The 72089-nt window shown below is 39.5% G+C and overlaps 1 protein-coding gene across 1 annotated transcript; it reads right to left on the reverse strand.

The window, feature by feature from the left end:
* Positions 1-10271: 10271 nt before the first annotated feature.
* Positions 10272-37764, reverse strand: LOC149494237 (uncharacterized). The gene is made up of 4 exons (XM_089725432.1): positions 37738-37764; positions 37446-37656; positions 36706-37280; positions 10272-10502 (listed from the first exon to the last, which is right to left on the reverse strand). The coding sequence occupies exons 1-4, from the start codon at positions 37762-37764 to the stop codon at positions 10272-10274; spliced, it is 1044 nt and encodes a 347-aa protein (XP_089581558.1).
* Between the last annotated feature and the right edge of the window lie 34325 nt (positions 37765-72089).

A 72089-nucleotide genomic window follows, 5' to 3' on the forward strand; every position in this document is an offset into this window, starting at 1 on the left:
CTTTCCTCACATGCAAACCAAGGTCCAATCTATGCACATGGGTTAGTCATGATTGAAGAAAATGGAGACCTAAAAGAGAGCTTTACAACCTAACAAAAGAAGACTTTGATCATTAAACCATGTGGAATCCTATCTCAAAGAAGTCTTGAAAAAGAAGAGTAGAGTTCATCCCACACGTTATCCCCATTCCATCACATTTCACATTACACTCCACTCTCCATCTTTCTCTCATTCTCTTAGTCTTGTACATAGTTTTATTTTCTTTTAAAGTTAAGTATTCAAGAGTTGTGCAAAGATTCAAGGAAGCCATCCAAGCAATTTATCTCTAGTTCTTATTTCTAACTCTTAATCTTGTTTATTTCTTTCATTATTGATTATGGAATATTTATCAAGTATTGTTGAGTTTTATTTAAGTACTATGTGTAACTAGACTCTTATACTAGGGGGTTTGATGTAGCTTAATCTCTTTTTCAATTTATGTAATTAGATTTATTTTTCTTTATTCAAGTTATGATTTATTAATGAACTTAATGCTTCTAGGCAGAATTTTCCCCTAGATTGATTTATTTCAATTATCACTATCGGAAGAAGGATCTTTGATATGAAAAGGTTAATAAAACACATGAGAATAATAACTTGATGCGGAAGCTATATGGTTTGACTCATGGGGGGTTTTCATAAGTTAATGACCTTAGGTTATGAATTCACAAAACAAACCATAAAACTTAATGATTTAATTCATGTTTGATTGCGCTATTGGAAGATAGGTAATTAGACTGGGTTAAAATAGCTAACAATACATCGGGAGAGCTTGTTAGTGATTTTTGGGTTGTTTCCCCTACTTGAATAATTAAATTGATCAATGAACTAATGAAATAAATTGGATAGAGTTAAGTGAAATCAAAACCCCTAGTAGTTTTACTTCCTTGATTTCTTTAATCAATAATTGCTTGCTTAACTTCTTATTTTTACTTGTTGAATTTAATTTCTATAAACAATTTCCTCATTTATCGTTTAAATAATAACAAGATAACATAATTTTGGTACCTGGTATACAATCCCTGTGGATACGATACTCTACTCACTCTATATTACTTGTAGCGATTTCGTACACTTGCGAAAATAAGCTGTCATTACTCAACATGAAACAACATATTTTTTCATTATCAACACACCACACAAATTCTCATGCAAGGAAATTAATTAAACGAAAAGAGATAGCACACCTTCACTTAACAAGCTTGGAATCTTTTTCTTAGCTTCCTTTTTACCTTTGAGCTCACCTCTCCTATACATGAGAATTCTTATGAATCATCTAAAAATATCACCAAATGATTCAAGTATGAAATTCAAGAAGGTTTACTTACTTGGATAGAATAGAAGTTGAATTAATGTTTGAATCCCATTAACATCTTCACTACCATTAAAAGTGATGGAGAAAGGAAAGTGGAAGAGGAAAGTAGGGGAAGAAGATGAAGTTAAGGATGAAGAAATGACAAGGAATGGAACTCACGGGTACATCTCCAAAATATCATGGATTTTTATGTGAAAATTACCAAATGGTACCTCAAGTGTCAAAATGGTACAACTTAATACCTCAACTTTATATTTTAGTGCAAGCAAGTCCTAATCCTTATACTTTGATCTTTTTGTTTCCTTCAAGTAAGTCCACTTCTTCTCCTTATTTCAGTCTAGCCCACTCTAGACTCTAATGGCTCGAACCGGGTTTTGGAGCAGCCCGACTCGACTCTAAGCAACGACTCGATTCAATAGAAAAATGGGACGTTACAGTCTAGGTGTCCCGTCTCCTCCGTGGGGCAACATCCTCTGAGTCTTCCCTAGCTGTTAAACTCTGCCCAATCTCGCCTGTCCGAGGAACCAGCACAATCTCCTCACCAGTCCCAACCTCATCATCAGCGTCAGCTTAAACCCAGCCTTCGAGTGCACTCAGCAGTGCGGTCCTCCTTGGTCTCTCAATTGGCCAGACAGTGGCAATGAACCAGGTTCGATACTCAGGAGAAGTCTGAATACTGGCAGGATTAGGTAAGGGCCTGACCATATGATGATCCCTAACCCAAGCCCTAAGGACGGCTCGGGTAACGCCCGGGGTAATAGCTGAATCAGCTGAAATATCATCCATAATTGAAACAGTTTGATCTATCCCCATTTACCTCAAAACGCGCGAAGCGCAGTACCAAGTACAGTGTGTGAGGCCTAAAAGGTAAACCCGAGAATGGCGAAAGCTGACCTGGATGAAGCGGGTGATGTTGTACCAGGAGATGAACCACAGTATCTCATTTGGACCTAACTCAATTAGCCATGAAGTCCATGAATCAGTAGATGGGTGGGTGATCAAAATCCTCCGCATACGATACTGAGTGGGATTATAGGGCAAGAGAGTAGGAGTAGCAACCACTTGAAGGTGGTCCTTCAACCAGACCTGAGTAATGGATCCTTTCTATTACAAGGGAATAAAGTAAAAAAGAGAGGAAAAGATAAGAAAGATAACGAAGGGAAATACCTGGAGAATGATGGGAGAAACTGTCCAGTCATCAAACCCTAAAGCAGCCCTGTCAAGGCTCCTAATAGTCTCGGCCAACGCAATGCCGCCAATGCAGCCCATATCCTCCATTTGCCGAACCATGGGGCAAATACGCAAATCCCCAAAGCTTGGGTCCTGGTTGAACAAGAAGCCAACCAATAAACAGAAAACCAAGGCCCGCATCCTCAGCCTCATCCGGTCTGGGTCGTTTGGGCAAGCCTCTGAGAATTCGTCAATCAGGGGTAGCAAGATTGCTTTCTGGTCTTCAGCAATCATAGCCCTAGCCTGTGGTCGACTAAATTGAAATAGGTTTTCAAAAGACCTAACATACCCAATTTTCACCTCATGCTTGACCAAAGGGGCATTGGGGTCACACCCTATGATAGCACAAAACTCCTCGAAAAGAGGGCACATCTCCTCCATCATGGCCCCAAACCGGAAAACGTGGGCTTCCGGGTCCCAAAGTCTAATACAGGCCCGTAAAAATCCCAATCAATTATTACACCCCTAAGAGTAATAACGGGAGAAAGACCGTACCTCCCCAAATTAATCTTTTCAACTTTGGAGAGACTCCTAGTCCAGCTGTGCATGCTATGGTTGTAGAAGGGATTCATGTCCTTTTATTTATTTTTATTTATTGTTATTTTAAAAAATAATAATAATATTAACAAATAATAAATAAAAAAATAATAAGGAAGAAAAAGAGAGAAGAGAGAAGAAACTGACCAGATTTTTGTTGGCTCGAAAAAAAAGGAGTGAATGAAAAAAAAACAGAAAAAACAGCTTTAAATAGAGAAAAAGCGAGCCCGCAGGCGACCCAGCCGCCGGAGTCCGGCGGCCCGAGCCGGCGGTCACCGCAAAAAAAAAAAAAAAAAATCTCAATTCGGCCTAAGGCCCAAAAATTCACAATTTGGCCTAAGGCCCACAAAATCATCAATTTGGCCTAAGGCCTGAAAATTCACAACTTGGCCTAAGGCCCATAAAACGCATAAAAGTGAAAGGGAACTCACTTGGCGAAGATGCCGGTCATGGAGGCGTGAGTATCTGCGTCTGCCATAAGATCGACCTCATCGAGAGAAATCCCTAGAGACCCGAGGAAATCCTCGTCGCTGCTGTAGCTTGGAAGAGCCATAGAGGAAGGTGGTCTTGTAGCTGTGAAACTTGAGAGGATTTGAGAGAGCTCTCTAAGGTGGAGAGTGAGTAATGAATGAAATGGTGAAGTTCAAGCTATTTATAAGCAAATAGCCAAAAAGCGGGTCTTCTGGACGCGTTAGATTTTCGCCTCCAAAATTTGTGTTTCAGACAACCACCGACTCCCATAAATCATTTTTATGGTTGCCGGTGCGGGGCAACTGTGAACACCCAAAATTTTGAGGCTCGAAGAGCCAGTTTTCTCGGACTGCAACCAGTCCGGTCGAACCGAAGGCCATTTTGGAAGTTTACCAAAAGTATGCCAATATGGTACCTGAAACGTCCGGAAAATTATGAGGATTGCAGAACTGGTCCCGGAATATTTTTTGGAGGTCCGGAACTCCCGGAAAAGCCTCCGGAATAAAAAATTAGCAAAGCCACCAGACACGGCGGTTCTGGCCGCCGGAGGCGTCCCCAGATTCAAGCGGCCCAGCCGCCGGTCCCCGGCGGCCCGGCCGCAGGCCACCGACGGTCCAGGCCGCCGAGCCCCGGCGACCAGGCCGCCGAAATAGTCCGTTTTTGCCTATAAATACAGCCCCGGTGTGACCTTTCAACTCACTCAGTCTGTGTTGACGGACGCTCCTTCTCCTTTACGCTCCTTGCGATTCTTTACTGCTTTTCTGCATTTTTATTTAGCTTTATTATTTTCTCGCTTTGTTATTTGGTCATTTAAAATTAAATTAATTAATATTCCCTTAACGAGGAGCTTAACCTGGAGTTAAGAAGTGGCCGTCGATTAAATCAGGTACATGAACTAAACTCTGCCTATTTAATTTTAGCATTTCATACATTCTTCTATTCTACTCCTAATAATTCTATAACTGCATAAATGCATTCATGACATCTTTAGGCAAATAAACTGCCTCAAATAAATAAGTTTAGGCTAAATGCCCGGTTAATAAATAATCGTGGTATTAAAGCCTAAATCCGACAATATTGGCTTAAAATACCTAGTTAATTAATAGCTATGGTATAATCGCCTTTATTTCGAATAAATCTGGCTTAAGTTCAATTAATCAATAATTGTGGCTAAAAAGCTTTAATTAAACACGTTTTCTTGGCAATAAATGGCCTACATTATAAATCAATTAATCACTTTTGGCAAACAAATTGCCTATAAGTGAGATTGATCCTTTTTTAGCGACAAATCGCTTGAATCACAATTTTTGGCTAAAAGCCTTCAGTTAATCACTTTTGGCAAATAAATGGTCTTAAATCAACCAATTTTGGCGACAATCGCCCAATCATCAATTTTTTGGCAATAAATTGCCTAAATCAATGTTTTGGCTTTAAAGCCTTCAAATAAATCAAATTTTGGCGACAATCGCCTAAATCACATCAGTTTTTTGGCAACAATTGCCTAAAGCAAATTTTTTTGGCTACAAGCCATTAAAATCAACATTTTTGGCATCAAACGCCTAAAACAATCAATCTTTGGCAAAATGCCTAAACAAAATGCACAAAGCATACACACACTCATGCATAAAGCATCCCCATTCAAAGCCCTCTAAAAGAGGCCTATCGAACTACGTCGACTTTGATCTTCCATTCAAATGGAAGTACGTAGGCACGTTTGGGATTTAACCCCGAGCGGCAAGTCAAAATCACATAAACATTTTTTCATTGGTCCAATTACATCATTTTACCCTGCAAAGCATTCATTGTTTTGGTTAGTTCATCAGCATGACATAGTCTCGGGATCCACCTCGGGTTCGTAGACCATGCCTTAATCATTGGGTTAATTAATCTAGAATTAGGTTAATTAAAATTGGAGTCACTTAGGGTTTTTTCCTAGTTTACCCTAAAATAATTAAACAAGGTGGCGACTCACACATCACGTGCATTTCTTCCTGCATCACATGCATTCGTATGCCGATATGTTTTGGGGGAGGGGTTCATAGCTGTTCAAGCCAAACGGGTTGAGGGCACCCACATACATTTTCAGGTGCGTTTTGGGACAAGTGGTTCCATCAAACTTGTCCATGTTAGGCATCTTGAACTTTGTCGGCAATCTTGCTTCAAGGAACAAGGACAAGGAGTCCATGTCCACCACTTCCTTATGTGGTTTAAGGGCAGTGATTGACCTTTCCAAGAGTTCCAGTTTTTCTTTCATTTTCTGAGCTTCCAGCTCAGCAGCAGTTCTGGAGGGCATGTCATCCAGGTTAAGGGCAGGGTTTGAGGACGTCGGTCCAGCAGCAGGTCCCTGATTGGAGGTAGCAGGATCACTTCCCCTAGCGGAAGCCCTATTTCCATTACCACTACCTAGTTCAGCTATTAGGGCAGTTCTCTGGGCAGCTAATGCCTCATTCATTCTAGCCTCCATTTTGGCTTCCAATTGTTCCATAAGATTTTGGATGTCAGCAAGTGATGCCATTGGTGCAGTTGAAGTTGGTGAAGTTGGTGAAGCTGGTGAGGTTGGTGATAGCACTGTAGGTGTGACTGGAACTTGGATAGGCACTCGAACAGTGGGTACCTTTTAGGATAAAGGTAGCTGGATTAGGGTACAGTGGGTAGTATTGTGTATCAGGGCAGCTGAATGTGAGGTAGATCGACTCCCTTGTCCAATTGTGCATGACAAAAAAGAATATTTTGTGTTCTTTTTAATGCTTTTAATGTTTATGAGATGATATGTCATGAATGCGCACAATATCACGTCATAATTTGTTTTAATGATATGATTCACATCATTGGGTGCATACAGCCCTAAAGGATAGGTTCTATAGGCTATGACACAAATAGAGAATTGGCTTATTAAGGGACCCTTGAACCTTGAGTAAGGATATACCTAACCACATGTGAAACAAAGAGTTTCGCGTGGGTCCAACAGTACGCATACTCATGGGCCACCTCCAAAAGGATTAGGGATGGTTTGCGGTAACAGGGAGGACGCTTTGGCTATCCGTCAACATAATCAAGGAGACCTGCCGATCAGCGCTACTTGCTATCCAGACTCAGAAGTTTGAACAGAAGAGAAGAAATTCATTTGAAATTCATTTTTTATGCAATGGAGAAAAAGATTCTCAATCGTGCAAATAAATCAACAAATTTAAATGTTTTCATTAAATTTTACAATTAAGTCCAAATTTCCTTATCAAGTATTCTTAAAGAAAGAACACTTGATTTGTGTTAGGGTACCTGTACAAAACAAAGCACACCAAAAATAATACCCTGAAGAAGGGCAGGTTAGTTGATGCAGCAATTGTAGTCCACTTTATGTAAAATGATTACATACTTCCCTAGCGGAGTCACCAAGCTGTGAACCCTCCCCCGAAGGCAAAATTGATGCTAGAACGAGGTATGCTCACATGTGCGTTTTATGAAGTCGCCACCTAGTTTATTTTTATAAGGGAAAACTAAGAAAGAACCCTAAATGACTCCAATTTTAATTAACCTAAGTCTAGATTAATTATCCCAAAGTTTAAGGCACAATCTACGAACCCGAGGTGGATCCCGAGACTATGTCATGCTGATTAGCTAACCTAAGTGTAAATGCTTTGAAAGATAATTTGATGCAATTGGACCAAAAAAAATGTTTTGATGATTTCGACTTGCCGCTCGGGGTTAAATCCCGAACGTGCCTACGTACTCTCGTTTGAATGAGAGATCAAAGCCGGCGTAGTTCAATAAAGCCTATTCAAAGGCATCTTGAAGGGGTATGCTTCATGCATGAGTGTGTGTATGCTTCGTGCATTTTTTAGGCATCTTTTGCCAAAGTTTGATTGATTTGTTGTTTTAGGCATTTGTTGCCAAAAGGTGCTTGATTGGGCAATTTATTGCCAAAAATTGATGTTTGGGCTATTTATCGCCAAAATGATTGATTAAGGCATTTGTGCCAAAAGTTGGGCAATTTGTTGCCAAAAATTGGTTAGGCGATTTGTCGCCGAAATGATTAAGGCATTTGTGCCAAAAAGGGTTTTTGTTGGGCGATTTGTCGCGAAAAAGGTGGTTATTTGAATTATAGGCAATTTGTTGCCAAAAGCGATTGATTAAACCGTAGGCAATTTGTTGCCAAAACGTGATTGATTAAACTATAGGCAATTTGTTGCCAAAAACGTGATTGATTAGGCTTTTAGCCACAATTATTGATTAATTGGACTTTTAGCCGAACTGTTCGAAATAAAGGCAATTACACCGTAGTTATTAATTAACTAGGCACTTTAGCCAATATGTTCGAAGTTTAGCATTAATACCACGATTATTGATTAATCGGGCATTTTAGCCTAAACTTACTTACTTAAGGCAGTTTGCTGCCAAAATGATTATGGTGTGAATGCAATTTTAGAATTTAGAGTAGAAGAGAATATGCACAAAATGCTGAAATTAAATAGGCAGGGTTTCATTATTACCTGAGTTAATCGGCGGCCGCTTCTTAGCTTCAGCTTGAAAATTCCAGATTAAGCTCCTCATTTGGGGAATTTTAATTAAAATTAATTTAATTAAGTGACCAAATATCACAACAGCAGGGTAATAAAAGCCTACACTAAATGCAGAAAAGCAGTAAAAGAACTGCAAGGAGTGTAGGAGAGAAGAGAGCATCCGTCAACACAGACTGAGTGTCTAAAACTGTCGATTCGGGGCTGTATTTTTAGGAAAAAACCAGGCTGGAGGGCAGGCGCCACCGCCGTGGAAGGCGGGCTCCGCCGTCGTGGACGGCGAGCGCCGCCACCAACCACAAGGAGCGTAGGAGAGAAGAAAGCGTCCGTCAACACAGACTGAGTGTCTAAAACTGTCGATTCGGGGCTGTATTTATAGGAAAAAACCAGGCTGGAGGGCGGGCGCCGCCGCCGTGGAAGGCGGGCTCCGCCACCGTGGACGGCGGGCGCCGCCGCCGTGGACGGTCCGCTTGCTAATTTTTCGTTCCAAAGGCTTTTTCGGGAGTTTCGTACCTCCAAAAAATATTCCGAGACCAGTTCTGCGATCCTCGTAATTTTCCGGACGTTTCAAGTACCATATTGGCATACTTTCGGTGAACTTTTCGAATGGCCTCCGGTCCGGCCGGACTGTTTGCAGTCTGGGAAAACAGGCTTTTTGAGCCTCAAAATTTGAGTATTCACAAGAAGATTAATTTAGACTGGTATGGCATGACTTCTTTGGTAACTCTGAGAGGCTTACCGGTTGACTGGGCTTTCTTAGATGCATGTCTGCACCTATGGGATCCACAAGCTCATGTGTTTCAATTTGGCATACATTATGAGGAAATGTGCTCGACATATGAGGATTTTACGGCTTTATTAGGCAGTCATTGTAAAAGGGCTCTGGTGGCTGCATCAACCGAGACCGGGTACTTCAGGAGTTTTTTGAGGATGCTAGGTCTGTCTGTAATGGGGGCTAGAGAGTTGGTAGTATACAACCAGGTTGATCTAGCCGGGCTCAGTGAGTGATCTCTGGTTCCGCTCGGCTTTATGGATTTGGAGCATTAGAGGTTCAAGACTTGAGCTATAGTCTTTTGCCTAGTGAGCACCTGCATACTGGCTGGTTCAGTAGGTTGGGGTGACTTGAGGGTGGCCGACCTGGTCCTTCAAATAGAGCAGGGAGCTAGGATAGCTAATATGGCTTTGGCAGAGACCATCTTGAGCCTTAATCGAGCTTACAGAGTCAATGGGGTCTGGTCAGCTAGCTCGATCCTACTTTAGGTAAGCATTCTCAAGCTAAGTTGTTGTGAATTTGGATTTGGTTAAGGTGCTTTCTAAAAAAGGCTTAAGTTCTGAATTGCATATGGATGCCTGTCTAGGGTGTGAATAGTAGGGGGCAAAATCTGGTCTTGCATGCTATCAGGGAAAGGCTTGGGTGTTTTGGCTAGGATACACTGACTCTGTTTAGGTTGGAGATTCTGCATATAAATGCCTATTTAGGTGCGTATTATAGAGGTGGTAAAATCTAGTCTTACATGCATTTTAGGAAAAGGCTTGGGTGTTTCAGCTAGGGTACAATTGACTCTGTTTAGGTTGGAGATTTTGCATATGAATGCCTATTTCATCTTTATATTATGGTGCAATGTCTAGTCTTGCAGGTCTTATTGAGAGATCATTTGAGGGTGGTGAGCCACCACGACTTCGCCTTATGAGCCGTTATAGTATCGATCTAAGTGGTTATGGTGAGACTCGGGTCAAAGGACGAGTAGCTATAGTGGTTGTTGGCGCTGATGCTAGATCAGATTATGTGGAGGTGTGACTGGTATGAGATCAAGAGGTTTCTAGTCTAGTCAGCTAGGTTCTAGATGGCTTATCTACTTGGTATGGATAACATCACATTTTATCCTTGTTCTAGGCTGATGAGGTAGATGGGGCACATTCAGGGGTTGCCACCGGCTGGAGCCTCTTCCGGGACATATTGATTTCTCCCAGGGTCACTGTGGCTATACTGGGTTATTGGTTGAGAGGGGTTCATGCAGTTGAGGCTGGAGTTTCTACGGGTAGGACTGTTGCTTATGAGGCCTAGTGGTTGGCTGTGCATGGTGACTGGGAGAGAGAGCGTAGAGCGACTCTGACTTGAGTGACTAACGCTAGACTCTGGGTGACGACCGAGACGACCCTAAACTCTACCCGGTAGGCTGACCCAGAGGATTCTGACGACTCTTGGGAGATGCCTCCAAAGCGGCACAGATGGTTCGCCTAGTCCCTCGGTGCATGTCGACCTTATCTTGGTAGGGTAGGATTTTTCTTCTTTTGACTTTTGACTCAACCCATATTTTTGTGAGGGCTTCGAGATAAGAAACTGACCGATAATGTAAAGAGGGTTCAGTTGACACATTCTTTGGACTTTTGACACTCTAGATAATGGACACACATGGATAATTAATACGGACAAATAGATGATAGAGAAACATGATAGAGATAGATGCCTAGGCAGTAAGGCTTTTGTAATTTTCTTTTTACATAACTTGTACTATTTAGGGATATAAAAGGTAATCATGGTGACACCTATGTGTTTTCCCCCGAAACAATCTCGAAATCGGCATTTGGATTGTTATTATTTTGTTTTGAAAAAGAGATGATAAAACCTTTTGGATATGCGATGCCGATAAATCGGTCTTATAAATCATTTTAGTCGCCACCCATTTTTTCGGCAATGGGACCGTTTCTATTTTAATTTTATTAAATGACTCCATTTTAAATCCAATTTTATTTAAGGCCAAATTATTTGAAAGAAAACTGGTCAGGCATACCGAGTACGATTCTCGGTAAGGGAATTAGGTACGTCAACCCATTGGAAACCGACGCCCGGAAAATCGGCCTCTTTTAACCTACGATTTCTAATCGATTTTATTTTAGAAAAACCAATTATTTAAACCCAACCCGAATAAATCGAACCGAGTTCCTATTTGGAAAATTATTTGATCATCCCAAGTAAGCTCATTCATTGCATTCATTCATAAACCAAGTATCACATTCATCATTCATCCACCATATATATCAAATAAAATTAAAAGACCCGCTCTTGCCTTATGGTTAAAGGCGGGCCACAAACCGAGTTCAATAATGTAATTAAAAAGGAAATAACGAATATTAAATCTCAAAATATCATAATCACAACAGATTAATTGATTTGGTTTGATTAAAACTCGATTTGCCCAGTATTGACCTTTTTTCTGGATTGAGATTAAAATTTACTTAATGAAATAAAAATAACAAAAATAAACTGCAACTGGGGGACAGTCGTGTCACGCGGGTGTTCTATGAAGAACAGTCGCGTGGCGCGACTCTTGTCTTTTATTCTGGAACTTATAGCAGTTGCGTCACGCGGGTGTTCTATGAAGAACAGTCGCGTGACGGAACTCTTTCACTCCTGTTGGAATTAAGAACAGTCGCGTCACGCGGGTGTTCTATGAAGAACAGTCGCGTGACGGAACTATCTGTGACTTATTTATAACACTCAGACTTATTGATTATTCATTTTTAGCGAAACATTAAATACAAATATAAAACAAAATACAACTGAGTACACAAACAGCTGCGTCACGCAGGTGGTCCATTCCTGGTTAAGAGCTTTTGGATAGGAGCAGTCGCGTCACGCAGGTAGTAGCTACGTGACGCGGCTGCTCTGGTCCGCAACTACCTTTCAAACTACTCTTTTTTACGTTTTCTTTTTGTTCAAAGTGATTAAAACAAACCCAGAAAGGTTCAATAATAGGCAAACTTACGTTTTATCAATGGCAGATCAATTAAACAATATGAAAATGAGATTTTTAAGAGATAAAATACTAGAAATGAAAAAGAAAAGTTAGAATCGTTACCTAGCCCTCAGATTTGAGGATTGCATGCACTGAGATTGATTTAGAGACAATGTTTCACGATCCCAGAAGCGTGGTCACCAAGTTTTTTTCACAAAATAAATCGTTTTCTTTTTCTTTCTTCCCTCTCTTTTCCTCTTCTTATATTTTTGTATTTTTTTGATTTTTAAGTCTAAATATTTATGACTTGATCTTCCCCAAGTTTACTCAGTTGAGTTCTTGAGAAAGAGCTTTAGTCGTTAATCCAGAAACTTAATCTTAGAAAGTTGTATTTTTCTTAGAGGAAATGAGAGCAAAGTGTCAAAAAGTCCCGTTTTTGCTGTAAAATGTTGTATTTATATGGCTAGGGCAACAGAGCAGTCGCGTCACGCGGGTAGGAGCTGCGTGACGCACCCGTAAGCTCGCGTGACGCGACTTACTTTTCGTACAGTTGCCGCGTATCCATACAAATAGTGCAGGCCGTTGCAAGGGCGCACGCCAGAAGTGTCAGTCCTGTTAGAGCTGCGTGACGCAGCTAATAGTGCCGTCACGCAGGTACTAGCTGCGTGACGCAGCCCTAACATGGGTAAGGCACTTTTGGGCGGTTTGGTTCAATTTGTGGTTCAAACCCTTCTGGTTCATCGTGATACCTTATCCCTTGTCCTCATATCATCATCGGGTCAGGTGGAGGCATAAAATCACGCGTCAACAGTTTGCCCCCCCACTTTATCATTAATTGTATAAACGATTAATGTTAAAGTGGTCCCTTGACGCGCCTTCTATCAGGCAATCATCTCCGAAGCTCGGTTTGATCGGCTTGGAAAGATGCTGAACCAATCATCTGGCCACCTCCTAAGCTCGATTTGATCGGCTTCGTCGGTTTCCATCCAACATGTGAATGAATTCAAAGCTCGATTTGATTGGCTTTGAAAACACCTCCGAGGCTCGGTTTGATCGGCCTGAAGGGCTTTGAATGTCTGGTCACCTTCTCAACTCGGTTTGATCGGCTTCGTCGGCTTCCGTTGAATATGAAAAGACATCATCGAGGCTTGATTTAATCGGCTCGAAAGACGTTGATTTGATGACAAAGTCTTCAAAGCTCGGTTTGATCGACTTGAAGAGCTTTGATCTGGCCACCTACTCAGCTCGGTTTGGTCGGCTTTGTCGGCTCCAGTCGGTTTTGAAAAGGCATCTTTGAGGCTCGGTTTAATCGGCCCGAAAGACGTTGATTTTACCCTGGTCAACTTCGCAACTCAACATCATTGACTGGGGAAGAAGTCCCGAACAGCTTTGCAATACATCATCACTGATCGGAAATTAAAATTGTTCTGATTAGCTTCGCAATGCACCATCACTAATCAGAAGGACCTATCGGCTTCGAAAAACCATCTCCGGTTGACCTGAAAAATTGTTCACCAAAGGAAAAAGAGCCATATCCGTACACAAACGAATCTTGCCTCTTGTTAGAAAAATATTGGAACGTCACGTGTTCCCGTGCATTAATTATGAAAAGGGATTCATATTCAGGCAAAAGGTTATACTTTTGCCCCCAGTCCGGAATTCCGGCCTAGGACCAAAAATATCCACCTTTGTAGGCATAACTTTAATTAATTTGCAAAAAATTTTAATAAAAATTTCGGTATAAACGATTTAACACAATGCACTTTATAATACAATAGTTAATACAGTAGTTGGAAGAAAACTTACCTGAGGGTAAGCTGGGCAATTTGATGTTTCTGCCCCCTGTGCGGTGAGTAGACAAAGATTGCTGAAGTGTACGGGCCGCACATCGACGTCAAATTGCCAAAGTGGATCGTTGTGGGTTTTTGGAATGGGCCGCATGGGTGTGTTGGGCTCGAAAAGAAACAACGGGCCCAGTTCTCTTCTTGGGCTCAGTCGAGTGGGCTTTGGCCCAATTGGCTTACTATAAGTAACGTTTATTCTTAATCGATTCAGTTTCACTTATCACAAACCCTAAGCAATTGAGAATTCTCTGAACTTTCAACTGAAAAAGATGTCTCAACTCTCTGAAATCCCTGCCTCCGCCTATACTCTGGAGATGGAGACCCTCGGGGCCCTACCCGATATCTCGACGTTCGATGGCGAACCGGTGTCGGTGAGCCGGAATCCGCTGAGCCCCGAAACATGGCCGTTGCAGCTCCTTCCATTGCTGGGTACTGAGTTCCCAGTTAGGTACGAGACGAGCCGGATGCGCGGCTTTCAGTCCGAGGTAAGTAAAAATTCCTTCCTCTCTCTTTTTTTGCTTTTTTACCGCTTTTGATTCGTAGCTGTAGCAATAAGACTATAATTTTGTGTTTAGGCCTGCGTCAACAGTCGCGTCACGCAGGTAGGAGTTGCGTGGCGCGGCTATTCTTCCATGAACAGTTGCGTGACGCAGCTGTTCTTGAATGAACAGTTGCGTGACGCAGCTGTTCTTGAATGAACAGTTGCGTGACGCAACTGTTCGAGGCGCCAGAAACCCTAGCTTGCCTTGAACCTTAGAATCGACCCTCTTTTACTGCATTAAAACTTGATTTGTTGACACTTGATTGTTGGTAGCTCTAGGCGACTTGACTTTGTTCTGAAAATTGCATGAAAACAACACAAACATAGTGAAATTAGGTTGAAATTGAACTACTGCGTACCTTCGACAGTTGCGTCACGCAGCTGTTCTTTGGAAGAACAGTTGCGTGACGCGACTGTTCGTCGACGAGGGAGAGTCTTGAACAGTTGCGTGACGCAGCTACCAAGATGTGTGGCGCGACTTCGTGGTCGCGTGACGCAACTGTGGAGTGGCGTGGCGCTAGTGCTGAGGTGCGTTGCGCAGCTGTACTTCTGAGTGCGCAACTTGGGCAAAGCTGCGTGATGCGACTCTGTAGACGCGTGACGCGACTTTGTAGTTGCGTGACGCAGCTACGGTTCAAACCGAATTTTGGTTTTATTCATTTTCCTGCCATATAAGAAGGTAAATAAATTTTAGTATCGTATTTATTGAAATTGAAAAATTTTTCTTACAGGTTAATCTGGGCAAGGCTCGCTCGGGTGGATCGGCTACTGATGCTTCCACTTTCTGGGATTTACTAGACCCTCCTATGCGAGCTCGGGTCGTTGCTGCTGGATTCGGGGATTACGCTGCAGGATTGCATCGCACCCAACCTCGTTTCCCGCCCACTATGTGATATGCATTGATGGAGCGGTGGAACGATTGTACACATACTTTCGTATTCGGGTTCGGCGAGATAACTCTCACACCCGTGGACTATGCTGCGATTATTGGCCTGCGCTTCACTGGCTCGGTTCCCCCACTGGATGTTCGGCTACAGAAACAGCCAGCACATATCATGAATTTGGTGGATGACAAGCCCTGGTATTGGGATATACAGAATTATCTTCAGAATGAAGCCTACCCGGAGGGATCCACCAAGACTCATCAACGGACATTGAGACAGTTAGCACTCGGATATTTCCTTACTGGGGGAGTTCTGTACAAAAGAAGTTGGAACGGCCTGCACCTAAGGTGCGTTGATGAGGGAGAAGCTCAAACCATCATGGATTCCTTACATAATGGGGAGTCTGGTCCACACATGCACGGGATAGCCTTGGTTCGGAAAATCATGAACCTGGGTTATTACTGGTCAACCATGAATGCAGATTGCGTGAGGCACGCGCAGAAGTGCCATGAGTGTCAAATTTTCGCTAAGCTGCAAAGACGGCCTCCGGTCAATTTGAATCCTATTACTTCACCATGGCCTTTCGCAACTTGGGGCATAGACGTGATCGGAAAAATCCACCCAAAGGCTTCCAATGGTCATCAATTTATCCTGGTTGCTGTTGATTATTTCACTAAGTGGATTGAGGCAGCCTCCTATTCGGTCTTGAATGCCAAGAAGGCAGCACAGTTCATTCGTACTAACATCCTTTGTCGGTACGGAATGCCATTCGAGATCATTACTGATAACGGGTCCCACTTTCAAAGTGAATTTTTTGACCTGCTGAAGCAAAAGAGAATCCAACATCATAAGTCCTCGCCCTATCGTCCACAAACAAATGGGGCTGTAGAGGCTGCAAATAAGGCTATAAAAGTCATTTTGCAGAAGACAGTTAAAAAGCACAAAGCTTGGCATGAACAGTTACCGAATGCCCTATGGGGATATAGGACTTCAATCAGAACGCCCACCGGAGCAACTCCGTATTCCTTAGTGTATGGTATGGAAGCAGTGTTGCCTATTGAGCTGGAAGTTCAGTCGGCGAGGATTATCCGGGAAAGCCAGATCAGCGAAGCAGATTGGGCTAAGAATTATCATTTGCAACTCTTGGGTATGGACGAAAAACGATTGCAAGCGATCCACCAAACTCAAGTTTACCAGAGAAGAATGGCACGGCATTTTAATAAGAAGGTCAAAGACCAAAAACTGGAAGAAGGTTGTTTGGTCTTGAAGGAAATTAGACAGCCAATCATAGACCCACGTGGGAAGTTTCGTCCTCATTGGGCTGGACCCTATGTGTTGAAGAAAATATTGTCTAGCGGAGCCGTCATTTTGACTGATTTGGATGGTTTGGAATTCACGAATCCATGTAATTTAGATCAGTTAAAAAGATATTTTGTATAATAAGCATTGCATGATGTAAAAAAGAGCTACATCAGACCTGATTCTCCTCGGAAAAAAGAAATTATGTATCGGAGATATGTAGGCAACCCTCTTTGGGCGCGGTCTAAACATTAATGAGAAAATCATTTCATAATTCATTCTTCTTTGCCAAAAAAAAAAAAAGAAAAGAAAAAAAAAGAGAGAAAAACCCGCTAAGTCGAAAACCCGAAAGGGCGGCTTAGGCAAAAGTCGGGGCCCGCTAAGTTGAAAACTCGAAAAGGGCGGCTTAGGTAAAAATGGGTAGCTCGCTAAGTTGAAAACCCGAAAGGGCGGCTTAGGCAAAAATTAGAGCTTGAATAAATAAAGTTGGAAAATGCTTGGAAAGCTTAAAAGTCGAATGACATTCCCAATTAAAGCAATAAAGTCAAACAGTTCGAAGTCAAGCAGAAAGCAAAAGAATCCAAGAAAAATAAATAAATAATGAAGTGTAAGCCCAAGTCCAAAAAAAAAAAAAAAAAAAAAACAAAACATACATCCAAAGCCAAGGAACAAAACCCAAAATCCAAAGTCAAAGTCCCAAATAAAGAATAAAAAAAAAAGTCAAAATAAGGGAAAAACAACAAAAGTCCAAAAGCCTATAAGAGTCTAGGTGTCCCGTCGCCTCCGTGGGGCAACATCCTTCGAGTCATCCCTAGCTGCTGAACCGTCTCCAACCTCGCCTGTCCGAGGAGCCAACACAATCTCCTCATCAGTCCCAACCTCATTATCAGCGTCAGCCTGAGCCCAACCTTCAAATGAACTCAGCAGTGCGTTCCTCCTTGGCCTTTCAACCGGCCAGACAACGGCAATGAACCAGGTCCGATACTCAGGAGAAGTCTGAACACTGGTAGGATTAGGTAAAGGCCTAACCATGTGATGGTCTCTAACCCAAGCCCTAAGGACGGCTCGGGTAACACCCGGAGTGATGGCTGAATCAGCTGAAGTGCCATCTACAATTGGGACAGTCTGGTCTATCCCCATCTGCCTCAAAACACGCGAAGCGCAGTACCAAGTACAGTGTGTAAGGCCTAAAAGGTAAACCCGAGTATGGCGGGAGCTAACCTGGATAAAGCGGGTGATGTCATACCAGGAAACGAACCACAGTACCTCATTTGGACCCAACTCAATCAGCCATGAGGTCCATGCATCAGTAGAAGGATGAGTGTGAATACCCAAATTTTGAGGCTCAAAGAGCCAGTTTTTCCGGACTGCAAACAGTCTGGTCGGGCCGGAGGCCATTCGGAAAGTTCACCGGAAGTATGCCGATATGGTACTTGAAACGTCCGAAAAATTACGAGGATCACGGAACTGGTCCCGGAATATTTTTTGGAGGTCCGGAACTCCCGAAAAAGCCTCCGGAACGAAAAAATCAGCAAAACCGCCGCCCTCGGTGGCTCGGGCCGCCGGACACGGCGGCCCAAGCCGCCCAATTTTTGCCTATAAATTGGCCCCGATGTCTTCATTTCAACTCACTGAGTCTGTGTTGACGGACGCTCCTTCTCCCCTACGCTCCTTGCGATTCTTTACTGTTTTTCTGCATTTTAGTTTAGCTTTATTGCTTTCTTTGCTTTGTTAAGTGGTCATTAAAATCAAATTAATTAATATTCCCTTAATGAGGAGCTTAACCTGGAGTTAAGAAGCGGTCGACGATTAAATCAGGTACATGAACTAAACTCTGCCTATTTAATTTTAGCACTTCATGCATGCTTCTTTTCTACTCCTAATAATTCTACAACTGCATAAATGCATTCACGTCAATCATTAGGCAAATAAACTGCCTCCATTAAATAAATTTAGGCTAAACGCCTGGTTAATCAATAATCGTGGTGTTAAGCTTAAATCCGACAATATTGGCTAAAAAAACCTAGTTAATCAATAACTATGGTGAAATTGCCTTTATTTCGAACAAATTCGGCTTAAGTCCAATTAATCAATAATTGTGGCTAAAAAGCCTTAATTAAACACGTTTTCTCGGCAATAAATTGCCTACATTGCAAGTCAATCAATCACTTTTGGTAAACAAATTGCCTATAAGTAGATTAATCTTTTCTTAGCGACAAATCGCTTAAATTTTTTTGGCTAAAAGCCTTCAAATTAATCAATCTTTTGGCCAAAAGCCTTAAAATCAAGCATTTTGGCGACAATCGCCTAAATCACATCAATTTTTGGCAACAATTGCCTAAATTAATCTTTTTGGCTAAAAGCCATTAAAATCAACATTTTTGGCATCAAATGCCTAAAAATCAATCAATTCTTTAGCAAATGCCTAAACAAAATGCACAAAGCATACACACACTCATGCATAGAGCATCCCCATTCAAAGCCCTCTAAAAGAGGCCTATCGAACTACGTTGACTTTGATCTTCCATTCAAACGGAAGTACGTAGGCACGTTTGGGATTTAACCCCGAGCGGCAAGTCGAAATCACATAAACTTTTTATTTGGTCCAATTATTTCATTTTACCCTGCAAAGCATTCATCCATAGGTTAGTTTATCAGCATGACATAGTCTCGGGATCCACCCCGGGTTCGTAGACCATGCCTTAAACTTTGGGTTAATTAATCTAGTAATTAGGTTAATTAAAATTGGAGTTACTTAGGGTTTTTTCCTAGTTTACCCTAAAATAATTAAACAAGGTGGCGACTCACACACATCATGTGCATTTCTTCCTTAGTCACATGCATTTATACGCCTATGATATTCGGGGGAGGGGTTCACAGGTTTCGTTATTACCTGAGTTAATCGGCGGCCGCTACTTAGCTTCAGCTTGAAAATTCCAGATTAAGCTCATCGTTTGGGGAATATTAATTAGAATTAATTTAATTAAGTGACCAAGTATCACCACAGTAAAATAATAAAAGCCTACACTAAATGCAGAAAAGCAGTAAAAGAACCGCAAGGAGCGTAGGGGAGAAGAGAGCGTCCGTCAACACAAACTGAGTGTCTAAAAATGGTGAACCGGGGCTGTATTTATAGGTAAAACCCGGGCTGGAGGGAGGCCGCTGCCGCCGTTGAGGGCGGCCGCCACGGCGGCCTCTACCGCCGTTGAGCGAGGCCTCTGCAGCCGTTGAGGGTGGCAGCTGCCGCCGTGGCCGGCGGACTTGCTAGTCTTTCATTCCAAAGGCTTTTTAGGGAGTTCCGTACCTCCAAAAAATATTCCGGGACCAGTTCCGCGATCCTCGTAATTTTCCGGACGTTTCAAGTACCATATTGGCATACTTTCGGTGAACTTTCCGAATGGCCTCCGGTCCAGCCGGACTGTTTTCAGTCTGGGAAAACAGGCATTTTGAGCCTCAAAATTCGAGTATTCACACCAGTCAGATCTGTGATCATCTTCAAGCTCGGTCTGATTGGCTTTGAAGTCACCTCCGAAGCTTGGTCTAATTGGCTCGAGGGATTTTGTTGTGTCGCCTTGAAGGCTCCAGTTGGACTACATCAGTGTTCTGAGCATCAGCGGTCATCTGGTCATGTCCAAGGTTCTATTGAGATCATCTTGATCATCTGGTCACGAACAAAGCTCAGTCTGATCGACTTTGTTGGCTCCAGTCGGATCTGTGATCATCTTCAAAGCTCGGTCTGATTTGCTTTGAAGTCACCTCCGAAGCTCGGTCTAATTGGCTCGAAGGATTTTGTTGTGTTGCCTTGAAGGCTCCACTCGGACTACATCAGCGTTCTGAGCGTCAGCGGTCATTTGGTCATGTCCAAGGTTCTATTGAGATCATCTTGATCATCTGGTCACAAACAAAGCTCAGTCTAATCGGCTTTGTTGGCTCCAGTCGGATCTGTAACGATCTCCAAAACTCAGTTTGATTGGTTTTGAAGATACCTCCAAAGCTCGGTCTGATTGGCTCGAAGGATTTTGATTTGATTGCCCTGATCAACTTCGTAATCCACCATCATTAATCAGGAAAAGGATCCAAACAGCTTCGTGAAATCATCACCGATTGACCTGAAAATATTTTCAAGAGAAAAGAGTAATTTCTGTGTACAAACAGATCTCACCTTTGTTAGATGTTGGAACATCACATGCCCCCATGCATTAATAACCATAAACTTTGAAATTTGAAATTTTTGCATCAGGGCAAAAGATTTTATTTTTGCCCCCAGTTTGGAATTCCATCGTGGGACCAAAAATATTATCTTTTAAGCAAACCTTGAAAACTTTATTTTTTTATCCATTGCAAAAAATTTTGAAATTTTAGCAAAAATTTTTAAAATTTTTCTAGCCCTAAATTTTCAAGGTATACCCCTCCTAATGCGGTGTTTGAAAGAAAACTTACCTGAGGGTAATTTGATGATTTTGATGATTTTGCCCCCTGTTGTTTTCGCCGAAATCCCGAACCCCGGCAGGATCTCGAAAAACGTCTTTTTTATTAGATTATTTGTTTTGGAAAAAGAGGTGATAAAAATCTTTTTGGATATGCGATGCCGATAAATCGGTCTTATAAATTATTTCGAGTCGCCACCCATTATTTCGGCAATGGAACCGTTTCAATTTTATTTTATAACAGTGACTTCATTTAACCCAATTTTATTCAAGGCCTATTATTTAGAAAAACTGGTCAGGCGAACCAATGAGGTTCTAAGTAAGGGAATTGGGTACGTCGGCCCGTTGGAAGCCGACGCCCGAAAAAATCGGCCTCTTTTAACCTACAATTTCTAATTTTATTTTATTTTAGAAAAGCCAATTTATTTAAACCCAACCCAAACAAATCGAACCGAGTTCCTATGTGGAAAATTAATTAACTGTCCCAATTAGATCCATCCATTACATTCATCACAAATAAAGTATATCATCCACCATTCATCCATAATACATATCAAATAAAATAAAAGACCCGCTCTTGCCTTATGGTCAAAGGCGGGCCACAAACCGAGTCTAAAAATATAATTAATAGTAAATAACAAAAAAAATAAATTTCTCAAAAACTCATAATCATCAATAATTGATTGACTTTGTTTGATTAAAACTTAGTTTGCCCATAATTGATTACCTCCTGGATTAGGGTTAAAATCTGCTTAATTGACATGGAATTTAAATAAAATACCAAAAGTAAATTGAAGCTGGGAAACAGTCGCGTCACGCAGCTGTCCTAGAAAGAACAGTCGCGTGACGTAACTCTCGTCTCTTATTCTGGAGCTTGTAACAGTTGCGTCACGCAGCTATTCTACGAAGAACAGCCGCGTGACGGAACTCTAATTATAGCCTTGTAGATTAGAACAGTCGCGTCACGCAGCTGTTCTATGAAGAACAGTTGCGTGACGGAACTTCTAGCCGCGTGACAATGGTCATTCGCTCTAATTACTTGATTTCCTATTCTCCTTCGAGTCAAGTTGATAGCGTTGAGCAATCAGTCACTAATCTATCACGAACGCATGGTGTATTTAAGCTAAGCACCACGCGTTAATCCCAAGATTTTACTATCATTATTTTGCATTTTTTTTTTTACGTGCTCTAACTTTTGCCTAGGCCGCCCTTGCGGGTTTTCAACCTAGCGAGCTCATTTCTTGCCTAAGCCGCCCTTTTCGGGTTTTCAACTTAGCTCTCTCTTTTTTTTTTTTTTTTTTTTTTTGAAATCATCATCTCAGACATAAAATCTTTTCATTTGATCTTGATTGATAATTCGATTGACAGGCTCTCCTTCCATAGTGACTAATTCGACGGCGCCTTTCGGCAGCAGCTTCTGAATTCTGAACGGCCCATGCCAGTTGGGTTTGAATTTCCCAGCAGGATGATGTTGGGCTTCATGGTCCAATAACCTGATTAACACCAAATCTCCATTCTTTAAAGCCCTTGGATGTACCCGCTTGTTGTAGAAACGAGCAATCCTCCTTTTTCTCATCTGATCCTGGAATCAAGCATTCAGTCTCCTTCCGTCTAAGAGTGCCAGATCTTCATACTTCTTCTTGACCCATTCTTCTTCGGTCAGACCAGTTTCTACCAAAACCCTGAGAGACTTCTTTTCGAGCTCTATTGGTAACACTGCCTCCATCCCATATACCAATTCGAAGGGAGAAGCTCCATTTACTGCCTTGAAGGTAGTGCGATGCCCCCAGAGCGCGAAAGGAAGTTTCTCAGCCTAGCTTCTATAGCTTTCGCACATCTTTGCCAAGATTCTTTTGATCTCCTTATTTGCGGCTTCTACTACACCATTAGCCTGAGGGCGATAAGGAGAAGAATGGTGATGCTCAATCTTGTATCTATAAAGCAATTGACCAACTTCTGCTTGAAAATGAGAACCATTATCCGTAACTATGTGATGGGGAATTCCATAGCGACAGAAAATGTTCTGTTCAATAAACTTTGCCACATGCTTGGCAGTTAAGATTCTGTAAGATTGAGTCTCGATCCATATAGAGAAGTAGTCGACTGCCATTAATATATACTGATGACCATTGGATGCTGCGGGTGAGATTTTACCGATGACATCTATGCCCCATGCAGAAAAAGGCCACGAAGGAGTTGTTGGATGGAGTTCAACAGCGGGTAAGTGGCTCCTATTGTCATGGTATTGGCAAGTTTTACAACGGCGCACATACTGAACACAATCGCCTTCCATCTGTATCCAAAAATAGCATTGCCTCATGATTTTTCTCGCTAGGCTCATACCGCTTAGATGAGTACCGCAGACTCCTTCGTGAACTTTTCTCATTATGTCCTCTCCTTCTTTCTTACTCATGCATCGTAGCAACATCCCATCCTAGGTTTTCCTGTAGAGTTCGCCATCAGCAAGGACATAGTGCAGAGCCATTTTCCTTAAGACTGCACGGTCTTCTTTCGTCGTATCATCAGAAAAAGTACCGTCTTTCATATACCACAGGATATCCGTAAACCAGGGTTCTTCCTCCGACTCCACCTGATTCACGTAATGTTCTTGATAGCACGGGATATTGGCTGTAGTAATGATAAATGGCTTCTTCGGAACTTTGCTTAAATCCTGCCAAGCCGACGCTAAGTTTGCCAAGGCGTCCGGAATCCTGTTATAGGTTCTTCCTATGTGAGTGAAAGTGATCTTGTCAAATAGTGCTGCTTTCTTCAACAAGTACTCAACATAGGGCTTCAATCTTTCCTCTTCTACCTTCCATCTCTCATTGGCGTGCTCGATAACCAGTAAAGAATCTCTTATTACTTCGACCTCCTTAGCGCCGGACGCAAGAAGAGCTTCCATTCCCATGATGCACGCTTCATATTCTGCCATGTTGTTAGTGACCGGGAACAATAGTCTCTTGCACATGGTTGTGACTTCGCCGTTAGGTGCTTCTATAACAATACCAGCCCCAGCTCCGTTTCTGTTGGCTGATCCATCAAAGTATAATCTCCAAACTCCCGTGTCAATATTCAGCAAATGTTCATCCGGAAACTCCAATTCCCAAGATTCGTCATCTGTCACAGGGTTTTCTGCTAGGAATTCCGCCACAGCTCGACCTTTGACCGTCTTTTTCGTTACGAACTCCGCATCCACACTAGACATTTGAATCAAGCACTTGGACAACCGTCCCTCTAGCGTAGGCGTTCTCTGCAGATATTTCAGTGGATCAATTTTGGAGACAAAAGTGACTTTGAAGGAATCAAAATACGGCCTTAATTTCTTTATCGACCACACTACTGCCATGCATGTTTTCTCAATCAGGTTGTATTTCTCTTCGATAGGCAATAGTTTCTTACTGATGTAGTAAATGGCTTTCTCTACTCCAGCGGCATCCGGCTGTACCAACATTGCTCCCACTCCTGCATCTTCTATAGATAGGTACAAGATCAGAGGTTCTCCTGGTCTTGGTGAACTAAGCACCGGTGGATTCATCAAATATTTCTTTATGTGGTCAAAGGCTTTCTGGCAATCTTCATTCCACTTAACTGGCTGATTCTTTTTCAATAACTTGAAAATTGGAGCATAGGTGATGGATAACCTCGAAATAAATCTGCTGATGTACTGAATTTTACCCAGGAAGCTTCTCACCTGACGTTCTATTCTTGGCAGTTCCATATCCTGAATGGCTTTTATTTTGTCCGGGTCAACCTCAATCCCGTTAGGTCCTACCACAAAACCTAACAATTTTCCCTTCGTCACTCCGAATACACACTTCTTGGGATTAAGTCTCAAATTGTACTATTTGACCCGTGTGAAGAACTTCTCCAGCATCTCTGCATGTTCCTCCTGTGTTTTTGTCATGATCACCATATCATCTACATACACTTCCAATCCCTTATGGATCATATCATGAAATAACGTAGTAGCCATCCTCTGATATGTTGCTCCGGCATTCTTCAGTCCGAACGGCATCACTCTGTAGCAAAATGTTCCGAAGTCAGTGGTGAAGGCGGTCTTATGTTTATCCACTAAGGCCATCAATATCTGATTATACCCTGAGAATCCGTCCATGATAGAATAACATCCCATCCCAGCAGCACTGTCTATCAAAACATCTATGTGTGGAAGTGGAAAGTCATCCTTGGGCGAGGCTTTGTTCAGATCCCTATAGTCGACACAGACCCTTATCGTGCCATCTTTCTTCAGCACCGGGACTATATTCGCCAACCACTCCGGATAGTGTACTACTTCTAAGAACCCTGCATCCAACTGTTTCTGGACTTCAGCTTTGATCTTGTCCTGCCATTCTGGTCTGACCCTTCTCCTTTTCTGCTTTACTGGCTTAATACTCGGATCAGTAGGAATGAAGTGCTCTGCTATTGATCTGTCGATCCCTGGCATGTCCGCGTAGCTCCAGGCAAATACCTCCGAATTTCTTTTAATGCATTCTTGGAGATCCTGTCTGAGCTCAGGTTTGAAGTCTGATCCGATTTCAATTATTTTAGGATCTTCGGTGGTGCTTAAATTAAATGCAAAATTATGCAATGCGTTTATGTCAAATATGCGAGTGGTATAATCAATGCCATGAACATGACAATCAGGAAAACAAGAAAACAAATAGTCAAAGTTCACTTCCATTGATTGAAATAAAAGAGGAAAACCATCCATAGTGTTCTCAAAACAAGCATCAGAAAAACAAAATACAGGATTAACTGCCTGTCCAATACATTCATTACAAGTATCTTTTATTGCCTGGACCACTTCGTCAGCGTCTGCGCCTTCTTCTTCCGCCGGGGTAGCTTCTTTCTTGGCCTTTCCCTGCTCTATCGTCTTCTTTGCCTTCCTCTCTGCCTCTTCGGCATCTTCAGCGGCTAGAACAGATTAGAGGATCCGTGCCTTGGCCTTTTGCTCTTGCACTGACTTGGAAGCTTCATCCCCAATCCCCAAAAAGTCTTCAAACTCAGATATCTTCTTCGACCAATTAGATTCAGTACTTGCTTCTGTCACGCATACCATGAACTCGGTTCCATCCACCAGCTGTTCCAAAGAAGGCTCGGGCGACTTGACTACTGTGAATACTCAAATTTTGAGGCTCAGGGGAATAACATGGTATGTGAAACTCTTTAAATGGAGGAAAGCACGCCTGCTACAGTACCATGCCATTTGTTTTGACTTTGCTACAGGAACTTTGACTTTGCTGCAGCAACTGTGCAAACAGTCCGGCCGGACCGGAGGCCATTTTGGACATTTACTGGAAATATGCCAATATGGTACTTAAAACGTCCGGAATGTCGCGAGGATCGCGGAACAGGTCCCGGAATATTTTTCTGAGACTCGGAACTCCCGAAAACTCCTCCGGAGTGAAAAAGCCCAAGTAACCGCGGCCGAGCACGGTGGCTCCGGCCACCGTGGCACCTGCCACCGGCACCGGCGGCACCTGCTGCCGGCCCGCTGGCGGCACATGCCGCTGGACATCCGGCGGCACCTGCCGCCGACCACGGCGGCACCTGCGACCCGTTTTGGCCTATAAAATGGCCTCTCCCCCTTCATTTTTGACACCCCTGTCTGTGTTGACGGACGATCTTCCTCCCTCCCACGCTCCTTGCGATTTCTTTACCACTTTTTGCGTTTAATTTAATTTTTATTGCATTTTTGTTGTGATATTTGAACACTAAAATTAAACAAATTAAAATTAATTAATTCCCAAGCAAGGAGCTTAATCTGGAGTTAAGAAGCGGTTTCCGATTAAATCAGGTATGTAAACGAAACTCTGCCTATTTAATTTTAGCACTCCATGCATGTTTCTCTTCTACTCCTAACAATTCTATAATCGCATAAATGCATTCATGTCATTATTTCTTGGCAAATAAACTGCCTTAATTAATTTGATTAAGCTTAAATGCCCGATTAATCAATAATCATGGTATTAAAGCCTTAAATCCGACAATATTGGCTAAAAGAGCCTAGTTAATTAATAACTACGGTTCAACTGCTTTATTTTCAACAAATCCGGCTTAAGTCCAATTAATCAATAATTGTGGCTAAAAGCCTTAATCAATCGCGTTTTGGCAACAAATTGCCTACAGTTTAATCAATCTCATTTTGGCAAACTAATTGCCTAAATCAATCAATCTTTTGGCCAAAGGCCTTAAATCAATCATTTTGGCGACAATCGCCTAATCAACATTTTGGCAAACTAATTGCCTAAATCAATCACACTTTTTGGCCAAAGGCCTTAAAATCAATCATTTTGGCGACAATCGCCCAATCACATCATTTTGGCAAACAAATTGCCTAAATCAACTCATTTCGGCCAAAGGCCCTAAAATCAACCATTTTGGCGATAATCGCCTAAATTACACATTTTAGCAAACGAATTACTTAAATCAACACTTTTTGGCCAAAGGCCTTAAAATCAATCATTTTGGCGACAATCGCCCAATCAACACTTTTGGCAAACAGATTGCCTAAATCAACACATTTTGGCTAAAAGCCTTAAAATCAATCATTTTGGCGACAATCGCCCAATCACATCATTTTGGCAAACAGATTGCCTAAATCAACCATTTTGGCTAAGAGCCTTAAAATCAACGACTTTGGCGACAAATCGCCCGACAACCATTTTTGGCACAAATGCCTTAAAACCAACATTTTTGGCGATGAACGCCTAATCGAATCAATCGATCATTTGGCAAAATGCTTAAACAAACATGCACGAAGCATACACACACTCATGCATTAAGCATGCACCTTCAAAGCCCTTCAAAGAAGGCCTATCGAACTCCGTTGACTTTGATCTTCCATTCAAACGGAAGTACGTAGGCACGTTCGGGATTTCACCCCGGGCGGCAAGTCGAAATCATCAAAATCACATAAACATTTCATTTGGTCCAATTACATCATTCACCTTGCAAAGCATTCATTCATGGTTAGTTCATCAGCATGACATAGTCTCGGGATCCATCTCGGGTTTGCACGCCATGCCTTAAACATTGGGTTAATTAATCTAGTAACTAGGTTAATTAAAATCGGAGTCACTTAGGGTTTTTTCCTAGTTTACCCTAAAATAATTAAACAAGGTGGCGACTCACACACTCACGTGCATTTCTGCCCTTTAGTCACATGCATTCACATGCTTATGATATTCGGGGTAGGGGTTCACAACCAGCTTCTCCTCATAATCGGTCATAAATATCTCCAAGCCGGGGTAGGTCTTTCCTCTGCTCTGAAATTCCCCTTCAGCTTGTGGAACAAAGAAGATCTGATTCAAGTTTGACCCTCTGACCGGAGATCGAATCTCATATCTTTCTTTCTTTCTATTTTCAGAATATCCCAGTCCACGCTTGTCTTGCTGCCCCAATGCCGATGAGAGAGGCTCAAACCTTCTTTGCAACTCCCGGCCCAAACCTTTGCCATACTGCCAATTCATCTTCTTCTTCATCTTTCTCGAAAAAGGACTCATGCTGTTTACTGCACTCTTGCTCTTGGTTGTAGGCGCATCAATTACTGCCACCTGAAATCCCGATAATGGCACCGCTAGTTCTAGACCTTCCACTGCAGCTACATTCAGATCCTCCTGTGCATTAATGGTTACCACGTCTGTACCCCACGGGATTTTTACTTTTCTGTGCAGAGTGGACGGAACTGCGCCTAAAGGGTGGAGCCAAGGTCTTCCCAACAACAGAGCAGAATTGGCTAAGATATCGAGCACAACTACATCTACCCAGCTTTCCAAGGTGCTTGTGGATATTTTTGCTTTAAAGGTCCCTTTCGCGTTCCGCATAGTATTGTCATAAGCTTTGACCACCATATTTGATGGCTCAAGCTCTGATTCTTCGATCTTGAACTTAGACAGCATCTTCAACGGACATACACATTAGTGATCCGTTGTCCACCATCACATTCCGGGTGTCTCGTCCATTGACGGCAATCTGAATATATAGTGGCTTACAGTGGTTCCTTCCTTCTGGTGGAAGGTCTGAATCAAAGAAAGTGACTTCGCCTATTCTCCGCTGTAGCACATTGATCATATCAACACTTTGGATCCGAGCCGGCACTCTGACAAAAGTCATGGCTTCAAGTAAAGCTTCTCTGTGCTCCTTAGATGTTATCAGTAAATCCCATATCGAAATGTCTGCTCTTGTTTTCTGCAATTGACTCAGTACTGAGCTGGTGGTCACCCCATTAGGTGTCTTGCTCTGACTGGTTTCTCCAACTTCGACAGCCTTCTTTTTCCCTTTCACTACCTCCTCTTCTTTCTTTTTCTCTTTCGGGTTCTCCCCGTCTTTCTCTGTCATTTTCTTCTTTGCTCCATCAACAGCAGTCTCTTTTCCCTTAGCCTACATACTGCTCTCGGGATTGTATACTCGCCCACTTCGGGTCAAACTCTGAACACCTACTTCATTCACTTCTTCCTCACTGCTGTAGTACCATTGTTCCCCTTGATCGGCTAAACTCTTTTGAATGGCCAGCTGGAGTTGCTCATCCTCATCTTCCGGCACGTCGCCTACCTTTACAGTGATACTTTTCTCGATTTCAATCTTCACTGGCACCTTCTCTTCCTCATCACTACTACAGTCGTCCCATATGTTCAACATGGCACACGTCCGCTCTTCCCATTCTGCTTCAGCCAATACTACTTCTTCTGGTAATCCACTCCCGATTGCATTGACCGATCCACCCGATTGAGACTTACAGGATGGATAGTTGTACTGATATTGAGGAAGTGGGTTGCTCTTGGTGCTTGGCTTGCTCTTTTCGGAAGGCTTAATAATTTTCCACTATCAATCAAATCTTGAATATCGTGCCTTAGTTTGAAACATTCATCAGTTGAATGCCCTTTGCACTGATGGTAATCACAATTTCGGTCCATATACCTCCCTCGCACTGGTTTAGTCGGATCGACTGGCAGCTTCGACAACACCCCGTTCTTGATGCAAGATCTTAGTACTGTGCTCAAAGGTCTTCCTAAGTCAGTGAACTCTCTCCTAGTTCTCTCATTAACTGCACCTATTACGGCATTACTGGCTCCTGACTGATTCTGATTATTGCTTCCGGCACCTCTGTCACCATAAGAAGTCCGGTAGTTACCAAACCCTCTGTTCTTCTTCTTTTCTTCCTTGTACAATTCCTCGATGTTTAGACTAGCACTTTGAACCAGAGAAAAATCAGTGAGCGGCTGAGTCAGCATCCTTTCTTTGAAGAAGGGCAACAAGCTCCTGCTAAAGATTCTGATCAGCTCTTTGTCCTTTGGCCTTGTCTGAACTCTATACAGCTTAGTTCTCCACCTCCTGTAGTAATCAGAAAAGCTTTCATCCTTCCCTTGTCTTAAACTCTCCAGGTCTCGCAGGCTGAACTCATCACTCTCTTCAGTCTTGAAATTTTTGAGAAAAGCTGTCTGTAGTTTGATCCAGTTCTTCTGAACCTCCTCATCTAAACCGTCATACCACCTCCGATAGTCCTTATGTAGTGTTTGCGGGAATGCTCGCAAAACATCTTCCTCATTATACCGGTTCATTTGGGATACTCGGAGAAATTCAGACAAGTGAGAACGAGGATCATTATCTCCTTCAAATATAGAATGCTTGAAGGTCTTGAATGAGGCCGAACTGGTCGGGTGCAGAACATACTCAGTTATGTGAAAATTGGTGGCCGGGTCTTTCTCCTTTACTGCCGCCATTTTGTCGAATCTTTCTTTCAGATCGGCGAGTTGCTTGAGCATATCATTTTCAACTGGGACAGTGTTTCCCACAGAAGCCTAATTACTTGACACAGGTTCCGGGATCAGTCTCTCTTCAGCCACAGGTTGGCTACCCGAAGGGGGAGTATTCTGATTTTGGGCCCTGTCTTGAGCAAGAGCCGCAGCCACAATCTGAGCAATGGTTCTTATCTGGGCTTCAGAAAATCCGGTCTCATTTTCTGTGTTATCCGCCATTTCTGCTGGATCTGAATCGGGTTCTGAATCTGATGAACTGGACTGATTCACTTAGTTAATTGGAGCGAATTCGGGGATTGGGGATGTTCTGATTAAACGCTGACCAGGATGCCGATTCCAAACTCTCAAAGTAGTTTCCCGGGAAGGATCAATTCTGATAAAAAAATTTCTGAGTTACAGAGGGTCCTGCATGTATGCATGTGAAAATGAGAGCACATAGGATGAAGAATGCATTTCTAATGCGCTAAAACCGATATGGAAATAAGATCTCGATTTCAACGACCGGATCAAGAATTCGGTATGAATAATGCATCAATAACTTATTTTGTATTTGAATATTTCGAGCATTATCTGTCGTCGACCGTTCCTTTTGGATTTTACGGTCAGCTATTTTCTCTCGAATCCCTAACTTTTGCCTCGGAATGAAAGATTTTCCAAGCGGGATTTTTGTTATTTTTTGTGTATATTTTGTATCCTTACCTTTTGCCATGGAACATATGGTCCCAAGTAGGATTTTTTCTTTTATTTCATTACAAGATCTTATAATCTCTCACTTATTTTCAGATAATGCGGGAAATGTTAAAATACAAAGGAATTGCAACCCCCTTATAACTCCCTTTTCTTTTGGGTATTAGTTCACTATAAGTAATTGCATTATATTATTCGTAACGAATTTGAAATCCGTTCTCAAAATCAAGGTCAAATGTCCATATCGAACATTAGCTCCTATTAATGCATGGCTGAAAAGGAAGGTGTTACATGGTGCATGAATGTCACAACATATGTACAATTTACATCATACAGGGGAACGGGAGTTGGGAAATGCATGCCTTCCAACCTTATTTCTCCCACACGCGGATTCCATTGGTATAAATTCCGACATCTGTTTCCTAGAAATAGGTCTAATCTTGACAACCAACAGGGGGTTTTGAGATTGACGATATAAGCTCTCGGAAATGAATGCGGCATTACAACAGCAAATAGCATTGGGTGCACCTTAGGGGAAGTAACTAAGGCTTTGAACTACGTGCATGGGCTTCGGTCTCATTGGACTGAACAAGGTCTGGGTTCCGCAAACAGGATTCGGGCTTTTGTTGGGCCTACTCCTTTTGGCGCACCTTTGAGGTACTAGGCTTGCGGTTGGTAGTAATGTTAATTCTCGGATGGATGCACCTAAATCGCATGGTCTAGGCTAGATCCACCGTCAAACTTAACACCAGTACCGAAGGGTGATACGGGTAGAATGAGGTGAGAAGCAAGGAATGAGAGTGAATGCAAAAATCCTAGAAAGAAAAGGAAAGCAATTAAACATATACGGACGATCAATAATTTTCCATCGGCTTTTCTAACCAATTTTATTCAGAAAAAGTAGGCTTTTAGAGTCAATTCCTAATTGCAACCACTAAATTATTAAAAATAACCAGGGATTAATGGGTGCAAAATCCCCAGTGAAGTCGCCAAACTGTTTTCGCCGAAATCCCGAACCCCGGAAGGATCTCGAAAAACGTCTTTTTTATTGGATTATTTGTTTTGGAAAAAGAGGTGATAAAAATCTTTTTGGATATGCGATGCCGATAAATCGGTCTTATAAATTATTTCGAGTCGCCACCCATTATTTCGGTAATGAGACCGTTTCAATTTTATTTTATAACAGTGACTTCATTTAACCCAATTTTATTCAAGGCCTATTATTTAGAAAAACTGGTCAGGCGAACCAATGAGGTTCTAGGTAAGGGAATTGGGTACGTCGGCCCGTTGGAAGCTGACGCCCGGAAAAACCGGCCTCTTTTAACCTACAATTTCTAATTTTATTTTATTTTAGAAAAGCCAATTTATTTAAACCCAACCCGAACAAATCGAACCGAGTTCCTATATGGAAAATTAATTAACCGTCCCAATTAGATCCATCCATTACATTCATCACAAATAAAGTATATCATCCACCATTCATCCATAATACATATCAAATAAAATAAAAGACCCGCTCTTGCCTTATGGTTAAAGGCGGGCCACAAACCGAGTCTAAAACTATAATTAATAGTAAATAACAAAAAAAATAAATTTCTCAAAAACTCATAATCATCAATAATTGATTGACTTTGTTTGATTAAAACTTAGTTTGCCCATAATTGATTACCTCCTGGATTAGGGTTAAAATCTGCTTAATTGACATGGAATTTAAATAAAATACCAAAAGTAAATTGAAGCTGGGAAACAGTCGCGTCATGCTGTTGTCCTACAAAGAACAGTCGCGTGACGTAACTCTCGTCTCTTATTCTGGAGCTTGTAATAGTTGCGTCACGCAGCTGTTCTACGAAGAACAACCGCGTGACGGAACTCTAATTATAGCCTTGTAGATTAGAACAGTCGCGTCACGCAGCTGTTCTATGAAGAACAGTTGCGTGACGGAACTTCTAGCCGCGTGACGGAACTCCTCATAGTTTATTCAAAACACACAGACACTTCGATTATTTATTTACAGTGAAACACTAAACAAAGTATAAAAAGAAATAAAAACTGTGTACTTGAATAGCTGCGTCACGCAGGTAGTCTAATCCAAGATAAGGTATTTTTGGACACGAACAGTCGCGTGACGCAGGTGATAGCTGCGTGACGCGGCTGCTCTGGTCCATAACTACCTTTCAAACCTACGCTTTTTTTATGTATTCTTTTATTTTAAGCGATTAGAACCAACCCAGAAGGGTTCAACAATAGGCAAACTTGTGTTTTGTCAATAACAGTCCAGTCAAATAGTGTGAAAATGGGATTTTAAGAGGTAAAATACTAGAAATGAAAGAGAAAGGTTAAGATTATTACCTAACCCTCAGATTTGAGGATTGCATACGTTGGTATTGATCTGGAAGTAATGTTTCACAGTCATAGGAATGTAATCACCAGGTTCTTCTACGAAAACAAAACGATTTTCCTCTCTTTTCCTCTTTCTTTATCTTCTCTTTTTTTTTTTTTTTTTCTTTGATTTTAAATCCAGATATCTATGACTTGATCTATCCCAAATTTACTCAGACGAGTTCTTGAGAAAGAGCTTTAGTCGTTTTTTGATACCTAAACTCAGAAAATTATGTCTTAGAGAAAAACGAGAGCAAAAATCTTAAAAAATGTCAAAAGTCCCGTTTTTGCTGTGTAATGTAGTATTTATATGGCTAGGGAGACAGAGCATTCGTGTGACGCAGGTAGAAGCTGCATGACGCAGCCGTAAGCCTGCGTGACGCGACTTGCTTTTCTTACTGTTGCCGCGTATCCATACAAACAGTGCAGGCCATTGCACGGGCGCGCGCCAGGGGTGTCAGACCCGTTAGAGCTGCGTGACGCAGCTATCAGTGGCGTCACGCGGGTTGTAGCTGTGTGACGCAGCCCTAACGTGGGTCAGGCTTCTTTAGACGGTTTGATTCAGGTTTTTTTTTTTGGTTCAAACATTCCTGGTTAACCGTGAAACTTTATCCCTTGTCCTCATATCATCACCGGGTTAGGCGGGGCATAAAATTACGTGTCAACACCTGTGTGGCGAGTAAATGGAATTATTGAAATATACGAGCCACACACCGACTCCAAATTGCCTGAATAAGCCGACTTGGGCTTTGATGGACTCTTGACGGACTTGGGCACTTTATTCGGATGCCAAATGCCCATCTGTTGTATCTCTGGATGCTTCCACTGCTATTTTTCTATTTGATTCTTATTTTCTGCACTTAGAGACAACAAAAGACAACAAATCTTTTCTTTCGAAATTATTTGCTGGATTAGCATTTGGGCCTCCTGCCTTTGGATTAAGAAGTGAAAGCACATTAAAGTGGATTTTTTTTTTTAACTAAGGACAAAAACTTACATTATTGACAAACAATGGGGTGATCATTTTATCACCTGCAATATTCAGACAGATAAAATATGCAACTCCCTCATGTATGCATGAACCTATTTAAGTGCTAGGGACTTTATTCATGTTTTTTTTCTTTATCGATCCTTCCAAGGAAACCACCGAGAAAATAACATTTGACCTCCTAATCACCGTCTAAAAGAATCCAACATTCAGGCAGGACCATCGGCCAAACATCTTCAAAACGAATGAGCGAATGCTGACCAAATAGGCAGAGAGGAAGGTCTTGTAGTCAACAATCATACCCGAGAAACAAAAGGGAAGAAAAATCTGAAAATCAAGCTCTTTATTGATCTTACTTCTTTCAACATCATACAGAAGTACAGAACAACTACTTTAATACAATAGTCGTTCATTCTAACTACTCATTCGCCTATTCTCCTTCTAGTCAGGTTGATGGCATTAAGCAACCAGTCGCAAGTATGTCACAAATGCATGACATAGATTTCGCATTTAAACTAAGCACCATGATTTAATCTCAAAAAAATTTTTTTTTTCTTTTTTCTAAACTCTAACTTTTGCCTAGGCTGCCCTTTACGGGTTTTCAACCTAACGAGTTCATTTCTTACCTAGGTCGCCCTTTCGGGTTTTCAACCTAGCCTCCCCCTCTTTTTTTTTATTTTTTTTATTTTTTTTATTTTTATCGAAATCATCATCTCAGACATAGAACCTTTTCATCTGGTCTTGATTAACGATTCGATTAAAAGGCTTCCCTTCCATAGTGACCAATTCAGCGGCACCCTTGGCCAATAGCTTTTGGATTCTGAATGGTCCATGCCAGTTGGGTCTGAATTTCCCTCCAAGATGACTCTGGGCTTCGTGGTCTAACAATCTGACCAACACTAAGTCTCCATTTTTCAAAGCCCTTGGATGTACCCGCTTATTGTAGAAATGAGCAATCCTTCTCTTTCTCATCTGATCCTGGAATCTGGCATTCAATCTTCTGCCATCTAAAAATGACAGATCTTCATATCTTTTCTTGACCCACTCTTCTTCGGTCAGACCAGCTTTCATAAGAACCCTGAGAGACTTTTTTTTGAGTTCTACTGGTAACACTGCCTCCATCCCATATACAAGCTCGAAAGGAGAAGCTCCATTCACTGATTTGGAGGTAGTTCGATGCCCCCAGAGTGCGAAAGGAAGTTTCTCAGCCAAGCTTCTATACTTCTCGCACATTTTGGACAGAATTCTCTTGATCTCCTTATTGGCGGCTTCCACTGCACCATTAGCTTGAGGCCGATAAGGAGAAGAATGGTGATGCTCAACCTTATATCTGTATAATAACTAACTGACGTCTGCTTGGAAGTGAGAACCATTGTCTGTGACTATGTGATGAGGAACACCATAGCGACAGAAAATGTTCTGCTCAATAAATCTAGCCACCTGTTTGGCAATCAAAGTTTTGTAGGACTGAGCTTCAATCCATCTGGAAAAGTAGTCCATGGCGACTAAGATATACTGATGACCATTTGATGCTGCCGACGTGATCTTGCCAATAATATCTATACCCCAGGCTGAAAAAGGCCAAGAAGGAGTTGTTGGATGGAGTTCAACAGTAGGCAAATGATTTTTGTTATCGTGGTACTGGCAAGCTTTGCAATGACGAACATAGCTAACACAGTCACCTTCCATCTATATCCAAAAGTAGCCTTGACTTATGATCTTTCTGGCCAAACTCATACCACTCAAATGAGTACCACAGACTCCCTCATGGATCTTCTTCATTATCTCTTCTCCTTCTTTCTTGCCTACACATCTCAACAGCATTCCATCCCAAGCCCTCCTATACAGTTCACCATAGGCTAGGACATACTTCAGAGCCATCTTTCTTATAACCGATCGGTCTTCTTTTTTTGCATCATCAGAAAAGGTTCCATCTTTCATGTACTGCAAAATATCCGTAAACCAAGGTTCTTCTTCTGACTCAACCTGATTCACAAAATGTTCTTCATAGCATGGCATATTTACTACGGTAATGATGAATGGCTTCTTTGGGACCTTACTCAAATCTTGCCATGCTGAGGCTAGGTTTGCCAAAGCATCCGGGATTCTGTTATGAGTTCTACCTATGTGAGTAAAAGTAATCTTGTCAAAGAGTGCTGCTTTCTTTAATAAGTACTCAACATAGGGCTTCAGCCTATCTTCCTCAACTTTCCATCTTTCATTGGCATGCTCAATAACCAACAATGAGTCTCCTATCACCTCAACCTCCTTAGCACCTGTCGCAAGAAGAGACTCGATTCCCATAATACATGCTTCGTACTCTGCCATATTGTTGGTGACTGGGAACAACAACCTTTTGCACATTGTTGTCACCTCGCCATTGGGCGCTTCTATCACAATACCAGCCCCAGCTCCATTCCTATTAGCTGATCCGTCAAAGTACAGTTTCCAGACCCCTTTTTCAACACATAACAAATGTTCATTTGGAAATTCTAATTCCCATGGTTCATCATCCGCGATGGGATTCTCAGCCAGGAATTCTGCAACAGCCGGACCTTTGACCGTCTTCTTTGTGATAAACTCCGCTTCTACACTAGACATCTGAACTAACCATTTGGACAACTGCCCTTCTATAGTAGGTGTTTTCTAAAGATACTTTATAGGATCAATTTTGGAAACAAAGGTGACCCTGAAAGAATCAAAATAAGGCCTCAACTTCTTGATCGACCACACTACTGCCATACATGTCTTCTCTATCAAATTATACTTCTCCTCAATAGGTAGTAATTTCTTACTGATATAATAGATGGCCTTTTCTACTCCAGCAGCATCTGGCTGTGCCAATATAGCTCCAACTCCTGCATCCTCTATAGACAAATACAGAATCAAGGGTTCTCCCGGTCTAGGAGAACTTAACACTGGCGAATTCATCAAGTACCCCTTTATATGGTCAAAGGCCTTCTGATAATCCTCGTTCCATCTGACCGGTTGATTCTTCCTAAGCAACTTGAAGATTGGAGCACATGTAATAGATAATCTGGAAATGAACCTGCTGATATACTGGATCTTCCCCAAGAAGCTTCTCACCTGACGCTCTGTTCTCGGCGGTTCCATGTCTTGAATGGCTTTTATTTTATCTGGGTCAATCTCAATCCCGTTAGGTCCCACAACAAAACCTAACAACTTCCCCTTCATTACTCTAAATATGCACTTTTTGGGATTGAGTCTTAAATTGTATTGTCTGACCCGTACGAAGAACTTTTCCAACATCTCCGTATGTTCTTCTTGTGTTTCTGTCATGATCACCATATCATCCACATACACCTCCAATCCTTTATGGATCATATCATGAAACAAGATCGTAGCCATTCTCTGATATGTTGCGCCGGCATTCTTCAACCCAAATGGCATCAACCTATAACAGAAGGTCCCGAAATCGGTAATGAAGGCAGTCTTGTGCTTGTCAATTAAAGCCATCAAGATTTGGTTGTACCTAGAGAATCCGTCCATAATGGAATAACATCCCATTCCTGCAGCACTGTCGATCAGACCATCTATATGTGGAATTGGGAAGTCATCTTTGGGCGAGGCTTTGTTTAAATCCCTATAGTCGACATAGACTCTTAGTCGCCCATCCTTCTTAAGCACAGGGACTATGTTTGCTAACCACTCAGGGTAATGCACTACCTCCAAGAAACCTGCATCTAGCTGCTTCTGAACTTCAGCCTTGATCTTGTCTTGCCACTCTGGTCTGACTCGTCTTCTTTTCTACTTTATTGGCTTGATATTTGGATCGGTAGGGATGAAATGTTCTGCAATTGATCTGCCGATCCCTGGCATATCAGAATAACTCCAAGCAAAAACTTTTGAATTCCTCTTGAGACATTCTTGGAGATCCTTTCTGAGTTCAAGCTTAAAGTCTGATCCGATTTCGATTATTTTGGGATCTTCCGCGGTGCTTAGGTTAAATGCGAAATGATGTAATGCATTTATGTCAAATATGTGTGTGGTATAATCAATGCCATGAACACAACAATCAGGAAAACAAGAAAACAAGTAATCAAAATTCACTTTCATTGATTGAAATAGTAAAGGAAATCCATCCAAATCGTTCTCAAAACAACTTTCAGAAAAACATAAAGCAGAATTAAGAGCTTGTTCGATACATTCATCACAACTATCTTTAATGGCTTGCACCACTTCATCAGCACTAGGAGCACCCTCGATCTCTGGGGCAGCTTTTTCTTTCATCTCTCTACGATCTGACATTTCCATCATCTTCCTCTCGGCTTCCTCTGCATCTTCTGCTGTTAGCAATGATTGGAGGATCCTTGCCTTGGACTTTTGCTCTTGAATCACTTTTGAAGCTTCGTCCCCAATCCTGAGAAAGTCTTCAAACTCTGACATCTTTTGGGACCAATCTGAATCACTTCCTGTTTGGACCATGCCAATCATAAATTGTGTTCCATCTACCAATTGCTCAAAGGAAGGCTCTGGAGACTTAATGAGATGTTCCTCAAAATCTGTCATGAAGATCTCTAAACCTGCATATGTCTTTCCTCTGCTCTGAAATTCTCCGAAAGCCTCTAGGGTAAAGAAAATCCTGTTCAATCCCGGCTCTTTTATCAGAGACTGGACTTCATACTTCTCTTTCTTCCTATTTTTTGAGTACCCCAAACCGCATCGATTTTTCTGACCATGTGAAGATGGCACTGGTTCAAACCTTCCTTGTAAATCCCGGCCTAGCCCCTTGCTTTACTTCCACTGCATCTTCTTCATCATCTTTCGGGAGAAAGGGCTCATCCCATTGATTGCACTTTTTTCTTCGGTGATTATAACATCATCAATTACAACCACCTGAAAACCAGATAAGGGCAAAGCTACCTCTAAACCTTCCACAGCAGCCACATTCAGTTCTTCCTAATCATTAATGGTTAGAACATCAGTGCCCCAGGGTACCTTGACTTTTCTGTGCAATGTGGATGGAATCGCCCCCAAAGGATGAAGCCATGGCCTTCTCAACAGCAAAGCATAATTGGCCAATATGTCCAAGACTATTATTTCCACCCAACTCTCTATTATTCCTGTTGAAATCTTTACTCTGAAAGTTCCCTTAACGCTACGCATGGTGTTATCATAAGCTTTGACAACCATGGTAGATGGCTCGAGCTCCTACTCTTCAATCTTAAATTTAGATAACATTTTCAGCGGGCAAACGCACAATGCCGACCCGTTATCAACCATCACATTACGGGTCTCTCTTCCATTAACACCAACCTGGATGTACAGAGGTTTAAAGTGATTCCTACCTTCGAGAGGAGATCAGAATCGAAGAAAGTTATCTCACCTATCCTGCGCTGCAGCACATTAATCATATCCACGCTCTGGATTCTTGCAAGAACTCTGACAAACGCCATAGCCTCCAACATAGCTTCTCTATGTTCCTTTGAAGCTATCAATAAATCCCATAACGAGATGTTAGCTTTAGTCCTCTGTAATTGACTCAGCACTGAATTTGCTGTCACCCCGCTCGGTACCCTGTTCTAGCTACTTTCACCTATTTCAGTAGCCTTCTTTTGTGCTTTGCCCGCTTCAATCTCCTTTTTCTTCTCCTTGGGTTGCTCTTCACCTTTCTTTGGTGTCTCCTTTCCTGTCCCGTCGATGACAACTCCTTTTCTTTTGACCAGGGAATTATTGTCTAGATTGTATACACGACCGCTCCGGGTCAAACTCTGGATGCCAACTTCATTCACATCCTCATCGCTACTATAATACCACTGGTCTGCTTGATCAGCCAAACTGTTTTGGATTGCTAGCTGAAGCTATTCATCTTCATTGTCTGGTATCTCCCCAATCTTAACTGTGATACTCTTTTCCACCTCGACCTTCACTGGCTTCCTTTCCACTTCCTCCTCACTGCTGCAGTCATCCCAAATGTTCAACATGGCACACATCCTCTCTTCCAACTCTGCTTCTGCCAATACCAGCTCTTCAGGCAAACCACTTCCAATTGCATTAATTGATCCACCTGTTGAAGACTTATGAGATGGATAGTTATACTGGTATTGCGGTAAAGGATTATTTCGTGTGCTCGGCTTATTATGCTCAGAAGGCTTGGTGATCTTCCCACTATCTATCAGATATTGTAAATCATGTCTAAGCCTAAAGCAATCATTAGTAGAATGGCCTTTGCATTGATGATACTCGCAATCCTAGTCAACAAACCTACCTCGAATAGGCCTAGATGGATCAATTGGTAATTTCGACAGCACACCATTCTTGATGCAGGACCTCATAACCGTGCTTAAGGGTCTACCTAAATCAGTGAATTCCCTTCTCATTCTCTCATTAATAGCTCCAACTATGTTGCTACTCCCCGACTGGTTTGTAGCAGCATTACCTGCACTTCTATTATGATCACTGTAGGAAGACCGGTAGTTACCAAACCCCCGGCTTTTCTTCTTCTCTTCTTTGTACAGCTCTTCAATATTCAATCCAGCCCTTTGTACCAGAGAAAAGTCGGTGAGATGTTGAGCCAACATCCTCTCCTTAAAGTAAGGTAATAGGCTTCGACTAAAAATCCTGATCAGCTCTTGATCCTTTGGCCTTGTCTGAACCATAAACAACTTTTTCCTCCATCTTCTGTAATAATCGGAGAAACTTTCATCCTTCCCTTGCCTTAAGCTCTCCAAATCGCGAAGACCAAACTCATCACTGTCGTCTGTTTTAAAATGCTTGAGAAAAGCGGTCTAAAGCTTGACCCAATCTCTCTGTATCTCCATCTCCAAACCGTCATACCATCTCCTATAGCTCTTGTGCAATGTCTGAGGAAATGCCCGTAACACATCCTCTTCATCATACCGGTTCATTTAGGCAACACGAATGAACTTAGACAAATGGGACCTTAGGTCATTATCTCCTTCAAATAAAGTATGTTTGAAGGTCTTGGAAGAAGTAGAGCTTATGGGCTTCAAGACATATTTAGCCACATGGAAATTGGTGACTGGATCCTTTTCTTTCGAAACAGACATCTTCTCCACCTTATCCTTCAATTCCGCTAGCTGCTTAATCAGATCATTCTCAGCCGGACTAACATTATTAGCTGATGCTTGATTACCCAAAGCGGGTTCTGGAGCCTCCCTTTCCTCAACTACAGGGGACGAAGGTTGATTACTTGAAGAAGGAGGAACCTGATTCTGTGCCCTCTCTTGAGCCAAAGCAGTGGCTATTATATCAGATATAGCCCTTAACTGGGCCGGAGAAAAACTAGTCTCATTCACACTATTGTCAGCCATCTCAACTACAACCGGATCTAAATCAGAAAGCGAATCAGACGAACTTGAACTGACCACAGAACTAACCGGAGCACGCTCGAGGATTAGGGACACTCTGACCAGACGTTGACCAGGCTGTCGGCGCTAAACTCTCAAAGTGATTTTCCGGGACGGATCAATTTTGGCTGACAGATAAAAGGACCTGAGTTAAAGGAGGTTCTGCATGTATGCATGAAGAATAGAGGCACATAGGATGAAGAATGCAAATCTAATGTGCTAATAACCAGTATGGAAATAAGATCTCATTTTTTACGACTGGATCTAAAATTTGGCATGAATAACATAGCAATAATTTACTTTGTACTCAAACATTTCCGGCATTATCTATCGTCGACCGTTCCTTTTGGATTTTACAGTCGGCTATTTTCTCTCGAGTCCCTGATTTTTGCCTTGGAATGAAAGAATTTCCAAGCGGGATACTTCTTATTATTATTTTTTTGTTTTTTTGTCCTTACTTTTTGCCTTGGAACAGATGGTCCCAAGCATGATCTTATTAATTACAATTTTTTTGCAATCTCACGCTTACTTTCAAATAATGCGAGAAATGTGAAAATTCAAAGGAATTGCAACCCCCTTATAACTCCCTTTTCTTTTGGGCATTAATTCACTAGAAATGATTGCATTATGTTATTCAAAACGAATTAGAAGTCCACTCTCAAAATCAAGATCAAACGTCCATACCGAAAATTAGGTCTTATTAATGCATGGCTGAAACGAAAATATTACTTGATGCATGGATGTCACAGCATATGAACAGTTTATAACACGCAGGGAACGGGAGTTGGGAAATGCATGCCTTCCAACCTTATCTCTCCCACACACGAATTCCGTTGGTAAAAATTCCGACATCTGTTTCCTAGGATTTGGTCTAATCTCGGCAACAACTAGGGGGTTTTGAGATTGGCGATGTAAACTCTCGGAATGAATGCGATAAGACAACAGCAAACAGACTCAGGTTTTCCTTATAGGGAAGTGACTAAGGCTTTCAACTACATGAATGAGCTTTGGTCCATTGGGCTTACAAAGTCCGGGTTCCACAAACAGGATTCGGGCTTTCACGTGGGCCTACTCCTTTTGACGCACCTTTAAAGGTACTAGGCTTGCGGTTGGTAAAATTGCTAATTCTTGGGTGGATGTGCCTAAAACGCAAGGTTTAGGCTGGATCCACCTTCAAAGTTAACAATGATACCGAGGGATAATTTGGGTAGAAAGTGGTGAGAAGAGAGAAATGCAGTATGAATGCAAGAACTTAGAAAAAAATAAAAATAAAGGAAAGCAAATAACCAAACAAGGACGATTAAAGAATTTTTCGATAGCTTTCTAACTAATTTTATTTCCAATTGTAGAAAACGTAGGTTTAGAGTTAATTCCTAATTGCAACCGACTAGTTATTAAAAAATAACCGGGGATTAGTGGATGCGTCCCCAGCGGAGTCGCCAATCTGTTTTCATACCGCCCCCGAACAACCCGAAAAATGTCTCTTTTTGTTTTTGATGGAAAAGTGATCTTATTATGAAAAGTGGTGACAAAACATTTTATTAGATATGATCCCGATAAATCGGTCTTATAAAACATTTTTGAGTCGCCACCCATTTTTTCGGCAATGGGACCGTTTTCAATTTTATTTTATAAAAATGACTCCATTTTAAACCCGATTCTATTTAAGGCCAAATTATTAAAAAGACTGGTCAGGTGCAACAATGCGATTCTGGGTAAGAGAATTGGGTACGTCGGCCCGTTGGAAGCCGACGCTCGAAAAATCCGGCCTCTTTTAACCTACGATTTCTAATTTATTTTAGTTAGAAAAGCCAAATTATTTATTTATTTAAACCCAACCCAAATGAATCGGACCAAGTTCTTATATGGAAAATTAATTAATCGTCCCAATTAAATTCAATCATCACATCCATAATCATTTAAATCATTCAAACCAAAGCAATTAAGTCAAATAAATAAAAGACCCGCTCTTGCCTTATGGTTCAAGGCGGGCTACAAACCGAACCTAAAAATACATTCTACCCAATTCGAATTCAAACCCAAAAACCCACAAACCAAATCATGCATAATTACATTTTAATATTCTAAACCTAATTAAATTGCAATCTATTCATAATTGGTCATTTTCGGATTTATTAAAAAAATTTAAATTTTATTTTGTACACAATTTATTATTTAAAAAAAAAAACAAAAATTTTTTCTGGAATCATAGAACAGTCGCGTCACATAGCTGTTCTTTGGAAGAACAGTTGCGTGATGGATCCAATAGCCGCGTGACGGAACTGTTAAAAATTATTTCTGAGAACAGTTGTGTCACGAAGCTATTAGTTCTGTGACCTAACTGTTCATAATCTGGAAAACAGAATACTGGGCATGAAAAATACAAACTTTGATATGAACAGTTCCGTCACGCATCTGCCAGATCCGTGACGAATCTAGTAGTTGCGTGACACAACTGATCTGGGTAAAGAAACGATATTTTAGACATGAACAGCTCCGTCACGCATCTGCCAGATCCGTTACGGATCTACTGGCTGCGTGACGCAGCTGCTTTGGTCCGAGCTCTATTTTATATTATTTGTTTAGATCTTTGTTTTTATTTAAATATGCTTTTAAAAGAATCGAAAATGACCACGAACGAACAAAATACAATTTAACTAAGATTATACTACTGAAACAATAATGAAATAAATAATAAATAAATAAAAGAACACAAAAATTGTAAAGAAATTACCTAATCCTCAGATTGAGGATTGTGAATGGCTTAAATGCCTTAACGAATAATGGTTAAGGCGCTCCAGAAGCTTTTTCAACAAGGATTTAAACAGTCGTTCCTTTTATCTTTTGATTTTTTTCTCTCTTTTTATGATTTGATTCACCTAAAATTGATATCTAATGGCAATTTTCCTTCAAAAATGAACTCAAAAGAGCTTCTGGAGGAAAATATGGCCGCACAATATGTTTTTAGGGTTTTCAAAAACGTTTTAAAAGTCCTCTCAAATGTGAGAAAAAGATCTATTTATAGAAGTAGGTCACAGAGCATAGCGGATCTAGTCAGTCGCATGATGTAGCTCACTTGTTGTACCACAACTACGTGTCGTTTAGCATAAAAAAATGGCATGTCGTCATTCTTTGACGACGACATGTAGATCTGAGTTACATCAGAGCTGCGTGACGCAGCTATCACTACAAAAAAAACGCCATTTTGCGACCGACCAATCGGTCGCAAAATGGCAAATATCGGTCGTTAATTTGCTGTAGCGACTGGTTGCAAACTAATTTTGCGACCGATGAGACAATCGGTCGCAAATTAGATACCGATAAAATCGGTCGCAAAATTGAATAATCGGTCGCAATTTTTGGTCGTGGTTTAATTGGAAATTCAGTCGCAAATTTGGTCGCAGAATATCGGTCGCAATTTTTTTCAATCGGTCACAAATTATAAATTCATAATTTTTACTTTTGGTATCAAATCGGTCGCAAATCGGTCGCAAAAATGGAAAAAAAATAAAAAAAATTAAATATTATTTTGAAACCAAAATTTTTCTGCACCTGTGAAAGTTGACATAAATGCATATATATCACACAACCTATTCAAGAACAGTATAAAAATGTAACTTTTATTGTTCTGAACAAATTAAAATATGAAAATACAAATGAAAAAAATAAAAATGTCCAAAATCAAATCTATATATGCTGCTGCTCATCTGCAGGATCCGATGTCGGATCGCCGGGAGGAGTACCTGCTGGATGTGATGTAACGCCAAGAGGGGTGACCAAGGTATCGTCTGCAGCATCGGGATCAGGAGCTGATAGTGGTTGCTGCTGAGATGTCGAAACATGTCGGTCTGTAGCAGGCGCAGGATCAGAGGGAGAAGTACCAGCACGGTGCTCACCGGACAGCCGCATCACATGCGCTCTAAGCTCTGCAATCTGTCTCTGCTGATCAGCAAGCTGAGCCCGTATATCATCATCACAGTGCGAGTCACTGTGCTCCGGCTGTCGTGCTGCGCTGGCTGTAGAAGCGTGAGCTGCTGAGCCAGTGTAAAACTGTGATGCCTGAGACCCGATGCCGTATACCTTCCTCTTCTTCTCGCCCCCTACAGCCTCAAGATAAAGCGCTACCTTGTCAATTCTTGACTCAGCTTCGGATTCATCGGTCTGAGAAGTAACAATACGCTCCCGAGCTGTAGTATAGTTCTCCTGAAAACAAAAAATTAATTAATCAATGCAATTGCAAGCTTTATTATATTCAACTTTGTACATCTTCGCAATGATTAGAGGGTAAATGTAAATATTATTCATTGTTACTTACATTGACGCTCAGCGCACGTCTGTCGACAAAGGTATTACGATCGTGGTCCTTCGTGTGAGTGTATGTAAACACCTCCATCGGTGTGGGCTCACGACCTAATTCTTTAGCCTGTAATGAATTTTTATGCATGATATATTAATATATATAGTGTCCTTTCATTAAACATCAGTTTCTTGTAAAGGGACTAGTTCACTTACTAATAATCGAGCTGTCTCTATAGCAGATATAGATCCGCCTGTGTGTCGCGAAGGTCCTGCTCCATCACCGCCAGTCTCACTGCGCCTGTTTTGTGCAAATATCTCCCGTTTTCTTTTGAATGCAGGATCCTCCTAAGCCTTTTGCCAGCTCTCCCATATCTCCTGAGACACGCACTGCTGCTTCTTACCGCTTCTTCTCATCCTATAGGTGAAGTCAGCGTATCGATCGGCGCATATCTTCTCCCAGGCTACTTTCAGCATAGCTGTAATGGCCTCGTCCCATATGAAATGTTTTTGCAAAAAAATTAGATCACTTATAGCGTTTAAACACTAAGGATGTATCTTGAATTGTAAACATTGAATGATGATATAACTTAAACCAAAGAGTACCCGGAACTCCTCCCAATAAAAGTCTCTCGCCTCTTGTGGTACGGCATCCCATGTGTATCCTTCTTTATGCAGCTGTAGCTTGATTATCTTCAAAATTTGCCTCGCTGCTCGAGAAGATGGATATATGCTGAAAAAAAAATAGAAGTGAAATATAATTACACGAAAGCATCACAGTTATGAATAAGTACAAAATATAATTACAAAATATGCCTGCAAAAAATTTGAATAAGTACTTACTGTCCCGCTACCAAACTGAGGGTGATACGTGGATCTGATGAAGCTGCAAAAGAAATGACAAATGTTATAAATTTTTAGATAATTAATATATAATTAAAATGACAGTTATGACATTTATGATTACCTTGCACAGTAGGTGACTGTGCAGCTGGTGGAGTCTGTACTGGTCCAGAAGAGGAAGGAGCAGAAGAGGAAGGAGCAGAAGGCTGTGATGGCGGCAGTACTGGACGCTGAGCAAAGGATGAAGCCCCAGACGTACCTGAAGAAGGATGTGATGGCGGCAGTACTGGTCGCTGAGCAGATGACGAAGCCCCAGACGTACCTGACGAAGGACGAGGGATCGACCCTCCTCATCCACGGGCACTGCGTCCAGGGCCATGACCTCCACACGAACCACTGCCAGACGCGTCAGAATCAAACGGTCTGCCTCTAGCCATCTGTACTGCAGATATCAGAACCTAGATAAAATGAATTTATACAATTATATGAATTGTAGAACATGTGGTAAATATGAGTAAAGAAAGTTAATACCATTGAAATTCTTCATTAATAATATTAATTACATATACATTTATCAATTTGTAACAGTAAAATTGCTCTAAGTTTTAAGTGTCTTGAATATCATCTGCTTCCTCCTCCTCTTCATCAGCTTCCTCTTCTTCATATTCGTCTTCTGAGGAACCCATGATGATTTGATCTTCTTCCTCTTCATCATCTGATGGTCCTATTTCAACATAAGATCGGCTTTCATCATCCAATCTATCTGTTAAATCTTCAACAACTTGCATCGGTTGCGTTTCAACCCTAACTTCTTGAAATGCCTCCGATACTGCGAGTGAAGAAGATTGTTTCATTTCAAGTGCATGAACAACTGATCTAGCCTTGATTTTACACACTGTCATCCAATCGCATCTATCTCGTTTAAACGATGGATATGGGACATAGTACACCTGTGCAGCTTGCATTGCCAAAACAAAAGGTTCATACTTTGTATATCTTCTTCTTTGATTAATATCAACCAGATTATACTTAGGATGAACCTTCGTGCCAATGTTTGGCGTAGGATCAAACCATTCACATTTGAATAAGATTGTGCACTTCATTGGTAGGCCTGGATATTCTAACTCCAAAACCTCAACCAATTTCCCATAAAAATCGTTTGACACGTCACTGTAGTTTGATCCCTTTATGTACACACCGCTGTTCATTGTCTTTCTGCTTCTCCCATAACCCTCAGTGTGAAACTTGTAACCGTTTACAAAGTAGCCAGAGTAGGCATTAGCAACCGGTAATGGCCCCTTTGCCAGATCCGTAATAAATCTGTTACGAATATCACTTTCCGAGCTTCGAGCCTATGGGAAATAGTAATGACATGAGTCAGATTTAATAAATGTACATTCCGTGTTGTGTACATTGAAAGTAACTTACATAATATTTGAACCATTCTGCAAATTCCGTGTCCAGCTTTGCATCAACTGCAGTATCAGTCAAATTGAGATTTTGAAGCCGCAGAAGATTGATATATTTCCTATTTATCAACAAACCATATTAGCATAAGTACGATTTAACAACGGCCCACGTCAAGTTTTGAATGTTTACATTATTTATACTTACTGTACATATGGTGTGATCTCTTCCCAATTCAATAAAATATAGGTTTGAGCCGCTTGTATCTCTGCATCAGTCAATCGTCATTTTTTTGATTTACCAATCGTACGCCCAGGGTAGGTGAAAATTTTTAGATTTCCTTCAAACTCAGATTGAACGCGATCTCCTCCGTCATCGTTACGTGGCACTCTCCGATGCTTGGTGAAAACATGTTGGTCAAAGTAGTGTGAACAGAATGTTGAAGCTTCTTCCACCAAATATGCATTGCAAATGGATCCCTCGACCTTTGCCTTATTGCGCACATTCTTTTTAATTTTCTGTAGGTGTCTGTGATTGTACAATGCCAATATGTAAGTATAAGTACAAAAAAATGATGTAATCATTAGAATGAGATGTTAGTGAATCACCTCTCAAATGGATACATCCATCGATATTGTACCGGTCCTGCTAAACGACATTCATAGGGCAAATGAACCGGCAGATGTTCCATAGAATCAAAGAAGCCGGGTGGAAAAATTTGCTCCAACTTGCACATCACTACTGGGATTTCTCGCGCTAATTGGTCCATATCATCGCATCGGATAACAGTCATCTTCAATTCCTTGAAAAAGAGACTCAATTCTGTCATTGCTTCCCAAATTTTTCCTGGTAATAATTCCTGGAATGCCACAGGGATCAATCTTTGCATGAAAACATGGCAGTCATGGCTTTTCATGCCAAACAATCTGTACTTCCTCATGTCCACACATCTATCCATATTTGAACAGTAGCCATCTGGAAACCTTAATGATCGTAACCATTCGCACAATAATTGCCTTTGGGGTTTATCTAAACAATAACATGCCTTCGGAAACTTACCAGTAAGTACAGATTGCTTGAGTTCTGGTCGACGACAAATTTCCTTCATGTCTGCTCTCGCTTTTGCATTATCCTTGGTTTTCCCTTCAATGTTCATGACAGTGTTGAACAGATTTTCAAACACATTTTTTTCTATGTGCATGACATCAAGGTTATGACGAATAAGAAGTGAACTCCAGTATGGCAAATCCCAGAAGATGCTTCGCTTTTTCCACCCGCTATTCCTGCCAATTCTTGTATTTACCTCATCTGCACCTAACTCTGTAACTTTCATAAGCCCCAGATCTTCAATTTCTTGTAATATTTGTGCTCCAGACTTCACAGGTGGAGGGGGTTCAACAATAGTCGTGTTCTTTCTAAAGCATTGTCGATTTCTCCTCCAAGGGTGAGATTCTGGTAAGAATTTGCGATGACAATCAAACCAACATTGTTTACCTCCATTCTTTAGTGTAAATGCATTAGTGTTTTCCATGCAGTGAGGACAAGCCAATTTGCCAGCCGTACTCCACCCAGATAACATTCCAAAAGCTGGAAAATCACTGATGGTCCAAAGCAAAGCTGCTCGCATTATGAAATTCTGATTGGTCGAAACATCGAATGTTTCAACCCCATATTCCCATAAATAATTAAGTTCAGCAATCAAAGGCTGCAGAAACACATCAATTTTCTATTTTGGATTAGTAGGCCTAGGAACAATAACACACAAAAACATATATTCATCTTTCATACACATTGACGGTGGTAGATTATACGGTGTCACAATGACAGGCCATGATGAATATTGCTGTCCTGATTGGCCAAACGGCTGAAACCCATCAGTACAAAGCCCCAATCTCACGTTTCTCATATCAGTAGCAAACATAGGATGAATGTTATCAAAATGTTTCCACGCTTCAGAGTCTGACGGATGAGTCATTATACCATCCTCATATTCATGCAAAGCATGCCATGTCATGTGTTCAGCTGTCGCCTTAGATGCATATAACCTTTGAAGGCGAGGAATAAGAGGGAAATAATACATCTTCTTGAAAGCCTTCTCTTTTTGTTCTCTACCAGTCCCTTGACCCCGCCGTTGATATCTTGGAAGATTACAAAACTTGCATTCTCTGAATTCCGAGTCAACACCCCAGAATATCATACAATTATTACGATAGCAATCAATCTTTTCTACCGGTAGTCCCAAACCCCGGAACTAATTTTTTTGTCCGATAAAAATTATCAACCATTGAATGGCCTTCAGGCAACATTTCTTTTGCTAACTGCACAAAATCATCGTAACACCTTTCTGAAAAATGGTGCTCCACTTTCATGTGTAGTAATCGTGCAACAACAGACAGAACTGAATGATTCTTGCATCCAGGCCACAGTTCACTGTTAGCTGCACTTAGCATGTCAAACAATTGTTGTGCTGCTACGTTTGGCGATTCCTCCATATTATCCCATTCACATTGTACTCTACTCGCATCGATTACCATATCATTGCATTGATTACCATACAGAAATTGATAAGGCTGAACTTCTAAACTTACCGGAATGGAGTGGCCTGACCCACTAGCAACTCGAGCTTCACCATGATGTATCCATTCGTAATAATTTTCCACGAACCCATGTTTGCACAAATGAAGTTTCACTGTATCGATGTCTAAGAAGGCTCGATTTCAACACTTCTTGTGATTACATGGACACCTCAACTTATTACCATCCATAAAACTGGGATTACCAACTGCAAACTGTATAAACGCCTCCAATCCTTGCAGGAACTCTTATCTTAATATCCCATTGACCTCGAACCTCCAGTACATCCAATCTCGATTATTTTGCATTTTTTTTTACCTAATTAACAATGTGTTTATAAAAGGCCGTGTCATGTAATTGCATTAGTCTAAACCATCCTTAAAACATGCACCTAATGTAATGTTCAATTTACAACACTTATAAGTAACTAAGGTTATTTCTATAATAAGGGTAACTATATATAAATGTAAAATCACTAAGTTCATTTATTGAATACAAAGACTACTGTAATAAAGGTAAGTGTACTATTCTACATATTGAATTTTTGGCAAAAAAATTCGGCAGCATTTCGGCACAACACAATCAAATCTCAAATACAAAAACAAATCAATAAACACTTCTTGTGAACCCCTTCCCCAAAAGCACATAAGCATTGATGCATATGATGAATGAGAAGAAATACACGTGATGTGTGTGAGTCACCACCTTGTTTAATTATTTAAGGGTAAACTAGGAAAAAACCCTAAGTGACTCCATTTTTAATTAACCTAGTTACTAGATTAATTATCCCAATGATTAAGGCACAATCTACGAACCCGAGATGGATCCCGAGACTATGTCATGCCGATAAACTAACCGATGAATGAATGCTTTGCAAGGTAAATGATGGATTAATGAAATGTTTGAGTGATTTTGACTTGCCACCCGGGGTGAAATCCCGAACGTGCCTACGTACTTCCGTTTGAATGGAAGATCAAAGTCAACGTAGTTCGATAGGCCTTGTTTCAAGGGCTTTGAAGGTGTATGCTTAATGCATGAGTGTGTGTGTGTATGCTCCGTGCATGTTTGTGTATGCTTTGTGCATGTTTGTGTATGCTTTGTGCATGAGTGTGTATGCTTTGTGCATGTTTGTGTATGCTTTGTGCATGAGTGTGTATGCTTTGTGCATGAGTGTGTATGCTTTGTGCATGTTTGTGTATGCTTTGTGCATGAGTGTGTATGCTTTGTGCATGAGTGTGTGTATGCTTTGTGCATTTTGTTTAGACATCTCGCCAAAGATTGATTGATTTTTAGGCATGTTGCCAAAAATGTTAATTTTGAGGCATTTGTGCCAAAATGGTTCATTTAAACGATTTGTCGCTTAAAAGATTGATTTTAAGGCCTTTGGCTGAAAATTGGTTCATTTTAAGGCATTTCGCCAAAAATGTCGATTTTACGGCTTTGAGCCGAAAATGGTTGATTTTAAAGGCATTTTGCCAAAAATGTCGATTTTACGTGATTTGACGCTAAAATGGTTGATTTTACGGTTTTAAGCCGAAAATGGTTGATTTTAAGGCATTTTGCCAAAAGATTGATTTTAAGCGATTTGTTGCTAAAAATGGTTGATTTTAGGCCTTTGGCCAAAAGGTGTTGTTTTAGGCAATTAGTTTGCCAAAATGTGCGATTTAGGCTTTAATGCCACGATTATCAATTAATCGGGCGTTCGAGCTTAATCACAATTTATTGTCGAAACGTGATTGATTAAGGCTTTTAGCCACAATTATTGATTAATTGGACTTAAGCCGGATTTGTTCGAAATAAGGCAATTGAACCGTAGTTATTAATTAACTAGGCTCTTTTAGCCAATATTGTCGGATTTAAACTTTAATACCACGATTATTGATTAACCGGGCATTTAAGCTTAATCAAATTAATTAAGGCAGTTTATTTACCAAAAATAATGACGTGGATGCATTTATGCAATTGTAGAATTATTAAGAGTAGAAGAGAAATATGCATGAAGTGCTAAAATTAAATAGGCAGAGTTTTGTTTACATACCTGATTTAATCGACGACCGCTTCTTAACTCCAGATTAAGCTCCTCGCTTAGGAAATATTAATTAATTTTAATTTGTTTAATTTTAATGTCCAAATATCACAATAAAAATGCAATAAAAATTAAATTAAATGCAAAAAGCGGTAAAGAAAACGCAAGGAGCGTGAGAGGGAGAAGGATTCGTCCGTCAACACAGACAGGGGTACCAGAAAATGGCTGAAAATGGTCTATTTATAAGCCATTTTCGGGTCCCGGGCGGCAGGTGCCGCCCGGGAGAGCGGCAGCTGCCACCCAGGGGGCTGGGCGGCAGGTGCCGCCCGGGTAGGCTTCATTCTGAAGATAATTCTGTATATCCCAATACCAGGGCTTATCATCGACCAAATTCATGATATGTGCTGGCTGTTTCTGTAGCCGCACTGTCAGAGGTCGAACGACTCGGTCTCCTTCTACATTGACCATGGAGGCTAAAGTAGCCAGAGCATCTGCGAACTGATTTTTGGCTCGCGGCAAGTAGTGGAAGGATAAATCCTCAAATTGCTGAGCCAATTCGTCCAAGCGTCGTAGGTAAGGAACCAAACGCTCTTCTTTAATTTTCCATTTTCTTAGAGCTTGAGAGACTATCAGATTGGAATCTCCAAAAACCCTAAGGATTTGTATTTCTTTCTCCAGGGCCACTTCTAACCCCTTGATGCAAGCTTCATACTCGGCTTCATTGTTGGTACAGTCGAAATCTAATTTGACAGCGATTGGAATGTATTCTCCACAAGGAGTTTTGAATATGACTCCAACCCCATTTCCATGGTAGTTCGAAGCTCCATCGAAGTACATTTCCCAGACTTCACTTTCCAAGTTCACCAAGTCTTCATCAGGAAATTCTACCTCCGGCATTTGGTCTTCGATCGGTAATTCTGCTAGTTGATCAGCCAAGGCTCCGCCTTTCACCGCCTTTCGTTGTACAAATTTTAAATCGTAAGCTGCGAGCACCGACACCCACTTAGCCATTTTACAGTCAAGAACCGGCCTCTCCATAAGGAATTTCAAGGGGTTCGATTCAGAAATGACGTAGGTGGTGTAAGATGAGAGGTAGTGCTGCAGCTTTGTACAGGCCCATACTAGAGCCAAACACAACTTCTCTATCTTATTGTATTTTAGCTCATATTCTAGCATCCTCTTGCTAAGGTAATACACGGCATTTTCTACCCTCGTATCTTCTGCTTGTTGAGCTAGCATTGCACCCATCGCTTCTTCTGTCACTGATAGGTACAACAGCAAAGGCTTTCCTAGCCTTGGTGGCTGTAAAACTGGTGGGGATAACACATATTGCTTGACTTGGTCGAAAGCTTTCTGACAATCCTCATTCCATTTTACGGCTACTCCTTTCCTGAGCAATTTGAAGATCGGACCACAAGTATTAGCCAATTGATTGATGAACCGGCTGATGTACTGTAGCCTTCCTAGGAAACCCCGAACTTCCTTTTCCGTCCTCGGTGCTGGTATTTCCATAACGGCTTTGGCTTTTGAAGGATCAATTTCTATGCCCTTCCGACTGACCATATGCCCCAGAAATACTCCGGATGTAGCTCCAAACAGACATTTTGCCGGGTTGAGTTTTAAATTGTACTTTCGAAGTCTAAGGAAGAACTTCTCAAGCGCTGTTGTATGTTCTTCAGCTGTTTTTGATTTAACAACCATATCGTCCACGTACACTTCTACTTCTTCGTGAATCATGTCATGGAAGATGGTCGTCGCCATTCTTTGATAGGTTGCCCCGGCATTTTTGAGCCCAAAAGGCATGACCCTGTAGCAGTAGGTTCCCCACTCCGTGATGAATGCCGTTTTCTCTTTGTCTGGCACATGCATCATTATTTGGTTGTACCCGACAGCAAGATCGGTCAAGGAGACCATCTCGTGTCCCGCCATTCGGTCTACCAACAAGTCGATATACGGCAGGGGGAAGTCGTCCTTCGGACATGCTCTATTCAAATCCCGATAGTCCACACACATTCTGACTTTGCCATCTTTCTTCGGCACTGGCACAATATTTGCTAACCATGTCGGGTAGGCAATGGGTTCTATGAATCTGTTCTCCAGTTGCTTGGCTACCTCCTCCTTGATTTTCAAGGACCATTCGATCTTCAGCCTTCTTAGCTTTTGCTTCACTGGCTTAGCCTCGGGATATACTGGAATCTTGTGCACCACTATTGCTGGGTCAATTCCCGTGATGTCACTTGCCTTCCACATGAAACAATCGGCAAACTTCCTCAAGCATTCACTGACCTGTCCCTTGTTCACACAGTCAAATGCAATGTATGTATGTTCATTTTCTTCTTTGCCAATTATTATTTTTTCTTTTTCATTTTTTATTTCATTTATATGATTAGTTTTGCTTGGAAATGCTTGGAAAGATAGACACGCGGGGTAGTCAATAATTTGCAAGCCTTTATTGATCATGACAGAATCGTCTTCAAAGATTACATCAAATTTGAAATCTGGATTTTCGAAATCCAACACAGATAGCTCAGAACTAGGACTAGACTTTGACTCGGTTTCAGACTCGGGGTCAGACTCAACACAGGACTTGATTACATATTTTGACTCTAGGTTTGACTCGGGAGGGGGTTTATCAGCAGCGCGCTCCTCCTCGGCGTACCAGTTGGTGAGAGGTCCTTCATTTGGCTTGATCAGGCTCAGCAGATCTTGGTCCCCATCATTTCCTGTGATAACTGCAATCTCGTCAAAGAGACTAGGTTGCATGAAGTCTTCCACTTCGAGCTCGGTTGTTACCTCTTCGGATAAGTCATTCAAGTCCAGGACACAGGTGTCATTCATTTCTAGGAATAGCTCGAAAGGATCGATCAATTCCTGGTCAGAAATAATAGCATTTACCCCGTGATTTGGTAAGGGATTAGTGCTAATGTTTGACTCACTTCTTGGGATGATTGAACCATCGTCTACCAGGTCTTGGATGCGGTTCTTAAGCGTCCAGCACGCTTCAGTCTCGTGCCCATGACCTTGATGATATTCACAGTATTCATTGGTTCGGTAGTTTCTTGGTAAAGGGTAGGGTGGCGGCCTTGCTCCCAAGGGCTTGATGTAGTTGGCCTTGACAGCCTCTCGGAAAACCAAAAGGATTGGAATCCCGAGATCAGTATATGTCCTTCTTGACCGATTGCCATTTCTCATATTGCCCACACGTAAAGGATTCGTGGGGGTGATGCTTGCCATTTCATGGACTTTGCCAGCTTGGCTAGGCTTCTCGTATTTTGAGGAACCCGAGTCTTCTTTCAGTTGCCCCATTTGAATTAAATCCTCTACCTTCGTAGCAGTGGCAATGAGTGACTGGAAGGTTGGTAAGTATTGGGTTTGTAACTGTTGTTGGTAGACAGGCTGCAGGTTCTTTATGATTATGTCTACCTGTTCTTGTTCAGAAGGCCGGTTGATCATTTGAGCGACCTTGGTCCTTTTCCTCGTAAGGAACGAGGGAAAAGGTTCATTGTTTTTCTGTTTGGTGGTGTCCAGTTTTTTTCTCATTTTCTGAGCTTCTGGCTCAGAAGTAGACATGTCATCCAGGTTAAGGGTAGGATTTGTTGGTTCTGCGGCAGGTCCTTGATTGGAAGCAGCAGGTCCACTTCCCTCACCGGAAGCCCCACTTCCCATTACCATTACCCAATTCAGCTATCAGGGCAATCCTTTGGGCAGCCAATGCCTCATTCATTCTGGCCTCCATTCTGGCCTCGAGTTGTTCTATAAGGTTTTTGATGTCAGAAAGTGATGCCATTGGTGCAGTTGAGATTGGTGAGGTCGGTGATAGCACAGTAGGTGTGGTTGGCACTAATGTTGGCACTTGAACAGGGGGTACCTGTAAGTATGAGGGTAACTGGATTAAGGGTATAGTAGTATCAGGGTAGCTGATATGAGAGAGAATGACTCTTTGTCCAACTGTGCATGACCAAAGGAAATATATATTTTTTTGTGTTCTCCATGTGTTTACCCAATGTTTATGATATGTCGTGAATGCGCATAACAACACATCATAATCTGTTTTAATGAGATGCTTCATATCACGGGGTGCATATAGTCCTAAAGGATAGGTTTTATAGGCTATGACACAAATAGAGAATCGGCTTATTAAGGGACCCTTGAACCTTGAGTATGGATATACCTAACCACATGTGAAACAAGGAGTTTCGCATGGGTCCAACGGTACGCATACCCATGTGCCACCCCCAAAAGGATTAGGGATGGTTTGCGGTAACAGGGAGGACGCTTTGGCTGTCCGTCGACATAATCAAAGAGACCTACCGATCAGCGCTACTTGCTATCCAGACTCAGAAGTTTGAACAGAAGAGAAGAAATTCATTTGAAGTTCATTTTTTATGCAATGGAGAAAAAGATTCTCAATCGTGCAAATAAATCAACAAGTTTTAATGTCTTAACTAAATTTTTCAATTAAGTTCAAATTTCCTCATCAAGTATTCTTAAAGAAAGAACACTTGATTCGTGCTAGGATACCCTGCAAAACAAAGCATTGTAAAATAATACCCTAAAGAAGGGCGGGTTAGTTTACACAACAATCGTAGTCCGCTTTATGCAAAATGATTACATAATTCCCCAGTGAAGTCGCCAAACTGTGAACCCCTTCCCCAAAAGCACATAAGCATGTGATGCATATGATGAATGAGAAGAAATACACGTGATGTGTGTGAGTCGCCACCTTGTTTAATTATTTAAGGGTAAACTAGGAAAAAATCCTAAGTGACTCCATTTTTAATTAACCTAGTTACTAGATTAATTATCCCAATGATTAAGGCACAATCTACGAACCCGAGATGGATCCCGAGACTATGTCATGCCGATAAACTAACCGATGAATGAATGCTTTGCAAGGTAAATGATGGATTAATGAAATGTTTGAGTGATTTTGACTTGCCACCCGGGGTGAAATCCCGAACGTGCCTACGTACTTCCGTTTGAATGGAAGATCAAAGTCAACGTAGTTCGATAGGCCTTGTTTCAAGGGCTTTGAAGGTGTATGCTTAATGCATGAGTGTGTGTGTGTATGCTCCGTGCATGTTTGTGTATGCTTTGTGCATGTTTGTGTATGCTTTGTGCATGAGTGTGTATGCTTTGTGCATGTTTGTGTATGCTTTGTGCATGAGTGTGTATGCTTTGTGCATGAGTGTGTATGCTTTGTGCATGTTTGTGTATGCTTTGTGCATGAGTGTGTATGCTTTGTGCATGAGTGTGTGTATGCTTTGTGCATTTTGTTTAGACATCTCGCCAAAGATTGATTGATTTTTAGGCATGTTGCCAAAAATGTTAATTTTGAGGCATTTGTGCCAAAATGGTTCATTTAAACGATTTGTCGCTTAAAAGATTGATTTTAAGGCCTTTGGCTGAAAATTGGTTCATTTTAAGGCATTTCGCCAAAAATGTCGATTTTACGGCTTTGAGCCGAAAATGGTTGATTTTAAAGGCATTTTGCCAAAAATGTCGATTTTACGTGATTTGACGCTAAAATGGTTGATTTTACGGTTTTAAGCCGAAAATGGTTGATTTTAAGGCATTTTGCCAAAAGATTGATTTTAAGCGATTTGTTGCTAAAAATGGTTGATTTTAGGCCTTTGGCCAAAAGGTGTTGTTTTAGGCAATTAGTTTGCCAAAATGTGCGATTTAGGCTTTAATGCCACGATTATCAATTAATCGGGCGTTCGAGCTTAATCACAATTTATTGTCGAAACGTGATTGATTAAGGCTTTTAGCCACAATTATTGATTAATTGGACTTAAGCCGGATTTGTTCGAAATAAGGCAATTGAACCGTAGTTATTAATTAACTAGGCTCTTTTAGCCAATATTGTCGGATTTAAACTTTAATACCACGATAATTGATTAACCGGGCATTTAAGCTTAATCAAATTAATTAAGGCAGTTTATTTACCAAAAATAATGACGTGGATGCATTTATGCAATTGTAGAATTATTAAGAGTAGAAGAGAAATATGCATGAAGTGCTAAAATTAAATAGGCAGAGTTTTGTTTACATACCTGATTTAATCGACGACCGCTTCTTAACTCCAGATTAAGCTCCTCGCTTAGGAAATATTAATTAATTTTAATTTGTTTAATTTTAATGTCCAAATATCACAATAAAAATGCAATAAAAATTAAATTAAATGCAAAAAGCGGTAAAGAAAACGCAAGGAGCGTGAGAGGGAGAAGGATTCGTCCGTCAACACAGACAGGGGTACCAGAAATTGCTGAAATGGTCTATTAAAGCCATTTTCCGTGTCCCGGCGGCAGGTGCCTCGCCCGGAGGGCGGCAGCTGCCGCCACTGTCGGTGGGGCGGCACGGCCCCGCCCACGCTGGGGCGGGGGTTGCAGCCTGGGAGCGCGGCAACTGCCGCCAGTTGGTGGGGCGAAGGCCCGCCTGGTCTGGGCGGCAGGTGTCGCCCAAGCTGGGCGGCAGGTGCCGACCAGGGGCGTGGGGGGCCAGGCCCCGCTGCGCGGGGCGAGGCCCCCTCCGCGTGGCGCACGCCTGTCGCCCAGCGGGGCGCCAGGCCCCGCCCCGCCAGGGCGACAGGCCTCCCGCCGCTTAGGCGGCAGGCATTCGCCTCGCGGGGCTCGACATTCGCTCTCCGGCAGCCCTCGCTCGCGGCAGGTGCCGTCCAGGCTCGGGCGGTTTCTGCTGCCGTGCCCTCTTTCAGACGTGCCGGCCGGCGGCTAGAGTAGCCGTGGCCGGCGGCCGGCGCCGCCGTGGCCGGTGTGGACACCGTGCCTCGCTCCGGGGGCCTTTTTGGGAGTTTCGGACCTCCGAAAAATATTCCGGGACCTGTTCCGCGATCCTCGCGATATTCCGGACGTTTTAAGTACCATATTGACATATTTTCGGTGAACTTCCAAAATAGCCTCCGGTCCGGCCGGACTGTTTGCAGTCCGGGAAAACAGGCTTTTTGAGCCTCAAAATTTGGGTATTCACACTTCTATATCATACCAACATTCTCCAAAGGCAAAATGGCCACTACTAGGCCTCCAATCCAAACTCATCATTCATTTAAGTCAAAAACATATTTAAGAAAAATAACGACAATAATATAAAATAAAGAAAAACACAGCCAAAACTTCTCAAGAAAGAGTTGCCAATAATTAAGAACATGTAATAACCTAAACACAAAAAAAATTATTTATATACATTCCAATTATTCTTCAAAAAAAAAAAAATTGGAGCAATTAGTTTTTGTACTTGTTATTATTTTTGTTCAGTACTTTCACAGAGTTAGTTTTTATGCATCAACTACGTATACGCTGATCTTAAGATATTTACAATTAGTTTTTGTAGTTTGGAGCATATATTGAAAACTGAAAACTCTTAAGTACACATCGCATTTGCATATTTCTTTTATATTTCTTTTTCGATTAACTTGAATAAAATGTAAAATATTATATAATAAAAAGAAAATTGCTTTCATTTTCAATCCCATAATATTTATATTCTGTATATTTGAAATGACACTTGCTTTGAAACTTTGAAACTTTTCCGAAGTGGTTGCAGACTTTGAAATGGTCTACTAAAGTAGCTATCAAAGTTTGATTAAATTTTTTTAATAATTTAATTATTTCGGTTCAATTTTAAACTTTGATGAATTTGTGAAAGGTATTTTATAAGTTATTAAAAATTAGATCACTTATTAGATTTGAGAAATTTTGATGGATAAAATGAGTTTATTTTTTTATACATTCAACAATTTTTTTAGTAAATAAATGTTGAAATAAGAAAAACTACTAAATGTCAATTTCACATTTTTCATTAAAAGTCCTAACAAAAAATATATATAATAAATCAACCACAATATATTTAGTATTATTTGAATTATTATTATTATTATTATTATTATTATTATTATTATTATTACTACTGCCTGGTTATACCTTTACTTAGCCTTTCAACATACGGCCATCAAACGGGTTCAGTAGGCATACCCAAAACTATCTATGATACTTCTTAAATGAACTCTTTATTCTATAGTTGCTTAGTAATTCAAATAGGTCAGGCTCTGATACTAACAAAAGTTAAGGACCGACCGATTCACACAAAACAAATTAATTTTACCAGTATGTTGATTCTGAAGTAAATGCTATGATGAAAAGCTTTATGATTAAGTTATAACAATTAAACCAATATTTCTGATGTGGAAGATCAGACTAAGCTGCATCCACAGAGCATACTTATTCAATAAACACAACACAATAACAAGTTTAAATGGTTTAGGGTTCCTGCAACCTTAACCTGGGATCCCCAGAATTAAGTCAGAGTGTGGAGGGAGAAGAGAAAGATGCCGTCAACACGGACTTAGATTGTAACAATTTAAAACAAAACACAAACTTTTATTTAATTACAAAAGATAAATACAATATTTAAATATGAAACACAATATTTATAACTTACAAAAGTTTTAGAATTTAAACTTTCTTCCACTGAATGCTTACAATGAACGGAGAATTGAGAGAGATAGAGTTATCTAGAGAGGGTAAGTTATGCGTAATACTAGGTTATGCCTTCATAAGGGGAGAGGCTCCCATTATAAAGAAAATTGAGAATCTTTACTATTTGCCTTTTACTGTTGATGAACAGTACTTTGTCTGCCACCGAATCTTTACTGTTTGCCTTTTACTGTTGATGAACAGTACTTTGTCTGCCACCGAATCTTGACTTTTACTGTGGATGAACAGTGGTTGGTCTGCCACCGAATCTTGACCTTTACTGTTGAAATAGTAACCTGGCTTCTACTGTAGACATAGGAGCTTGGCCTTTACTGTGTAACAAATCAAGGAATAAGGTTCCTTGTGCCTTCTTTTTCTTTTCTTTTCTTTTTATTTTTTCTTTCCTTTTTTCTTTTTGCTTTATTTTTTCTTTTCTTGCTTTTGCTTTTTTATGCGCTTTACTTTTGATTTGTATAGTTGACACTTCATCATCACTATCTTCAAAAGAAGATATTGAGACAGTTGAGGACAAAGAAGAAATAACTTTAGTCTTGCCTTTATGACTGGTTTTAGAGGAGGATTTACTGGATGATGGTTTTACTGGAGGGTCTGAACTGGTAGAAAGTTGTTGAAACATTTCTTGACAGATCAGTTTATATTCTTCAGGGGTTTTAGCTGCGGCTAACCGGGCTTGACATTGGGCTTTCTGGATACCAAATGTAGGATGATCCGGAATAGCTAATGTACTTGCATAGGTTAAGCTTAGTTTAGAAGAGCTCGCTATTTTAGTCTGTATCCAGTGACATATTTTTACTTCAGTGGTGGTATTCTTGAAAGAGCCCCACCATTTTATTTTGAGTCTTTTTACTAACATAGGAATTTGAGTTCCTGGGACATACTGATAATCGAAATACCATTGATATACCCAAGGGGTGAAGAAGGTCATACTATAATACATCAAAGATGGGATATGAACTTCTCCTGGATTAGGTTTATAATGGGATTTAAAATAATGATACAAAGAAAGGATCTCAGGAGTAATGATTTCCTCAGAGATACCTCTTGACTGCCACCACTTTTTAAACCAATTTGGAATTTTTAAATCAGTTCTGATATGTTGATCAAAATATATTAACCACGAATGGGTGGTAGTTGGATTTTGAATACAAAAAACTTTTTCCCAAGCTTCTTTGTAATCAAAATAATTATATGTAGTATTGTGTTTATGCAACACTTTAAATCTTACTGGAGTATATAAAGAAGATACGGGCCAATCCTTGGGATGAATGACGCGTTTTATTTGAATAGAAGAATAGGAAATTACAGATTTATTTTTAGTATCAAAAGTATGTTTAATTTTTACTGAACCAGTATCAATTAAAATATTATGGTAATATTCCTGAGGTTTTGAGGGATCAGTGGGAACAAAATTCCAATCCTCAGGGTAATACTGCTTTATAATTTGCCAAGGATTAATATGATTATATCCATCCTCGACTTCAATTTCATAATCATAAATAATTTTTACAAACCATTTATATATACTACTAGTATTAGAATACTGGATTTTTGGCAAATCCACAGCCATTAACGGATTTGATAAGTCTTTACTGTCTACCGTTTGAGACAGACTAGCCGTACCATGAGCGGATACGATCGCTTTAGGTTTAGAAGTCATACCTGTATCTTCTGTGGAAGAAGATGCCATGCCTTGCAACGCCTTTAATACTTTTGGAGATTGAGTGAGTTCCTCAATCCATTTTTTAAGGTCTTTAGAAGGGGTTTGTTTACTAAAGGTTTTAGTGAGGTCTTCAGAATGCTCAGAAAGAGCTTTAGTGGGTGAATCGGATTCTTGTTTAGGTTCTTTGTCCTTATCCTTCTTCTTTCCCATTGTTCTGTAAGAATTCGCGAGTCAGAAAGTCTGGTATATTATTAGCATTACCTTTAATATACTCAATATCCAATTCAAAAATACTTAATAGTGCTTGCCATCTAGCAAAAATTTGTTTAGAGGCAAGATTTTGAACATCCTTTCGCAAAACATCTTTTGCAGATTTACAATCAATTCGGAGTAAGAACTTTTGATTTAACAAATCAGATTGAAACTTATTTATACATATCACTATACTTAAAATTTCTTTTTTAATAGTAGAATAGTTTATCTGTGTCTGGTTCCAATGTCCAGACGTATATTGAAGTATACGTTCTTTACCATTGATTTTTTGTTTTAAGATGCCTCCATAACCTATATTGGATGCATCAGTTTCTACAATTTTAAATGCAGTTGGATTAGGAATATTTAAATATGGAATGTCTTTTACTAATGATTTAATATTTTTTACTAATTGTGTATGCTTGGCGGTCTAAGGACCAGCATTTTTTCTAAGCCTATCGTGTAAAGGTTTAATCATACAATTTAAATTAGGATAAAAATCAATGACATAATTTAAACAACCAAGAAATCTCTGAAGTTGTACTTTATTAGTTATTTCATTAGGAAATTTTTCTCCAAATACTAAAGTCCTTTCTATAGGTTGAATTATTCCTTGTTCAATATAATGTCCTAAAAATCTGATTTTAGATTTAAACAAATCCATTTTAGTTTTATTAAGTGCTAAACCATTTTTTTCTATAATCATACAGAAAGTTTTTAAATGTTTAAAATGGTTTTCAATAGTTTGACTGAATACTAATACATCATCAATATAAACTATACAAAACTGTGAATATGGGTTAAAAATATCATTCATTATTCTTTGAAATTCTGATGGTGTATTTTTTAATCCAAATGGCATTACATTCCATTCATATTGACCGAAAGGAACTGTAAATGCTGTTTTATATCTATCTTTAGGGGCAATTTGTATTTGCCAATATCCTGATTTCATGTCGAATTTACTAAAGATATTAGCATTATATAATTTCTTTAAGAGATCTTTTTTATTTGGAATTGGATATCTTATCCATTTTAATGCTGCATTTAAAGGTTTATAGTTTATTACCAATCTTGGTACTCCTCTTTCTATTTCTGCATTTTTATTAACATAAAATGCCGCACATGACCATGGGCTTCTAGATTTACAAATTAATTTTTTATTTTCTAAATCTTTGATTTCTTTTTTATAATGTTCTATTAATTCAGGATTCATTTGAATTGGCCTAGCTTTAGTTGTAATAGTTCTTTCATCAAAATTTTTTCATAAGGTAAATCAACTATGTACTGTTTACGATTCCAAAAAGCATTTGGATGATCTGCACAAAGTTTTTTCTCCATGTATTCTTTTAGGTGTTTTATTTTATTTTGTATGAATTCAGTTTCCAATTGCTCTTTAATTCGTTTTAAACACATTATTTTTTAAATCTTTTAAGTCTTCTTCCTTTGATTTAATTAATGAATTAATTTCTAAGGTTCTAATAGAATGAGCTTTTAGTAAATTTAAGTTTTTTCGTTTAGGTTTCTCTGTAAATTCAAGCCTAGCTTTTTTATTTCTTACTTTGAATTTAATACAATCTTTTTTAACATAATAAGGTGTTATTAAATTTATAAAAGGTGTTCCTAGAATTACCATATAGTTTATTTGGGGAGAAAGTAAAAATACTGTTTTAATTTCTAATTCTTGGTTTACAATCAATGCTTCTACTTTGCCCACTATCTCTAATTTAGTTTTATTAGCTGTACTTAATTTTTCTTTAGTATCTAACCAATATCTTTTAGGTACCATATCTGATTTTATACAATTTAAATCTGCGCCTGTGTCAAATAATGCTATTGCATCTATAATAAAATCATTTGCTATTTTAAGGTTTATTTTTACTAAATATTTTCTTGAAGTAATTTCTTGCAATAAAAATAGAAAATTACTGTTTACTTCTTCATCTTCTTCTAATTGGTTTATGTTGTCTTTTATGTCATCATCTGGGTCTTCAGAAGAAGAACTAGATATGAGTTGAGATTCTAAAAATTTTATCTTCTTAGCATTTTGTTGAGATTGTACTTTTAATTCATTTACTTCATGCTTTAGAGTTTTAATTTCTCTTTGTAAATCTTTATTGGAGATGTCCACTTCTATATTTTTATGTTTATGTTTATTTAATATGGTGGTTAAATCATAAGTATTAGGCTGGAGTTTAGGAGTTATCTCTTTTACTTCTTTTTCTTCTTCAAAACTTTTTATTAATTTTTTAAGAAGTTGAGCTTTAGTTTCATTATCAGTGATATTGTTTACTACTTCTAAGAGTGTACTTTGATCTTTAGTAAGCATATTTATAGATTTTTCTGAAGAACTAGTTGTTGTCCCTAGTTCATCAATTTGATTGTCACTTTCTATTATTTCTGATTCTGTGGAGTCTGAATCGAGATATAGTTCATGAATTTTATTTAACACATCTTCTTCTAATTTTAATTCATTTAATTTTTTATTGAATCTACAAAACTTTGACGTATGTCCTTTTTTACCACAATTATAACAAGTTAAATCTTTATAAGAAGTTTTATTTGATGATTTATATGTTTGCTTTCTTTTGTATTTCTTATAGGGTTTTGACTTGTCTTTTTGATAATATTTATCTTGACTTGGTTTAGATCTATAATGTTTTTTATAATGCTTATTTTTATAGTGTTTTTTAGATTGAGTAGTTTTAGAACACTGGCCTATACATCGCTGAGTAGATGTCATGCCATAATCAAACTGTTTACAAAACGATCCTAATTCCTGTTTTGTTTTATGCATCTCGTATTTTAAAGTTCTTTGAAGTTTTAAGTCATGACAAATCTGTAATCCTTCTTTTTGAATTATACTATTTAACTGTCCGTATGTTAATTTATTATAAGGTATAGGGTTACCAAACTGATGTTTTATATAATTCCTAACCTTTTCACCCAAGAAAAAAGGAAGTCCTGCTAAGAACTTTTCTTTCCAAAAGGCTTGGTTGGAATCTTCTCTTAACATTAACCTAGTAAGAAAGGTAGTTTTATAAGATTGGAAATCACTTAATTTTTTACATTTTAAATTACTTAATAATTCTGCATTTTTATCTTTTAAGTGTGATGGATCTCCTATAAAATGTAATGAAATAGTGAGAATTAATGTTGATACTGCATCCTGAACAGGTTCACCATTTTCATCATATATGGGATCTCCTTCATCATTTACTTGGACTGAATTTAAGATTTCTAAATGTTGTTGGTCAGTTAGGTGATAATCCCACCAACCTTTTAATTGTCCCGTAAATCCTGCTATAATTATTTCTGCTATAGCCCTATCTGATATAATTGACTGAGTTTTATAAGCATTGGCTGCCATAGTCATTTGTTGTAATATACTTAATATATTATATTCAGATAGTCCATCTATATTCCATTCATAAATTGTAGTTGCATTATATTTAAATTGAGATATAGAATTTGGTTTATCTATTAAGCCTAAATCTGGTGCTCTATTTACTAATTCTCTATGTGACAAATTTACTATGTCGTTATGTGATATAGGGTTTAGTTCAAATTGTTTAATATCTTCTGATTCAGGTTCACTGAATTCAGATTGAGAGTTTTCTTCTATAATGTTTATATTTCTTGATGTTTGAGGGGTTTTAGGTGCTACTTGTTGAGTAGTATCTGAATGTAATTTTAATTGACTCAGTTGTGTCTTTAATGTGTTTAAGAATTCATTTTGACTAGATTTAGAAAGTTGATATGGTTTAAAAATGTGAGATTTTATTTTTTTCTTTACCCTTTACATTATCATTTACAATGGGTTTTTCTTCTAATAAGTTTTCTATTCGTTTTAATTGGGTATTTAAACAAATTAGACTTGCATTACTAAAATTATTTTGTTCAATTAGTTTTTTATCTGTATCAATGTCTCTAGCTATTTTATATGGAGCACAAACAATTTCATTATCTTGATATTTTAATTTACTAATTGTTTTAGGTGGAAAATCACTTTGTATAGTTCTGTCATTTACTATCCATTCTGGTCTTTTTTTTCTTACAGTTATTGGATTTAAACTTTTAGTAGAATTATTTTCTTTGATTAATGCAAACCAATCAAAGAATTTGATTTCAGTTTGAGTGTTGAGTTTATAATTCAAGTATTCATGTTTTAAATCATCAAAAGTATGAGTTTTCAATATTTTATTTAATTTCATCAAATTTTTAGTCTTTGTTATTTCTTTTATTAATCCTTTCTCAATATCTTCTTTACTGAGTACATTGAGTTCTCTATTTATTTCTTGTATGCCTACTTGGATTAATCCTACATGAATATACTTATATTTTTTAGTTTTATGTTGTTGTAATGTTTTAGAAGAGAGAAGAGTAATTCTTTCAAATGGTTTACTTAATTGAAAATCTCGTTCTTCTGTTTTTATTACATAATCAGTTTTCCATAAATTAAATTTAGAAACTTTATAAATTTGTTCTTTATCAACTTTAGGTATTTCCCATTCATCAATAGCTTTACTAAAATCTTGTAAAATTAATTCATTGCGATTTATGACCCTTTTTATTTCTGAAGATTCAGAATCATCCGATTTAATACTACTAGCAGATCTACACAATAAAGGATCCATTTTAGAATATCAACAAGTTGCGGCCACTGCCTGGTTATACCCTTACTTAGCCTTTCAACATACGGCCATCAAACGGGTTCAGTAGGCATACCCAAAACTATCTATGATACTTCTTAAATGAACTCTTTATTCTATAATTGCTTAGTAATTCAAATAGGTCAGGCTCTGATACCAACAAAAGTTAAGGACCGACCGATTCACACAAAACAAATTAATTTTACCAGTATGTTTAATTTTTACTGAACCAGTATCAATTAAAATATTATGGTAATATTCCTGAGGTTTTGAGGGATCAGTGGGAACAAAATACCAATCCTCAGGGTAATACTGCTTTATAATTTGCCAAGGATTAATATGATTATATCCATCCTCGACTTCAATTTCATAATCATAAATAATTTTTACAAACCATTTATGTATACTACTAGTATTAGAATACTGGATTTTTGGCAAATCCACAGCCATTAACGGATTTGATAAGTCTTTACTGTCTACCGTTTGAGACAGACTAGCCGTACCATGAGCGGATACGATCGCTTTAGGTTTAGAAGTCATACCTGTATCTTCTGTGGAAGAAGATGCCATGCCTTGCAACGCCTTTAATACTTCTAGAGATTGAGTGAGTTCCTCAATCCATTTTTTAAGGTCTTTAGAAGGGGTTTGTTTACTAAAGGTTTTAGTGAGGTCTTCAGAATGCTCAGAAAGAGCTTTAGTGGGTGAATCGGATTCTTGTTTAGGTTCTTTGTCCTTATCCTTCTTCTTTCCTATTGTTCTGTAAGAATTCGCGAGTCAGAAAGTCTGGTATATTATTAGCATTACCTTTAATATACTCAATATCAAATTCAAAAATACTTAATAGTGCTTGCCATCTAGCAAAAATTTGTTTAGAGGCAAGATTTTGAACATCCTTTTGCAAAACATCTTTTGCAGATTTACAATCAATTCGGAGTAAGAACTTTTGATTTAACAAATCAGATTGAAACTTATTTATACATATCACTATACTTAAAATTTCTTTTTTAATAGTAGAATAGTTTATCTGTGTCTGGTTCCAATGTCCAGACGTATATTGAAGTATACGTTTTTTACCATTGATTTTTTGTTTTAAGATGCCTCCATAACCTATATTGGATGCATCAGTTTCTACAATTTTAAATGCAGTTGGATTAGGAATATATAAATAAGGAATGTCTTTTACTAATGATTTAATATTTTTTACTAATTGTGTATGCTTGGCGGTCCAGCGACCAGCATTTTTTCTAAGCCTATCGTGTAAAGGTTTAATCATACAATTTAAATTAGGATAAAAATCAATGACATAATTTAAACAACCAAGAAATCTCTGAAGTTGTACTTTATTAGTTATTTCATCAGGAAATTTTTCTCCAAATACTAAAGTCCTTTCTATAGGTTGTATAATTCCTTGTTCAATATAATGTCCTAAAAATCTTATTTTAGTTTTAAGCAAATCCATTTTAGTTTTACTAAGTGCTAAACCATTTTTTTCTATAATCATACAGAAAGTTTTTAAATGTTTAAAATGGTTTTCAATAGTTTGACTGAATACTAATACATCATCAATATAAACTATGCAAAACTGTGAATATGGGTTAAAAATACCATTCATTATTCTTTGAAATTCTGATGGTGCATTTTTTAATCCAAATGGCATTACATTCCATTCATATTGACCGAAAGGAACTGTAAATGCTGTTTTAATTTCTAATTCTTGGTTTACAATCAATGCTTCTACTTTGCCCACTATCTCTAATTTAGTTTTATTAGCTGTACTTAATTTTTCTTTAGTATCTAACCAATATCTTTTAGGTACTATATCTGATTTTATACAATTTAAATCTGCGCCTGTGTCAAATAATGCTATTGCATCTATAATAAAATCATTTGCTATTTTAAGGTTTATTTTTACTAAATATTTTCTTGAAGTAATTTCTTGCAATAAAATAGAAAATTACTGTTTACTTCTTCATCTTCTTCTAATTGGTTTATGTTGTCTTTTATGTCATCATCTGGGTCTTCAGTAGAAGAACTAGATATGAGTTGAGATTCTAATAATTTTATTTTCTTAGCATTATGTTGAGATTGTACTTTTAATTCATTAACTTCATGTTTTAAGTTCGTAATTTCTTTTCTTAGCTCTTTATTGGAGATTTCTACTTCTATATTTTTATGTTTATGTTTATTTAATATAGTGGTTAAATCATAAGTATTAGACTGTAATTTAGGAGTTATCTCTTCACTTCTTTTTCTTCTTCAAAACTTTTTATTAATTTTTTAAGAAGTTGAGCTTTAGTTTCATTATCAGTGATATTGTTTACTACTTCTAAAAGTGTACTTTGATCTTTAGTAAGCATATTTATAGATTTTTCTGAAGAACTAGTTGTTGTCCCTAATTCATCAATTTTATTGTCACTTTCTATTATTTCTGATTCTGTGGAGTCTGAATCGAGATATAGTTCATGAATTTTATTTAACACATCTTCTTCTAATTTTAATTCATTTAATTTTTTATTGAATCTACAAAACTTTGACGTATGTCCTTTTTTACCACAATTATAACAAGTTAAATCTTTATAAGAAGTTTTATTTGAGGATTTATATGTTTGCTTTCTTTTGTATTTCTTATGGGGTTTTGACTTGTCTTTTTGATAATATTTATCTTGGCTTGGTTTAGATCTATAATGTTTTTTATAATGCTTATTTTTATAGTGTTTTTTAGGTTGAGTAGTTTTAGAACACTGGCCTGTACATCGCTGGGTAGATGTCATGCCATAATCAAACTGTTTACAAAAAGATCCTAATTCTTGTTTAGTTTTATGCATCTCATATTTTAAAGTTCTTTGAAGTTTTAAGTTATGACAAATCTGTAATCCTTCTTTTTGAATTATACTATTTAACTACCCGTATGTTAATTTATTATAAGTTATAGGGTTACCAAACTGTTGTTTTATATAATTCCTAACCTTTTCACCCAAGAAAAAAAGGAAGTCCTGCTAAGAACTTTTCTTTCCAAAAGGCTTGGTTGGAATCTTCTCTTAACATTAACCTAGTAAGAAAGGTAGTTTTATAAGATTGGAAATCACTTAATTTTTTACATTTTAAATTACTTAATAATTCTGCATTTTTATCTTTTAAGTGTGATGGATTTCCTATAAAATGTAATGAAATAGTGAGAATTAATGTTGATACTGCATCCTGAACAGGTTCACCATTTTCATCATATATGGGATCTCCTTCATCATTTACTTGGACTGAATTTAAGATTTCTAAATGTTGTTGGTCAGTTAGGTGATAATCCCACCAACCTTTTAATTGTTCCGTAAATCCTGCTTGGTGGGATTATCACCTAACTGACCAACAACATTTAGAAATCTTAAATTCAGTCCAAGTAAATGATGAAGGAGATCCCATATATGATGAAAATGGTGAACCTGTTCAGGATGCAGTATCAACATTAATTCTCACTATTTCATTACATTTTATAGGAGATCCATCACACTTAAAAGATTTAAAAAATAATATGTGTTTAAAACGAATTAAAGAGCAATTGGAAACTGAATTCATACAAAATAAAATAAAACACCTAAAAGAATACATGGAGAAAAAACTTTGTGCAGATCATCCAAATGCTTTTTGGAATCGTAAACAGCACATAGTTGATTTACCTTATGAAAATAATTTTGATGAAAGAACTATTACAACTAAAGCTAGGCCAATTCAAATGAATCCTGAATTAATAGAACATTGTAAAAAAGAAATCAGAGATTTAGAAAATAAAAAATTAATTTGTAAGTCAAGAAGCCCATGGTCATGTGCGGCATTTTATGTTAATAAAAATGCAGAAATAGAAAGAGGAGTACCAAGATTGGTAATAAATTATAAACC

Source organism: Jatropha curcas, chromosome 8 (genome assembly GCF_041381405.1).
Source record: "Jatropha curcas cultivar XTBG-Jc1 chromosome 8, XTBG_Jcur_1.0, whole genome shotgun sequence".
Lineage (NCBI taxonomy): Eukaryota > Viridiplantae > Streptophyta > Magnoliopsida > Malpighiales > Euphorbiaceae > Jatropha > Jatropha curcas.

Bases quoted from the DNA above. Each gene is read 5' to 3' on its own strand.
- LOC149494237 (XM_089725432.1), bottom strand. From the start codon at position 37,764: ATGGAACCGCCGAGAACAGAGCGTCAG. The intron at 37,281-37,445 runs GTAAGAAATTAC...CACCTACTATAG, and splicing joins AAAGGCCATCTATTATATCA to AAGGGCAGTTGTCCAAATGG. The intron at 10,503-36,705 runs GTCCCAAAGAAG...TCCATTATCTAG, and splicing joins CATGGCAAGATTTGAGTAAG to AGTGTCAAAAGTCCAAAGAA.